Source organism: Catharus ustulatus, chromosome 6 (assembly GCF_009819885.2).
Source record: "Catharus ustulatus isolate bCatUst1 chromosome 6, bCatUst1.pri.v2, whole genome shotgun sequence".
In the NCBI taxonomy this organism is placed as follows: Eukaryota; Metazoa; Chordata; class Aves; order Passeriformes; family Turdidae; genus Catharus; species Catharus ustulatus.
In genome coordinates, this window is record NC_046226.1 from 24,709,957 (window position 1) to 24,782,045 (window position 72,089).

The 72,089-nt window shown below is 41.6% G+C and overlaps 1 protein-coding gene across 1 annotated transcript; it reads left to right on the forward strand.

Moving 5' to 3' along the window:
• Positions 1 to 53,448: 53,448 nt before the first annotated feature.
• FOXA1 (forkhead box A1) lies at positions 53,449 to 58,822 on the forward strand. The gene is made up of 2 exons (XM_033061461.1): positions 53,449 to 53,857; positions 56,288 to 58,822. The coding sequence occupies exons 1-2, from the start codon at positions 53,786 to 53,788 to the stop codon at positions 57,548 to 57,550; spliced, it is 1,335 nt and encodes a 444-aa protein (XP_032917352.1). The 5' UTR covers positions 53,449 to 53,785; the 3' UTR covers positions 57,551 to 58,822.
• Positions 58,823 to 72,089: the final 13,267 nt, after the last annotated feature.

The window sequence follows — 72,089 nt, forward strand, 5'->3', positions numbered from 1 at the left end:
AGCATGGCCAGACATCCTCATCCAGACCCAGCCAAGCAGGATTAAACCATTCCTGCCCTTGCTAATGTATCTGCTCAGTTCTGTTTGAACAGGGGTAATGATGTGCCCCCTTAAGCTGTGCAGGTCAGAATGACTCAGAGGAAATGACTGCGTTTACCTGAAGAAGGGGAGGAAGTGCTCTCACCATCTAGTTCTTGAGAGCAAAGCTGTGAAATCTTCCAATGCACCTGGGAGGCTGCGGAGGGATGGCATCCCTTGTTTAGCAGCACACTGCCCTGAAGTGAAGCAGTTCAGGGGAGTGGAGCTTAATTTAGGCACACTGCTTTGCAAATGCAGATGCCTTTGCATGAGACAGAACCAGGGGGATTCCAGGGGCTTGATTCAGACTTCTACATCCCATTCTTACTGTGCTGGGAAGCGCAGTGTAGGAGTCTCTATGTGGGATGACTGAGGTCAGCTGTCTAAAATCAGTCCTGCCATCTCTGAGGCGGTGGGTTCCGAAGCCACAGTCTGTTTCTTTGACTTGCTCCCTTGCAACTCTGTGTTCGAGTTTACTTAAGAGGACGCAGTCACAAACAGCACAGTGATTCATCTTGTGTTCATTGCTTCATCTACTTTTGCACTTCTTTTCCAGAGCATTGATGAGTGGATAAAAAGGTGTGGCTGCACAGGAACCAGCCCACATCCAGTGAACAGCTTTGCACTGGATCTGAATCAAGCTGTTGGGACACCACTGACATAGGAGGCATTTTTGCTCAGCTCAAGCTCACCCTGAGTTTGCCATTTGTGTTTGTGTTGGTAACTCTCCTGAATAAATCCACACCTGCTTTCAGGAGAGCTTTTATATTCATGTCCTTTTCCTGCATCAGTCTATCAAACTGCTCACGGCAGTATGGCCATTTTCACACATCTGACATCTTCCATTCTGTTTGGCACTCCTCTGCTTTCACTACAGCTGAAACACCTGATTTTTCACCAACCACGGGAAGTGGAAGAATAAAGCAGTAATCCTTCCCTCAGTCATTTCCAAAGCTGAATGCATTATCTTTTCATTCAAAGTCATACTAAATTACGGCACAAAAAGATGGGGTGCAAACACCAACCTTCAGCGCAACTTACATTTGTGGTTTTTTGCAGTCATCATTTATGAATGTATTGATCTTAGACTTTCACAAATTTCAATGAAAATACCTTACATTCAAGAAATTAAAGCTACATAAAAGCTTAAATTGTCATAGAACCTTATAAAATTTTAATACCAACTGTAGCTGAAAAAATGCATTAATAAACCAGTTTCTGGGGAAAATAATCATGCGACACTCTGAAGAACTTTCACTAGTTTATTTCCATATATAACAATAGATATAAAAATAGATCTTGATAGAAAAATATTTATATCAACATAAAATTCCCACGTGTTTATGACAACTCAGTTATTGTGTTTTCGTACTCCTCATTCCCCTATGATTTAATGTAAATTCTTACTGCTTTGTTTGTTCTTGACACTGTATATTTTTCTTTTTTTTTCCGTATATGCTGAATTATGAATTTTTTTCCCACTCATTAGAGCTAATTTGCCTGATTAACTTGGAATTTGAGCTCATGCTTGAATCTGAAGAGAACCATCTGGATCACATGCTGGGAGAACTGAAGTGTAAGGATGAGAAAGCAAAAAGGAAGGAACTTTCTTAAACTTCAGGCAGCGTTTTGTTTTGGTTTCTATCTTTCCCACACCTATGTTCTTCTGCAGTAAAAAAAAGTACTCACAGGACAACAGAAATGGTAAAACTACAAACTTCTGAAAATTACTAATTTTTCTAGATATAACAACAAGAACATAAAGAAAAGACCTCACATTTTAAATACTGAGCCAGGAAAACTAACACATTCATCACTTTCTGAAAATGCATCCCAAGAAAAATCAAGTTTGAGTAAATTTTTCCAAAGGAAATAGTCTCACACTGATTGAAAAAAAAAGTATTTATTGTTTTGCAGACATTAAAATTAATCTGAAGGTTTTTTACATTTCAGAGAATAACAGAAAAATTGAAAACCTGTGAGAGCAATATTCCAAATGAAATTTTCTTTTTTTCTAAGGGACTTCATAATTTCACTATTATAAGCTGCACCATTTTGACTAAAATTTTGGTCCAAACCCAAAGTGCGGCTTATAATCAGGTGCGGCTTATATACAGACAAAGAACAAAAACTTTCTGTTTTAGTTTGGAGGACAGGTGTCTGCTGAAAAAGGCAGGAGCTTCTCTTTGAAATGGAGAATTATTATAATTTTGAAATAATGGAGCTTTCAGGCAAAAATATGGGAATTAGGAATAACAGTTCTTTTCTAGGGAAATTAAAATAGAAATACAGTACTACAAAGAAACAAACTCCAAACCCTGACAAAGTCAGAGTACAACCTGACACCCTGTCAGGCAGGGTGTTTGTAGCAGTCCCATTAAATGGTGTTTGCAGTCCTCTTGCAGTGACAGATGTGATTCAGTTGGAGCAGTGCTCCTGCAGAAGGTGCAGTTTCCCTCCGGAGGTCCAGTGGTGATGCAGAGAAATCCGGTTTTCCTCTGGAGTCCAGTGGAGAAAGGGGCTCCCTTAGTGTCCCAAAACCTCTGTTTTTATTTTGGTAAGAAATGTTGGGCTCTTCCCCTAGGCTGGAGCAACTTCCAATGGGATGCAGTAATTTTATCAGTCCCACAGTGGGACTCAATGGGCCATTAGCAGAAAATGACTCCCTGGAAGAAGGATGGGGTGTGAAAAGATAAAGAACAATGCCCTGCCTGGTTTCAATGGATGGCCCATTAGCAGAATATCTGCCGTTGAGATAAGGATCACTGCCCCCACCCTCAACAGATGGTGATAGAATAGATACCTTTTATCACATTCTATATTGTAACGTGCGGCTTATAATCAGGTGCGACTTATATATGGACAAAGAATGAAAAGTTGCTGGCACCCGGAAGTGCAGTTTATACTCAGTACGGCTTATAATAATGAAATTACTGTAATTAACATGGTATTACTTCATTTAAACTCATTTCAGGGTTTTGAGTAAACAAACTTCTCAGAAAAGAGATGTTTTAGAGCAATGTCAAAGTATCCTGTTCTGTAAATATAAAAATGTAAGGCAAATAAATTGTTATATTTTGCTGGTCTTTATTCTAAACAAGACTGTAATTAGCATGCTTATACTGTCAGAATTTAAGAAAAAAAAAAAAACTTTTTAAATGTAAAACCTACTGCCCAAAAGTTTCTAATTGACCCTAATCATACTGTCTTTAAATGGAAGTTAAACTAACAATCAGCTACATCAGATATGTAGATTTTCAGATATAGAGAGAACAAAATATACTAACAGTGTATGGAATATTTTAAAGTACATATTGCTTTTGAAAAAGGAAATTTGCCATCTAATCCTTTTGATACCTTTGAGAAATTAATTCAAATCTAATTTTGCTATCATATTTTGAATTATCTTGATTCCTTCTAAGAGGATATGCAGAAAATTTGCACTCAACAATTACATTTTCTTAACTATAATTTGTTTAAAGAAATATTGTTGGGGGACATCGTGGCAAATGTTTCCCAGAACATAAGGTAGGAAAATTTCTCCATTCATGTTGGACTGCATTTTGTCGTTCCTACTTGACAGCATGGAGTCACATCAGTAGCTGGACTAATGGATCATTAGGGAAAGATTGGGATATCAGCACAGTTGGCTCTGGTCTATGTCTGAGTGCCTTGTTTGTTCTAAATAAGTAATCCATCTGTTGTTATTTTCCAAAACTTAGAGGAGGAACCAATAACTGAGCTAGGGAGATGCAGTTGCCATGAGGCCCCTGGCTGGACTGAGTTGGCGTCTTTACATGTCATGTCAAATTCTGGCAACTGACAGAAAATACTGCTTGAGTTTCTAAAATAGCCAGCTCTGTTAGTCTAATTCCAGCTTTCATTTCTCAGAATTTCAGACCTTCTAAATATTCTTGAATGCAGTAAAAGTATGTTACTCTATGCTGTTCTATAGAATAATGACTATCAGAGACATTGAAGTAGAACAAAAAAGCAGAGGAAAGAGAGAGTGTGTATATCTATTATAGCCAAGTCTCAGGAAGAGATTCCTACCTACATCTGGACAGGCCTCATTTTTCTCACTGACCTGTATATCTCAGCACGTACATCAGCCATGTTCTTCACTTTTGATTTTCATTCTGCTGGTCTGTGCAGCTCCACCATTCAGTGTTTCCATTTTATTTAAGTCAGTACACACACTGACATCTGCAGCAGCTGTCATAACCCAGCATTTCTGCACTCAGCCTGTACTGTCTCACCAGAGGCATTCATCACCTGTGCAAAACAACAAGCTTCTGCTGCTCTGTCATTTTTATTCATTTCATTCAAAATACGAGTTATGAGTTCATCAACAACTGGCACAAATCTTCAGTTGGCTCTGTGCCTCCCTGCTGTCTAGGGCAGAATCTCTGAGCTGCCACATGGAGGATGCCATGCCAGAAGTGATTTTGTTTACAAGCTGATGGGTTAGGAACACCTCTGCACATGGCAATGGATAGTTCTCCCACAACACACTCTGAAATGTTACAGGAAAGGGTTGCTAAGGGAAGAACAAATGGTTCAGGATTTCAAGTGCCCAAACAGCACCTAATTGCAGCTCCTTTATGAATGCAACTACATGGGTATGGCTCACCACTGTAGATACACTTGCACATCCCAGAAAACGGCCGCAAAGATAGGAAAAACAGAACTTGCCATTTGTCAAACAAAGATGGTAAGGTATAATTTAGCCACAAATTATAATTTATACCACAAGTGTCAAGCGAGTGGCAGAGTGTCACCTGGATTCTCACCTGTGACCTGCTGCAAACACCTCCAGACCTATCTTAGAACAGCAGCTACACCAAAAGTTGCAGTCCTTATAGATCTTTAGAAGATAATTCCCTGAACTCCCCTACACCTGCTGCAAAGGATGTCCTCACCTGATCAGAAACAGAGATGCTGGGTCTCCTCTGCACTGACCCTGCCCTTTCACACAAACCTCTGCAAAGTCATGAGAACAAGAACTGCATCCTGAGATGAGAAAGCAACAGCTGAAGAAAAGGAGCCTGCACACAGACAGCACAGTCACATCCACATCGCTCTGTTTGTATCTCCACAATAGCAATCCTCTATCTCCTGCCTTTTTCTTTTATGTATATGTCCCATTTACCATTCCTTTAAATAAATGTGGAAGAAGTTTCACATTTACATTGTAAAGTCTGACAGATCATATCAGTGTTCCTTGATACAAAAACAAATACACTGTAAGTGTATTATTATTACTGTTAAGTAGTACTGCAATATTTAATGAGATCAGGCAAGTCAGCAAACTTTTAATATTGCTGGAAAATAAAATCTGTTTTATCCCTGCAAACTCATGAAAACAACTAGGAAAAAAGAATGGAATATTAGATAATTCTCTTACTAGAAAACAAGGCTAATCATTCTTTTACTGATTAGCTATCTATTGAGGCTACCTTAATGCATTTATTCTGTTTGATACACCATTTAGGTACTAAAAAGTTAGTCTTTAATTATGCAGGTTTTCTTTCTTCACTTCATAATTTCTGAACAACTCTAACTAGAATTAAAGTTCTATTTGGAAAGCCTGAAGTTAAGTAATTATCAATTTTCCTAGACAACAGGTTATTTTTAACTTGTGTATTAACTTGTCATTAAATCACAAAATTAATAGTTGGTAACTGTGTGGACACTAACTTAGAAACATCAGAATGTCAACTAGAGATAGGCAAAAAGCTTAAAAAGCGCAACACCTAAAAAGTGGAGTTTTAAGGAACAGCAAATAGTCTCTGAATTACATATTTCAAACCTGTCCTGATGGAGTATGGTTACAAAGAATACGCAGGATATGAAGTTTATGCAGAATATCACTTCCTACAGCTGCAGTTAATACTACAAATTTGCTGCCATAGTTCCATAAAATAAGGATATTTGTGAAGTCATGGAAGAGTATGTTCTGGGTTTCATTTATGCAAACAAGAAATTATTATTTATCTCACAGTGAGTAAGCCAATCCGTAAGGGTAATATTAGTTACCTAAAACAGATTTCAGAAGAATTTCTCATCAAGCTTTACCAGGGAAACATTCAGTTATGAAATGTGAGAAAATGCAACCAAAGGAGCGACACCAAACGAGTCTACTGTGTTCTATGCAGGTTTTTAAAGAAGCAGCATCAACCTGAAGTATTTAATTTTTTACATTTGAAATTTTCATGTTATATTGTGCAAATAAATCCTCCATCCACTTCCCATTTTCTTTCAAAAAACCTAACATGGTCCCTGAATTGTGAATGAGAGCAATGCTAAAGGCTGAGATTGGAATGACAACAGGACACCAGCCATTTCCTAAGCATCATGTGGAAGACAAAATCGCTAAAATTTAACTCCACAGAGCCACCCACAAAAATAATAAATATTCAGGTTTTATGGATTAAAAAAACAGATAGATTTACATATCCATTGTTTAAAATTTACAAGCAGATGAGAGATTAGTATAGCCCATTTATTTAAGTTGTCACTTTATTGATAGTGAGTCGTAATTTATTGCATCTGTCTTCACTTTTCAAATGTGAAGATAAAACTCTTTTAAGTATCTGTTTCTGAATGGCATTCAAAAGAGATTAAGCTGAAGAAAATCTACAATGAATATTACAAGAAAAGGATCCAAGGGAAAGGTTAGATCACTCTTCATTCTGATTTAAGTTTGATGATGCACTATACATGATGAGGGTACCACTATCTCACAACCCATCAGCAGGTAATTCATAAGGAGGTCAAAGAAAGGAAAAGGCCATAGAATCATGCATAATTTAGTAACTTCATCAATAAAAAATTCTTCAATAATAAAATGAGCACTGAAAGAGGCATGTGGAGCAGGAGAAAGGGAGCAAAAATACCACTGACACAATCTGCAAGCAAACTTCAACTTTTTTGTGCATGGAGAAAACTACATAAATCATTTCCCAATTTCATCAACATGATAACCATGCATAGAAATACAGATGCATATATTTCTACTTTGTACATTATACTTTATTCACTTGGGATGGTTCAACAAAAATAGGTAGGGTAAATATATTAGAAAAACGAACAAGATGTGGCCAAAAAACAGTAAATAAATATTCAGTCATCTTGGTCTTCACAAACTCAGTTTTAGTACTATAGCAATCAACATTAAAGGCAAAAAAGCAAAATCTACAAGCAGTGAAACTCTTCATAAAAACACATAGAAATAAAATGGTTTGATCAGGCCTGACACAGCTTTTCTGATACTTAAATTCCATCATAATCTCAAAGGATTTCTCCCTATTGTGTGTTGCAGTGTAACCGATCTTTTTTTATAGCAATTTAGAAATTAATATTTCTAAAAAATATTACTAGAAATTAGTATTCCAAATTACCAGAGAACAGATCATCCATTATAAGATACTCTATCTTAATTTCAAGGAAAACTGTCATTCCAAATAGATTTATGGTAATATTGTTTAACCCAAGCCAGAATTCATGCCCCACACAGCCCCTCAGTCACTGCCCACCATCAAGACTGGCAAGAGAATTGGAAGGCTGAAACTTAGAAGGCTCATGGGTTGAGACAAATACAGATTCGTAGTGAAAACAAAAGCCATGCATGCAAGTAAAAACAAAACCAGGAATTAATTCAGTGCTTTTCACGGCAGGCAGGTGTTCAGTCATCTCCAGGAGAGCAGGGGCCCATTATGCATAAAGTTATCTGGGAAGACAAATGCCATGACTCCAATCATGCCCTCTTTTTCCCCTTTTCCGCCATTTTGTATATTGAGCATGACTTTGTGTGGGCTGGAATATCCCTTTGGTCACTTGGGGTTACCTGTCCTGGCTATGTCTCCTGCCAAATTCCCAAGCACCCCCAGCTCCCTCACCAGTGTGGCAGCACCGAAAGGAAAAGAGGCCTTGGCTCTGTGTAAACTCTGCTCAACAATAACAAAAACATCTCTATATTATCAACTTGTGTTCACCACAAATCCAGAACACAGCCCCATGCCAGCCACTGTGAAGAAAAGATTTAAAAAATCTTTCCAGGAAAGATCATGACCTGTGCAATCAATGGAGGTCAAGTCAAAGTCACATAATGAAGCTTTGTTTCAATAAAAATAATACAAACAACTGTAGATTGAATTACTGGAAGAAATCTGCCTCTGTAATCAAAGTTGCTGAGTCTTACGTTAGCTGCAATGACAAAAGCAGCAATGGAGGAATAGAACTTAGTGACTATGAGCCTGAACAAAAGGGTTGATTTTTACTAAAATGAAGATGAAAGTTTGATTCAGTTCCTCTGCTCTATGAATCATGTTTATTCCCAACAGGAAAACTTATGAAAGGCAAATACAGTTACAAAATTTGTTCCACAAAGACGCTGTTCATTAAATTTCATGTTTATATTCAACATAAGCTACCTGAATGTCTTTTCCTAGGCACCCACATATCTCAACTCATACACACAAAAACTCACAAAAATTTTCACACTTTTAAAGTATCATACTTCCCCATAACTTCTTGTCACAGTTTCATTTAGAATGGGGATTTGTTCATATAATGACACACATTATATGAAATATTTTACCTTCTAAATTTTGAAAAACTGGACAAAACACATATAAATCAGCATGCTTGCTTAGTCATCTCTTTAATTATATCATAATATCTGATTAATTTAAGTAGAAAACATACACATACTTTCTAATTCATGAAAAAAAAACAAGTAAATTTTTATCATAATTCTTAGTATGGTACCAAACCTAATCGTAACAGGTAAATAAACATTGACTGTTGAAAAGCCTTTTTAGCTGATTCATATTGTTTCGAACCATTATCAAAATCTGCCTTGTTAAAATACAATGCAGTAGAGAATGAACGGAGATCAAAGGATGAAGACTCCACAACTGTGTGCAATCTCTTTCAGTGCTATACACACCTTTTCTGCTTGTACTTCAAATTATTTCCTCTGGAGAGTGATAGCAAAAAACAACATTTATAAAGGAACTAGTGTCTTCACGACATAAGCTTGAACTTCAGTCACTGTAATCACCTATTTTTCTTTATCCATCAGCTTCATTCTAAACTAACTAAACTCTAAGCACAAATATGCTTTGCCCAAGTTTAATTTGACTTGACACTTGAGCTCAAACACTTAGGAACTAGCACTGTCTCAGAAAATAGACTTTGTCAAAAAAGTATTTTAACACAGCTGTGTGTTCCCAACCTGAAGCTGCATGGTGCCTTTGTGTGCCCTGTTGTGCTTTCACTTTACAACTACGGTAGAAAGTGGAAGCACACAGAGGCAGCTCACTGACAAATTTGGCAGCACAGGAACCTAATGTCAGAGGAAAGTTTTGCAAGGTGCTGTGGTTCCCTGTGGTGAAGGAAATGGGTTGGCAGGTAGAAGGCACACAAAGAATCCTTTCATAGTCACTTCTACTCAAGTTGGGTAGGGATCAGTTCCAGCATAAGATGCTTGAATTTGAGCATCCACATGTACATGTATACGACATATAATAGGTGTCTACCTTTTCATTAAAGTTTATGAAGATCTAATCAATATAATCCAAGGAGAGGAGAGCAAATAATTTCACCCACAAATAGACACTTACTGGCTGCTTAGCTTTGTTTGACCTTGGCTGGTCTTGGTCCATCCTGGAGCCGGTTGACATTGGCTCTGCCAATGGAGGAAGCTTCTGGCAGCTCCTCATGGAAGCTACTGCTGTAACCCCCTCCTCTGCCAAAACCTTGCCATGCAAACAAAACAAGTGTTCTAGAAAAGCCTTTATTCCATCTACCTGGGGTTTACTATTGTAGTATTACTTAGGGCCCTTTTTGATAATGGTTACTCAGACACCTGCATCCCATGGACAGAGCATGCAGATAAGTAAATTCAAGTATTGCAATCTGATATTTAGGATCTGCTTTTATTTCTCTTTTACATCTATTTTTATTGATGCAGAAAAGAATATAGAAAGAATGTGAATCTTTGTAAGAACCACATTAAAAAGAAGATGTTTTTTAGTAGGGAATACATAATTTTCAAGATTTATGTAAACTTTCTTCAATCTTTTTAAGTCAGACTTCTAAATAATCCTTATAATTCAAAAATAAAGATGCTTTTATTCACAATTCAAATTTCTAATGGAAAATTATAATTCAACATAATGCTAAAACTAGAAGTGTCTAGGCAACCAATAAAAATTAGTCATAGAACTATGTAATCCTTAAGGGCATCTGTCACTTTGAGCATCTATATAATTCCATCTCTTTAGAGCAAAGCAATATGCATGTGCTTAAGTCCAACTGACTCTATATTTGCTTTACTCCAGTGGGATCTGAGCACATGGTTCTGTGCTTAGTTAAATTAAGGTCTAGGAACTAATCCAAAGTCATTAAAGCAATACAAAGATTCCCCAATGAATACCATGGCCTAGAAGTCTTATTCTATTTCTATTACACACCTCTTTGCAAATGCAATTGCTTTGTTATTGTTTAATGCATATTCTGTCTTCTCTATATTAACATTATTTTAATTATCCACTTAAAATTCAAATGCTTTTGTTCCACCTGAGTGTTGCTGGGGTTTTCCTTGATCACAGCACTAAAATCCTGAATAGATGTAAAAACTTAATAGTGAGAGGAACATATTCTGTTTCATAAGTGCATCTTTTTTATACTGAAAACCCTGTAATTAAAAAAAATGCAGTAGTACATGATGTTATTCTCATTATTTCTAATGACTGAAAGTCTTAAACAAGCATTGAAAGAATATGCTCATTTTATTCTCAGATTTTTTGCTTTTTCCTTTAATTTCTACTTTCATTTCCATTAGCTCTGAAATGAAATTAAAAAGTAGTGATGCAAGCTCATTAGTAGCTGCTAATTTGTAGACATTCTGTAAAGCACTGAATTAGCCAGCAGGAGTAACAGAAGTGATTTATTTATTTATTTCCATAGCCCAGACATTTTCAAACTTACAGTAATTTCACGAATACAAGCCGCACTGACTATAAGCCACATCTCCTGGCGTCGGCAACATTTCGTTCTTTGTCCATAAATAAGCCGCACCTGAGTATAAGCCGCTCTGTCATTCACAGCGAGGACCTGCATGCAACCAAGTTGCCAAATACTAACAGAATCGCAGGATGGCGGGGTTTACTGGCTCGGCTTGGGCCATGCGGTCTCAGCCCGCTCGGCGCTGCCGACGGGGCCAGGTGGCCCAGCTTGGTGCTGCCCCACGTTGGCAGGCGGGGACGGAGCCCAGCCCTCTCCCACGGTGGCGGTGGCAGGAGGGGAAGGAGGCCCCCCGCTCCCGCGGCAGCTGAGGCAGGCGGGGCCGGAGCCTGCCTGCTCCTGCAGCGGTGGCAGCAGGCGTAGGCGGGAGCCCCCCCCTTCCCCCCCGGGCCACAGGGATGGCAGCACGGAGCCCCCTGCCTCCCTCCCCCCCAGCACTGCCAGCACGGAGCCCACCTCCACCCACTGCGCAACAGAGTAACCAATTTGTAATGATCACAAAATGCCGGGTTTTGCTGGCAGGCGCTTGGCTCGGCACCTCGGCGGCACTTCCAGGGTTGGAAATTTCGGCAAATTTTTCACATATTAGCCACTCCTGAGTGTAAGGGGTGGGAGTAAAATTTTAGTCAAAATGGTGCGGCTTATAATAATGAAATTACTGTACTTTATTTGAAAATGTGTTTTGTCCAAGATACTTGCTAGATATATCCAAATACAAATCACATTTACTAAAGGTACACAAAACTACTATATCATTATGACAACACCAGGCGGGGGAAGGGGGTGCAGGGGCTGGGAGTGTCTCCAAGTTCACTTCTACTTTAAATTTCCTTGGTTACAAGGTGTGATGGTTGCCTCCTGCTTTGTTGAGGACCTCTCTGAAGAGTGACTCCCTTCCTTGCTGCCACCCACGGTGCAGCTGGGAATAGATTTCCCTCTCAGCCCTACCTTCTCCAGGGTAACCCATCTCTCTCAGCCTTGCTTTATGCAGCTTAGACTCCTGACCATCTGTTGGCTTTTCAATGGACTCCTTCAGCTTGTCTCTCTCGTACCAGTGGTTCAAAACTGGACAAAGTATTGGAGCTGTAAGTAATTTTCACAGTTGATACTGGCCCATTAGTCAATGATCTACTTTGCCAGGATGCGGAAGTTTTAGCCTTTCAGAGCCTTGACATTTTGTTTCTGAAGTTTGGAGTGAGTAAAATACACACAAGATAACAACCGAGTTTCTTTGAATATAGTAAGTTCTCTGGTCAGATAATTTATGAAGTCTGGAAGACAATAGGTAAGTCTTGCATACTGCAGGTGGATAAAATAGGTGTTATGTCTGCTGAAAAATAAAAGGTTTTTTTTTTCCCTAAAAAAGCCTTAACAGAAATTATGTCATGAGTGAAAATTTCACCCTAAGACAAAATACATTTTGGTAAAGGCATGCTCAGGAAAATAGCATGAAATCTGAAAGCTGGATCTCACTACAGGACACACTGTGAACCTCCTACTGTGGCTTGAACAGTTAGGTGAGAGGAGCCCAGAAACCAAAATTGCAGTGATGTCCTGGACTTCCTCCTGGTGCCCAGGCTAGCTCAGGACCAGGAGGAAGTCCTGGATTCCTGCAAGAACACGGTAACAGATCAAAAGAGGCTCTTTCTCCCCGGGGTTTGTTCCAAGATTTACTGTAGAAGAATTCCAGGGGAGTAAGAGGGAAAACAAAGCAGTGGTGGGGAATTTCAAACCTAGGCGAGGGGCGGGGAAACCGAGCTGCAGCCAATGCACCGGCAGGGAGGAGCTAAGGGAGGGCTGGAACAACCTCACAGAACCTCAGGGGGCGACTGTACAAACCATTTTTCTGAGAGTAATATAAAATAATATCAATACAGAGCCATAACAATGCAATACAACACAAAACATGAAGCCAAGCTCGCTTTGTACCTCACTGTTTCATTTCCCTGCACGTTTCCAAGTATTCCAATGAGCCGAGTGCTGCATTTTGGCATAAGAATTGCAATTTGCATTATTCAGAAGTGCACAACAGCAATATCGACATAAAAATTCCGGTTCAATCTTGCACTACCAAGCACTCGAGTACAAGGGTCACGAACTCCAAAGCAGCTGCTGAGAACTTCTCCTCCAAACCCCAAGTGCTGGTTTAAGAGCTGAGATGTTGTTTAACCTTTAACTGCATGACGTTATTTACAGGGCAAAGTACTTTGGGGTCCCAACCTGGTTATCCCTTGCTGTGTGCAATACAGATGTTAAAGAAAATACCGTACGGAAGTCCAACACAAGACTTCTCTACCCAGGTTTCACAAACACAGACAACTAAGACAACAATTGCTTAAGGAATTCCTTTGAAAGCTTTTACAGCTTCCACATTCAAAGTACAGAATTTTAAAATACTCTTTTAAATTCTGTTCTTTCAGGAATGTTTTTATTCTGTTTTTGTTATTTATTGTTTGTTGTGCAGAGTTTGGGCAGAAGTAATGGCAGGTGTGTAGCTCTAGAAAGGAAATTTAATAGTGTTAAAAAAATAAACATATATAGAAAAACAATAACACTATTGTATAAAATTGCAGCATCAAATAATAATGTAATTATAAACAGGAAATACATGGCTTTTTAATTTCCTCACTTGTTATGCTTTTGCAGAAAATGAAAATACATTTTCCCACTTTGCCAACAGTAAAGCTTGAAATGAAAAACTTTTTGTCCTCTCTGTTTATCCTATCTCCAACTCCATTTACTGAGCAACAGTATCCAGAGAAATATTATTGTGCTTGAAGACCACTAGGGTAAATAAAGACAGTTTATTAAGAGAATTTTCTTTCTTTAGGGAAGAAACTTGGATCATGCTACCATACAAAAGTAAAGAGGAGAAGCATTCCACCCATTATCAGCGCTTTCCTAGTTCTTCACCTGTTGAAGAACTCGGATACTTAATTTTAAAAAATACTGTTAGATAGAAGTAAAATTTGGCATTAAACTTCGTCCAAGCCATCCATAACTGACATTAACTTGACTAATTTTCTCTGTATTGCTCCGTATCTGCAGTAGTGAAAAGCTGAGGTGCTCTTCCAGCTCAGCCAGTCTTCTCAGTTCTTTTTCTAAATTTTCACTACAAACTCTTGTACTTTAGAACAGGCTGCATTGAATCAAATAGTTCTAATTTTATATTTGCTTTTGAAAGTTCATGATCTCAGTTCCTCTCAGTAATTCAGCCTTCCCAGAGACATAGATGTAATAAAAAATATATTAAAATTAACTAAAGGTTTTCAGACATATTAACAAACTTGAAACTGCCAGTCAGCAAACATTCAAAGATCTATTTTTAATTTTCTTGTTAAAGACAATATTTTGAATTCTCATCCATTTATCAAAAACCATTACAGAAGCTGCAAGTAAGCAGAATATTTTAGTTCATGATTCATGTCCCTCAAACATCAGCCCTTACTCACAGGTGCATGCTTCTTTCCTCCAAAGGTTTTAACTTAGGTTTACAAGGACAATGCTAAACCTAAGACAGGATAGTATTTCACAGTGAATAATTACCAACTTGGCTAAATGATGATAAATCCTAGGCAGATTAATGTACCAAAGATAAATCCCAGTGTTAGTAGAAGAGACCATGAGAATAGAAACAGAAGCAGCACCACCCAGAGGTGGGAAAAAAAGCTCTTGAATTTACAAGGATATTTCCAAAAGGGTTATCTGGGAAAAAAAATCCAATATGAGAACCTTCAGATATATTGAATATCAGTGTCTGCTTTGAGATGTCAAAGTGAAAGAAACAAGTCTTTAACAGAAACAATCTTTGACACAGAAAATACTAACCCTTCTAATAGAGAAGAGATACCAGAAGGGAATAGAGAGAAAATATTTTGCACACATACATACTCATATTTATGATATTTTATACAAAAGGATCCCACTAGAGGGGGAAAAAAGGAAAATTGAATAGAAAATACACCAGGGTCATGAAAGAATGATATGAAAATAGCACAAATTGAAATCGTCTTGGTTTAGCAAAGCTTTTATGAAAGCTTTAGACAGCAAGGAACATACAAAGCACTCCTGTCTAAAACAAGACCTTGGAAAAAGGTCTCCTCTCTTAGTCACAACTCTCCATAGCAGTATACTCACCATTTAAGTATAGTTGATTTTCATAAGAAGAAATATGCTGGAAGGTGCTTAAAAGCAGAAAAAAATGAGAAGCTGAACGGAAAACAGGCCTGAAGAACCAAGCCTGAGCACCAAAGTACAATACACACACATATAACTTTACACAAAAACAGGTAAAATTGGGGGATTTTTTTGCAGGTAACATTTCGAACATAAATATTTAAGTAAGAACATTACTTTCCCCCTCATCTTTCAGAGGAAAAAGTTTGGCCATTTTAAATGCATTTATACTTAGATAAAACTTTTTTCATCATATCAATTTAAATTCCATTTAAATTGCAGTAAATACCAAATGTCCTAAAGATAACAGAGCAGTATTTTTCCCTGCATTAATAAATATATAATTTCTAAAGAAATAAACTTCTATTGCCTAATTTCAGAGAAATTTTAATATTGAAAATATAAAATTGCCTGTAATTAGGTGATATAGTTGGAAAATAAAATCTATTTTTAAAAAAGGCAATACACTTTGATTAAAAAACACCTTTTAAGAAACTTTGGGGCTTGACATAATTTCTTAACCACAACTTCTAATTTTCTAGGGTTTATTATTTTCTTTGATTTCTTTGTTTTTTTCTTCTTTGGAAAACATTGTATTTAATCCCAGCCTTTTGAAGTCATTTCACAAGAACCATGTCATTCTCACAATCCTCTCATCCAGTCAAAGTAGGTGTTTTTTCTACTGGTACATCTGCCTGTGTTGTCTGAAGATGACCACAGTAGACGCTTGATTCAGTAGATACTTGGTAGGGAAGCTTTTCCTGATCTCTGTCTCAACCTCTAGCTCAGATATCCATTTCTTCATAACCTTCAATTCTTTCATGCTGGTTTTGAAATTAGCTGACATATTTAACGTAGTTTCATCTTTGAAAGTATTCATCTCCAGAGCCGAGACTGATCTTTTAATCAAACTTGTCTGTTAAAAAAAGGAAACTTAATTTATTTAGATGTTCATTTGAAATAAGATTTATATATCACAGTCCCTTAGTTTTAATGGACTGGATTTTATTTTATATAAAGTTGTAAAGGGAAAAAAAGAGTGACATGGGGACTACGCTGTTGGGAGAAAAATTATTATTTAATGGGAAAAAAGATCTTCATATCACATCAGGATATGTGTCAAAACAAAGGGATCTGAAAAATTAATTCAAAGTTATTTGAAGCTCATAAAGTGCTACATTCAATCTTCCCTAAAATTGTCCCAAGATATTTGAATTAAATAACCCCAGCCATTGTATGAAAGTTACATTTTAAAATAAAAAAATAGATGCCAGTGGTGGTGACATTTGTAAAAGGAATGAATTGAGGCATATTCAGAAACCAGAAGAAAAGACAGAAGGACTCTGTATAATGTTTAGAAGTACACATGTATTATATGGAAATATAGTCAACATCTGAATGGAATTATGCACCCTTGTACTTTAGGTCCTCATCCCTGAATTGCCTGATGAAGTAAAAAATGAAGGGATACCTGTTATCCTCTTGGATTTGTTATTAATTATTAAGCAAGTATTATTTGCTATTAACAAATGTATTGCTTCTCAGGTTTTTGTGCTTTCCAGTTCACTAACTTGCAATTTAATGCTAGGCATAAAATATTTTTGTTAAATAAATGAAGATGCAACTTCATGTCCACTACCTGAAATTTACAGGGTGAAACACTTGCTACTAATCATTAAAATGAATTTAAAAATAAATGAAGCATTGAATAATTTCGAAAGATTTTTTTATTAGACTCTGACAGAACATGGGAAACTGAAAATTCTTGATTTAGAGTAAGCACTACTTAGTAAAAACGAAAACATCAATGATTTATGAGAACAAGAAAAAACAGTTAGCTTCATATATTCAGCTATCTGTACACGTATGCAAATTAAAATGCATGTTAAATAAAATGCTTGACTTTTCTCAACACATTGGAATATGCCAACACTGACATCTACTGGTGTTAGTCAGGTTTGGGGTAGTTTTTCTGCTAACACTAAACTAGTAATGAAGTTTTTTGTGCATTCATGGACCTAAAGAATTGTTCTTCTGTTAGTTGCAATTACACTGTCAGAGGTATATTTTAGAGAATTTCTATATTCTCATTTCGGTTGATTGCCATGTATTTCCATTTAAAGACTTATTTAAATGATCAGAATATTGAGTAAGTGGCAGAGGAGAGAGGGTGTCTCAACATAACTGAGAATCAGTCATTTGATTTAACAAACAAAATGCCTTCTGAAGTGCATTTGGGCATTAAAAAGGAATTATTAAAATGTAATGCTAACCCGTAAGTTGTAGTTCTTGCACAGAAAAAAAAAAATGCAGGTCTATTTTGTTAACTCTTTCTGGAAGGTTCCTTTCTTCAAATGGAAGTTTTAACCTATTTCTTAAGGGAAAGGGAAACAAGAATGAAATCTTAACTTTGGAGAAGCATTTGGGCTTCCTAGTTTTTCTTTATATCTGAACATTTGGTGTTTTATTGGGTTTTAGTGGCAAAGTTTTGGTAGCAGAGCAGCTACACTGTGAGAAGCTGCCAGAAGCTTTTTCCACATCTGACAGAGCCAATGCCAGCCTGCTCCAATTTGGACCCACCACCAGCCAAGGATGACCCCATCAGTAACGGTAGGATAACTTCTGGGATAACATATTTAAGAAGATAGAGGAAAAAATTGAGCAGAAACAACTGAAGGCAGAGAAGAGAGGAGTGAGAATACGTGACAAAAACAGCTGCAGAAACTGCACACACCAAGGTCAGTGAAGGAGCAGAAGGAGGTGCTCCAGGTGCTGGAGCTGAGGTTCCCTGCAGCCTGTGGCGCAGATCATGGTGAGGCTGACGTGTCCCTGCAGCCCATGGAGGATCGTGGAGCAGCAGTGACCTGGAGCAGGAGCCCCACACACTGCTGGGGATGCCCAAAGGAGGCTGTGATCCTGTGGAAAGCCCACACTGCACCAGGCTCCTGGTAGGAGCTGTGGGCGCCTGGAGAGGAGCCCACGCTGGAGCAGGATTGCTGGGAGAACTTGAGACTCAATGGGGACCCAAGCTGGAGCAGTACACACAGTAGCCTGCGAGATGGACTCCCCTTGGAGAAGTTCATGGAGAACTGTCTCCCAGGGAGGGATCCCATGGGAGAGCAGGGAAGAGTGTGAGGAGTTTTCCCCCTGAGGAGGGAGCAGCAGAGAGGACATGTAATGAACCATGCTACACATCCCTCTGTGTCACTGGGGTGGGAGAAATACATGATTCCAAAACAAAATCAAAATGAGGGAGGACTGGGGAGAGGATGTTTTTAAGAATTGGGTTCATTTCTTGTTCTCCTGTTCTGATTTGATTGGTAATAAGTTAAACTTCTTTAACCCAAACTCGGTTCTGTTTTGCCCATGATGGTAAATGATCTCTACCTGTCTTTATCTCAGTCCATGAGCCTTTCATTCTGTTTTCTGTCCCCTGCCCAGCTGAGAAAGAAAGGGATCAAGCAACCAGAATCAGCCCACTCAGGTCATTCAGATTCTTCAAGGTGTGTGTCTGCACAAAAGGAATGTCAAGTAAAGCCATACAAGTTGTAAAAAGGTATAAAACAATCAAAATATTCCTTGTAATTTGGCGGTTAAAAGTGATTTTTGAGGCAACAATCCAAAAGAGCTGGCCTTCTTTTAGGGCACTTTTGTCACAAATAATTTTCAATTCAAGGAGTTTATCCTAAATAATCAAATGGGAGTTAAGGTAAAACAAAAATCACACTTCTCAGTTCTGGAAGAGGGAAACAACATGGAGGAAAAATTCCAGGTGATAATACTGATCTAATATTGTTTCCATCTGCTAGTAAAAAAGTACAAAATCAGAACTCTCTGGCAGATGCAGGCATTCCTGTATGAATGAATCTTAACAAACATAACATGAAGCTACAAATCCTGTTAAAATTTTTGTAGCATATCTGCGAGAAACAAGTTTGACAATCCATAAATAGCTTTATTTAGATATATTTAGCTTAATAATGGTTTTCATGGCTAGAAAAATAGCTTTTTAACTCTCAGATAGCTGTTGCCTGCAGAGCATGCAGGCATGCCAAGATTAAACAGGAGCACAAAAACAAAACACCTTTGCTATCTGATGAATTGAATATAACAGAGTCAGTCTCAGGAGAGAATTGTCCCTGACCTTGGGAAGTTTAAGTCTTGATAAATTGATGCATTCTGCTCTTCAAGGCATTTTTTTTGTAGATATGAATGGAAAGATATATATTTTTAAGCCTGTGGATATTTTCCATAGGGAAGACAAGACTTTATGGCAAGAAAATGATTGCTTTCTTGATCTGACTTATCATAAAATCCTAAAAATGTAGGTGTCTTTGGCCTTTGTTACAGTCAAACAAGATTGTTTCACAGAAGAGCTCAGAATTAGGGAAAAAGAATACATCTATTGCTGTTTAAACTGTTAACAAAGTAATTTGATTTTTACTATCTACACGCAGAAACGATGCATACCCTCACATAGATCACTTGCATTTGTGAAATTATCTAATTTCAGATAATTGTTCAGTTAGGAAATGTGAACAACTTTAATGGAATTCAATTAGTGTCCGGTGAATGATCCCTTTGACCTTCAAGGCTCGCCCAGGACAACCAGTATTTAAAAAGGGAACAGTGATCGCAGCAGGTGCCACTAGATGGCAGTGCTCCAAAGAATTTGGTTCTCTAGATTTCAATGATCAAACGAATTCAGCAAAGGATTTTAATATGGGCTTGTTTTTAAACTTTAGTTCTTTTCCTTTCTGGGGAATGTAGCTCATAAAGTAAAACTCCCTTCCCCAGAATTTCTACTAATTTATAAATTTTAAACTCATAAACCTGTTGACTACTCGAAAAATCAAACCACACTCATCTTCAAATTCTATCCTCCCACAGATTCTACAATTCATCTCTTATAGTTCTACTCCCATCTAAAGCCTTCAGCTTCCTGCTAATTTTAAGAGGTTCTGTCCTTCACTCTTCTCTTCTTCTTCTATTCTATATCTAGTAATGTCTAGTCAAAAACCTTGTACAGGTTCCCTCTCCATGGTAATCAATCATGGTATGATTAATCACTGCTCTGTACCCACAAAAATGTCAGATGATCTTTCTCTTGGGGGTGTGAAGCTGCCACTTTTAGCTCAGCAAGGCCGACAGACAAGAATCTAATGAGCCTTTGCCTTTTCAACCTTCATGATCTCCCCACTACTCTCTTTCTTCATTCACTATGGCTAGCAAAAACTCAGAACACAGGTATCATTCACAACATTCTAAAATTAAACCCTTTTTCTAATCTCTCCACAAAGCTAATAGTCTGGTATCTAATTTCATATCCTGCTTGCTGCAGTATCAGTTTCTTTAGCCTAGGCAAACATCACTTTGCTGTGTTTACAGTCATTCAAAGTGCTACCACAAAGATCATAGTGCTTTCTTGGACAGTTACCTTATTCTTTGAAGTAACAGAAAGAAAAATTATACTCAAATAAAATATGCTCCTCTGCTTTCAAAACCTTCAAGCCTTTTTGGTTTTTTTTTCAACTCTACAGCAAAATTATAACATCTATGTTTTTGACTTCTAATTCCATCAGTGAATTCCTAAGTTTGAATGATTCCTTTCTGAACACCTTTTCGCCCACCTTTATTTTGCCTCCCACACCTGCAAAATGGTCAAAAGAGACATTTATTTATTCAATAATTTCCTTAATTCCTGTCCCACCATGTCCTGCAAAATAATTAGTGACTGGGTTACTGGTGTGTGAGACCCCTCTTTACAATGCTGAGCAGAGTCCTTATTCTCACTGAGTCCTTATAGTCTCAATGTATCTGCCCAACAGGCAGAAAATGCTGCTGAATCAAAAGCAAACACTCTAACAAAGGCCATGAATTATATTTATATGCTACCCAAATTGCTGACAAAAGCAGAAGCTCATGAAAACCAAAGGGAAATATCAAGGCCTAATCCTGTACCCTGAAATAATGCCATCCTGGATGCTTAGGATAATCTTGACTACATCAGAAGAATTCAATTACTAAAAACTTCCATAAAGCAATTTGTGGATTCATGTTTTAAAAGTAGAGAGAAGCATCATTATGAGCAAACATCACCTTCTAAATAATACAGATAAAAAAATTTCATCAGTATTCATGCCGTAATCTCAAAATTGGCTGGGTGAAGCTCAGGTTATACCTCAGAAAGAAATCTAGCCTTGATATGAAGGCTGTAAATAAGAGATCACTGCAAAATCTGCTACTTTCATTGCTATATTGTAGCTACTCTCAATTTTCCTGGATTGAAATCTTCAACTACTGTATCTCTGATTTTTTTGTTTAGCAAATCCTGTTGAACCAGGAAGTATACCATACAGATAACATATTCACCTCAACTCTGTCTCTCTCTCATGTGTAAAACCTACATAACACTCTTTTAAGTCTTAATACAGAGCTGGTAGTCAAGAAACAGAGAAAACATACACAGGAATTGATGCTTCTGCTCCCCTGGAACATTATTTGAACACTCTGTTAAGTGCATTAAGTGCACAACATTCCTGAAAACAGATTTAGACAACAGGGAATCAGCTGCCCCTCTCTAGAGCTACATCCTCCAGGGGATGCAGGCAAATATTTCCCTCCATTTCAAATCCAGAACATGGAGCTCTCTTCTAAGGGTGGATGCATCCATTCTTTCAGGAAAGGGCATGGTGATTTTTCTTTCTTTTATAAGAGGAGAAAGGGCAGAGATGTGATTTCCACCTCTTCATGGTATTATTGAAACATAGAGCCAGGATAAGGAAATCCATTGCTTATCTGAGGATTCAAAACTCACCACTAGATTATTTGACCATTTTGGGCACAGGAAGTTGTGTCATTGAGCAGAAAAGAATGCAAAAGTCATGCAGCCAAGAGAGAGATCAAGTGCTGACATGACGATCTCACTTATTAGAGCACTTATCTGGAGCAGAAAAGCTCTGTATAAAATTTCTAATCCCAAAACTTCTTTTCTGTATTATTCGTAATGTCTCACCTCCTTTATTTTAAGGTAAATATGTTTAATTTAAAGTTGAGAGAGTATTACAGAGACATCTTCTGTTGCTTATCTTTCAAGACTGTAAAGCTCTTTTCAGAATTACTGCTTTTCAGGATACAATCTCCCCTCCTACAAAGTATGACCCTAAATCCCTATTCTTGTCCTTATGACCTTGCATTTGGCTGCACTAAAATGTGTGTTTTTCAAGAGAACCCAAGTTAACAAGCTACACAAATTGCCCTGTAAAACTGACCAAGCCTTATCCTTATTTACCACTTTACCATTCTTTAGTCACTACAGACTTTATAAGCAATAATTTGGTATTTCTGGAGCTGGTCATACACAGAAACTAGGAGTAGCAAGCTGCCAGTCTCAAAAACCATCAGGAAAAACTTGAGAGTATTAAGGCTCCAATTCTGAATATTTTGGTATTACTATATGAATGAAAAAGACACAAAAAAGAAAAAAGTAATAAACAATGAAAAAAAGAATATACTTCATATTTATTCATAAGCACATTATTGAATGCAAAACACATTAAAAAATTAAAAACAAAAATTTAGGAATGCACTACCACCAAATAAAAAAATTGGTGTATAATAACATGTTTCATCACTTTTTGTAGAACAAATTGTTTGACAGATCCCTTCTTACATGCTACCTCAGTCTTAGAAAAATTAACTGTGATGCATTTTTTTCTACTTAAGCTCCTCATTCATGAAACATTCTGCAGTTATCACATGACTACCTATTATATACACAATTAATACTTTTGCCTACAAGTTTATCTAGGTCCCAGTTCCATATGTGCTTCATTTTGTGCATGTGGGAGCTCAACAGAACTACACTCAATTAGTTAAAGTTATGCTTGTTCCTAAGTGTTTGTAGAGTCAGGACTGAGGTAAGACTCTGTGATAAAGGGCTGGTGCATGTGTACTTTAAGCCTTTTACTACTGCAGAATTTTACATTCACAGAAAGACTACTGTATTTGTTTCTACTTATTTTAAAACACATCTACCAAATAAGGGAAATTTTTCAAATCTCTTTCCACTTTAAAAATACAAAATCCTGAAACACCATGAAAGTTGTTTTTCAACAAGTAATCCTGCACATTAATAAAGTAATTAAACATAGAAACTCTAAAAATAAATAAGTTCATAGCTTTTTCCTTCAACTTGCTCCATCAATTAAGGTTCTTCATCCTTATTGTGCATGTCTTCTGCTGTAAATAATATATTACCTCTTCTGTCTAAAACATTATAAAACTGTTGCAAATAATGAGGCAATATTAAAGTAAGAGAAGCAGTATAGAAATTATGAATGCCTGTATAATGTAGATCTCTAAAAATGAAAATAAATAATTAAAGACTTAATATCTATTGTCTAGATTCTTATGTATGTTAGTTGATCAAATATTGCATCATGACATACATCAGATCATAGTATATAAACTGCAGACATAGAAACTTGGTATGACGTGACCAGTAATTCCTATTCAAAGTGGAGATCATAATCTTTAGAAAAGAAGAACAGGTTAAAGCTAAATAATTGGTAACAAATCTAAAGCAAAGAAGTAAGTGCAGTAGTCAAAATTTTCCCGTCATAGCTTAAGAAGGTCTTTCCTTTGTTACACTGAAAATTTAAACCAACTTACACAGATTTGCAACTTAAATTGGTTAGGTGAACCAATGTTCCGTGAAAACATTAGATATACATTAATCTATAAATTCTCTCTCAGGACAGAGTGCCTCAAAAATACCCTTAAAATTTTGCATTATTTTTATGATATGCTATCACTCGGACTTCTTCCTAGATTTCCAACTGTTGGTTTTAGAGGAAATGAGGGGTCTTTGACTACCTTTGAAAAGTTAATAACTGAAAAATTCTACTATTTAACTCTTCAATCTAAGTTGTACTAAAGGTGATGAAAGTTTATTGACTTCCACAGGCCATGGATCAAATTCTAAAAACAGTCTCTGGCTACTGTATGGACTCTACAAAGTTAATAAATGTCTAATGTGCAGACAGTTACAATGTGAAGAGCAGTATATGAAGAATGCCTGAGATGTAAAAAAAAAAAAAATCAGAATGGCTCCAGAAATATATGATACTTTAATTCCAGTTCATAAGTGCCTTTGTATTTTAGGAGTAGATCCTAGATTTAAAAGGTTGAAATTCTATTTTGAAATTTCACTGAATGGTTTTCAGGTTTTACTATTTTTTCTGGTTTTGCTGAGACAATGACACTTTCAATAACTTGATTTTTTTGTTATAAAGACCTATGCCTTGTGCTATAAACAGATATTACAAGAAAGAAATCAGCAACAATTGCAAAATGAAGTAAAGAAAAACAAGATTGATTTATCATGCAACACATATTCATGTTAGAAAAATGTATTATATTTCCTTACATTAAAAAAAAAAGACAGCAAGAAGTCACACACATAAAGAAAAACTTAGTACATGAAAATTAGTGTAATGTAGAACAATTCTGACTTACCATCAAAAAATTATTACATGAAGTATATATAGGCACATGACCACCCCACAGAAAAGACTGACAATAAATCCCTTTAATTAATACTGCTCAGAATAATTTTTTCAAGTCATTCAACTTTAATATGTAGAAAAGTGCCTATGCTCCAACACAACAGTTTCACAAATTTTACTATCAAAAACCTCTACTGAAATCAATAAGTTTATTGCCTGCATGAAAATAGCATCAGGGTTGTGAGATAAAATGTGAAAGTTAAACATAAAAATGAAATATCCAGTGATAAAACCAAGTCAATCATATAATACATAAGATTGATCAAGATTTAAAGCATTCTTACAGCAACTCCATATGATGTGAAAGATTTTTTTTTTTAAATAATTTAACAGTTTAGCAGCATGAATAGAACTAAGTAACTGTTTAGGTGTGTGAGATCAGCGATCAATGCTTTAATAAGTAGATCGTATTAATTTAAAATTAGAAAGAAATATTTCCTACTGCTTTTTTAACTCAATAGCAAGTATATAATCTTCATAAGTGTTTGTAGTAGTTTAGGATGCTCTAATACAGTTTACTTTTCCTACAATGCAATTACCACACAGTTAAATTTTTTAAAAAATATGTCAAACAATTTAAATTTGAACTTACAACATTTAGAATGATTTCTGCAAACAATGGCTGGCAAAATAATTTAAAAATTTCTAGGGACTTTTTCTCTAAGTTTCATCATTCACTTTAAATAAATACAACCAAAACAAATTTAAATGCTATTTTAATTGCATTACCATTGCTGCTCTCGTGTAGAAGTTATTGTTTCATTGAATGAACTAAACGAATGCTTTATCAATGTAAACTGAAATATTTGGGGCATGCTGCAGGTAAAGGTGAATGTTTTTACAGCACACACTCTCCTAAAACAGACTATTTATCATTCTTTGGAAAAGGGGACATGAAAAAACAATACTATGTGTGTGGCCTACATTACCTTCACTTAATGCACTAAATGCTGGTTTTTTAGAAAATTGTGCAGTTTCTGCACCATTGATAATCTGACATTAAGTATTTATTGAAGGTAAAACACTCATTGTCTGTTGACACTATTTGTTTTAATATATAATCTTGCTAACCAAATGATCTTTAAGCAATGCAGATAAGCAATGGCATGCAAAGGGTCACTTAAATGCCAATTTGACTGTTTCATAAACGTAAGCATTCTTTTCCCATGACTATTCTCAGCTACTTAATTGAAAGTATTATCCATTTACAAACTTAAGACCTGCCATAAAAAGGCTCTCTTCTGTATCCAATAGACCTTTCAGGACCCTAAGAACAACACAATCTAATAAATAAAGGTTCTTTTTCTTTTCCTCTTTTCTTATAGAGACGCGAAGAAGTAACCTATGGTACATCTAAACAAAGCTATCTGTAAAGATCTTATTGGCAATGGGGACCATAAAACTGAAGAGTCTGACTTGGCAGGGGATGGACAGGAGCAGTTAAATTAGGACACAGTCTGTACTGCTTTTGTAATCCACACTCCTACTAGAGAATGACAGATACACCCTATGACAAGAGCAAGGTAATAAGCAGTTGTCCTTAAATTACAGCTCTCCATGTAAAATCTCCTGAATTTCAGACTAGCACTGACTGTAATACAAATTCAAGTTAATGAATTTTTAATACATCTTCTCTATTTAAAGATGATGACTTACAGCTGGCATTGCTTATATTAAATTTGTGGTATTTTCCATTGTTTGTTTTTAATTATTTTGATTAGATTATTCTTGGAATTGTATGGACAAATGCAACCCCCACATAAGCAACTTCAGTTTCTGCTGCAGTCAAGAGAAGTTTCATCTGCATATAACAGGACTAGATGGCTCCTATGGGTTTTAAAAAACATATCACAACTACTTCAAGGAGATAAAAAGAAAATTAAATGAAAGATACCAAACTTAATATGATCATTTAGATTGGGAATTTTAAATGTTCAGATCCAAAATTTGAAGCATGGCATTGTTTCTTCTCCAAATTTGGCACCAATAACTTTATATATTTTCAGCATTGTTTTTGTAATTATGAAATAAGTTTTTAAAGTCACTTGACATTTGAAGCCTGAGGAGCCAAAGATTGTTGCAAGTCATATTCTTCTTGTAGCTCTTTCTGAACTTCATCTGATTTAATTTTTTTATATTGCTTTTATTTCTATATGTAGCACTTCCAAGGATGGAGCTAAAGTGTTCATGAACAGAAGATAAACACGGTATTAGAGCTTACAAGTTACATGGATATTTTCACACCCACTCTGGTGCAGTACAAGGGGCAATGGCACACAAACAGCTCTGACCATCATGAAAATGTAAATAAATTAAACTATAGTGGTTTGGAACTGCTGTCACTGCAAGCATCACAGCAGTGCCTACAGCTATTCAATACAAGGAATAAGCAGAAAAGTGTAATGAAAAAAAGATTCCAGTGTGCTGTACCATAAGTTTTCTGAATAGTATGTAAGATTGGTATTTCAAAATATTACATCAATAATCAAATTAACATGAAAATAATATTAGTATGCAAAACTAACAAACTTAGAAAAGTATGAACACGTCTGCAATTTGAGGGGGGGTGGTTAAGCAAATTCAAACATACATATAGTTTAAAGGATAATATATTTTTTTTATTTTCTTCAAGGTTTCGTTTACTAAATAAAGGAACTCCAGTAGGAATATGTAAGGAATTCCTACTGTTTTCATCCACAGCTGCTCATTCCTATTTATCAATTGTGCTTAGTTTCACCAAAAACTGGTTTTTCACACTGCAAAATAAATTACTGTTAAATGTTAAAAAAAAAATAATTTAAAAAATGTAAAGATAGAAATTAATCTAGTTTTCTGATTCTCTTTGTAGTATCCCCACAGAGGAATTTTGTCCTGGACAGCTCATTGTAATGCAGGAGCAAAAAGCAAACAGCAAGGAAAGGAACTACTGAAGTCATCACTGCTGCCAAAGTGCCTGCATCTGTTTCACAAAACTGAAACTCAGAATCTCTACCCTTGTGTTGCTTTCACCATATTGATGACCTCCAGAGGTCTAGTCCAACCTCAGCAATTTCAGAGTTCAGTTTCCTGCAACTTCTTAAATATCTTTAAAACAGACTGCCAGTGCCATCAATAGAAAGCATTCTTCTGAACTCCACCTAAAAGCTTGTGTATGTAAAAAACCAAAACAGGTTCAAGAAAAGAAAGAAGTGTAATCATAGCACCAAAAAGACAGAAAGAGAACAACACAGTGGGGAAAATTAAATTTGAAGTGCTTTATTTTGGAAAAAATAACTGTATCTCAATATGAGAAGTAGGTCCAATTTTGGGCCCAGTTCTTCCTGCTACACCATGGTAATTACTTCTGCAAGTCTGGGAAGGTTGTCTATCTTAATCTATAGAAACCCAAAGAACACAATTATTTCAAGAGAAACGCCTTTCTAGTTTAGATTTCAGTCTCATCTGGTTAAATGAATCATAAAACATAGAATTTTACTATTCTTTGTCCATTCACAACCTTTATTTATCCCAGAGTGTAGCTGAGCACAATGTTGTTTATTAACAACTTCAACAGTATTTAAGTTCTCAGAAGGAATCACTTCAGGAAAAAAATGTGGAAGCTTATATTAAATGGACAAGAACATAAATAACAAAATAAAAAGATGCTGAGAACTGTACAAGGTAGTTAAATGAGTCACTTCCTTGTGAAAATTCTTATTCAAAATTAAAATTCCTTTGTGTTTTCAATTTATTTTTTAAACAAATGCCACTGTTTATGTCAGCACATACATGAAAAAATACAAAGGAACGAAGTCAGATATTTAATGGTTAGCAGAAAAACTAAGAACTGATGAAAATTTTACACAGACAATAATCTAACAAAATTCTAGAAAATAGAAATGTTTTAGAGTAATATGTCTGCCTGAAAAGGTATCAATGAAATGAACCAAATGTAGGAACATGATCTTCTTTTGAATGTCACATGAGTTTCCATCATGATCTCTTGTCAAATTTAAAGGGAAAAAAAAGTAACTTGGTTAGATTCATTGCCATTTCCAGCTTTTGAAATGCCTAGATACTGAATTTTTTTAATGAAAAAGCCATGCAAGTGATATCCAAAAAAACAGAAGGTACTCAAAAACATTTGCTGTTTTAGACACCAATATATCTAATTGAAACAACCAAAACTAAAATTGCAGCAGCTGTTACTTTAAAATTGTGACTCAGTGTTCTGTGGTCTCACCTGTTTTATGAAAAACACCATGGAGGGGGACTTCAACACTCTCTTGTTAATGAATAATGGAGGCTATACTAAGCAGAGGGGAATTCCCTTAAAACTAAAATCAGAGAACATGACCCAACTCACTTACTATTACATGAGCTTTTTAAATTTATATAATCTCATATTCTATTCAATTTTCTTTGTATAAACACCAGTAAACCACCCCACAACTTTTTTAATCAGAATATTTATGTAATTCAGTTACAAATGTAACATAAAATTACAATGACTAAAGCAAGTAGCTGCATTTTTTCATCTGACTGCTTTGTGTGTAATCAAATTTGGAAGTTCATCTACACAATCAATTAATTTTTCTTGAAATTGCATGGGGTCTGCAGCCCACCAAGCAAAGCAAAATAATTTTGAAATTATATGTCACAACTTGCCAATAAAGTCTTCCATAGAAATATTAATATATAGTACATTGCCATTGTATTTCTTTTAAAATAGTTCTGCCAAGAATGCGTTAGAGCATTTAGCTAGTTCATATGAGTTTTTAAAACCATTTCTCTTTCTTTTTCTAAAAATTTATCTCCATTTCATGTGTAATAGTGAATTCATGCACTTTCAAGTTGAATAATAGATTTGAATTGTGTAGTACTTGTGTTAAATGCAACCAAATGTATGTTATCTTTTCAGGTGCCTGTCTTGCAAATTACTTTCCCTTGTAAGATCACTGAACACACACTGATGAGCGGTGATGCAACAATAGCACCCCTGTATTACCAAAATGCCAAGTTGCCCAAAATATTTAATACTCTCTAAAAAACATCATCACAGTATGCCAGTACTGTTAAATGACTGAGAAATTGTTTTGTTGTCAAATAGTACTATATAATTTAGAAGTTATAAGTAATCTTACTATATTCTTTAATACTATAAAAATCACCATCAATGACACTGTACTGTGCATTGTTTAGACATAATTTGGCACATTTAGATTAGCAACCAACAGGTCACTGATGCTGCAGAGTACACTCTTCAAACTACCTAAGAACATCATTATTAATGCCTTCTTTGCCTCACTCTTTGATAGCAAGACCAGCTTCTCTTCAGGTACCAAGCCTCCTGATCTGAAAGACAAAATGAAGCCCCCATCATCCAAGGGGGATTATTATCACTGACCTGATGCATCACTTAGACACACAAAGGTTTATGGGGACAGATGGGATTCACCCAAAAGTACTGAGGGAACTGTTGGAAGTGCTCACCCGGTGGCTTGTAATCATTTACCAGCAGACTTGGCTAACCAGGGAGATTCCAGTTGGCTGAAAGGTAATAAATGTTGTGGTCATCCACAAGAAGGGACTGATGAAGGATCCAGGGAGTGACAGGCCTGTCAGTCTCAGTGCCCAGAAAGGTCATGGAGAAAATAATCTTAAATGCCATCACGTGGCATGTACAACCAGGGGATCAAGCTCAGCCAGCATGGGTTTGTGAAAGGCAGGTCCTGTTTGACTCACCTAATCTCCTGTGACAATATGTCCTGTTTGGTGTGATGTAAAGGCGGTCAGTGTTGTATTCCTGGACTTTAGTCAAGTTTTGAACCCATTTCTCACAGCATTCTCATGGAGAAACTGGCTGCTCATGGTTTGGACAGATGCATTTTTCACTGGATATAAAATGGCTTGATGGCCAAGCCCAGAGAGTGGTGGTGGCTGGAGTGACATCCACCTGGTGGCCTGTGACCAGTTCTGTTCCCTTGGGCTCACTATTGGTGTCAGTCATGTTAAATATCTTTATTGATTATCTTGATGAGGGGACAGAGCGTGCTTTCAGCAAGTTCTCAGACAACAGAAGTTGGTCAGAAGTGATCTGCCTGAGGGTAGGAAGGCTCTAGAGAGATCTGGACAGGCTGGATCAATGGGCCAAGATCAGTTGTATGAGGTTTCATAAGGCAAATTGACTAGATTTCAGACCTGCCTTTGTGTCACAATTACCCCAGGCAGTGCTACAGGCTGGGGGCAGAGTAGCTAGAAAGCTGCCCAGTGGAAAAGGGCCTGGACGTGCCAGTCAACAGTGGCTCAACGTGGTCCAGTGTGTGCCCAGGTGGCCAAGAAGGCCAGTGGCACCTGGCCTGTATCAGTGGGGCCAGCATACAGGGCAGTGATTGTCCTCCTGTATTGGACATTGGAGAGGCCACACCTCAAGTCCTGTGTCCTATTCTGGGCCCCTCACTGCAAGAAAGACACTGAGGTGCTGGAGCATGTCCAGAGAAGGACAGGAGAACTCAGGAACTCTCTGGAGCACAGGTCTTGTGAGGAGTGGCCGAGGGAGCTGGAGTTCTTTAGTCTGGGGACATGGGGCTGAGAGGACACCTAATCATCCTCTACAACTCCCTGAGAGGAGGTTGTAGTGAGGTGGGAGCCTACCTCTTCTCCCAAGTAACAAGCATTAGGACAAAAAGGAAATGGCCTCTGGTTGCACCAGGTGAGGTTTAGATTGGATATTAGGAAAAGTGTTTTCACAGATTTGTCAGTCTTTGGAACAGGCTGCCCAGGGAAGGGGCATTCCTGGAGGCATTTGAAAGAGGTGTAGAGGTGGCACTCAGGGACATGACTTAGTGAAGGACTTGGCAGTGTTAGGTTGATGGTTGAACTCAATGGTCATGGAGGTTTCTTCAAAACTGAATGTGCTATGATTAATATTAATTATATTATACATTATAATGAAGTAAAGACAGCAAATGATATTTCTGAAGTATTTTATTTCTACTGAAGTACTGGAAACATTTCTGGCCTGTAAACAGACACATATTGTAAGGAAAATTTCAAAATGCAATTTTTTTTAGAAGATTTTTTTTGAAGTAATATAATTTAATTTTCATCCATTTTCTTCAGTAGTACTGTAATCCATTTAACAAAAGTAATTTTGCTACCACAAAAGCTGCTAGGAAAAACTATCCTTCTCTAGAAGAATGTCTACCAGCTGAAACTACTCAGGTGACTTAGGGCTCAACTGCACGTCCACTGTAGTCCCATGGCAGAATGCAATGCCAGGGCTGATGGAGAATTTCTGTCATCTCCCCGTGACTCACTCCCAGAGCTTCCCTGTCCCTTACTCTTCAGAATAAACTGTGTGCATCTTTGGAGCTTGGCTGATCAGGAAGGTTGGTTGCTAATGCTCGGGAATTCTAGGCACATGCCTATCTCTCTCCATGTCTTTTTCCACTCAGCTTGAAGAGACACAATCAGAGCCAAACTACAGTTGGTGGAAGGAGCTAAAAACACAGCTGAAACAAGGCCCTTAGACATTCAGATGTTTTCTCATTTTGACTAGACCTCTGCTTTATGATGACTAGCCCTTGAAACAACAAACTCACAAATACTGGGCCGTCAAAACCCATTTCATGTGTGTGTGTCTCGTCCATCTTTCATTCTGATCTTTTATCTCTGTCTTCTCAACACCTGCATCTGTGCTCCCATGTAGCTTTTCCAGCCTTGTTCATCTCATTTATTAAAGTTTAGGTCATGGCTATCTGGTACCTCTGTGCATAACACTGCCCAGCAGAAACATATCCTTTTCTCACTTGTCCTTGTTATAATATCATTATGAACATAACAAATGGTGTTATTTGTTTCACAATAAGCATAAATAACAATTTTAAGGCAAAGTAATCATTTATATCAAAGTTACAGAAAGAATTAAGTTAAGGTTTTATTTTAGGATCTGGTTATAGCTTTGGAATACTAGAATGCTAAAAATTGACAACATATGAGAAAAAATATTGTTCCATCTTGGCAACAAATGTGTCCTACTGACTGTATACACTTGATACGTGTTCTCTACTGAAAAATCTAAGCTTTATAGAATTGTTATACTAACGACAATTTTTTGTCATGTGAAATATCACAAAACTAAAAGGATATTGAACATTAAACTATTTTCTAGAGAGGCATCCACTTGTTAAATGTAGATTAGGATTCTATTTATACATTGTTCCATGTATAATCTTCTTTCCAATCTCATAAAGAAAAGCCTAACCCAACATCTGACCGAATGAACCTTAATTTGTTTTTTCCTCTAACCATAAGCTGCAAGACCAGTATGAAGACCTGTTTTATAGCAAATCTTTTTTTAAAGAGCAGGTGGTAAGGAAACAGCTTGCAGACCTCTGTATGCTATAAAGAATCAAAACCCTATGCATGGGGAAAACAATACCATCTCACGATAGTACTAAACCTGCTTACCTGCTTCACCTGCTTTTTATATGTTAGCAGCTCATCTTTAGGCCAAGGTTTATTTTCTGCTGCTTGAGATTCTTTCTGAACTTCTGAGGGAAAGAGAAAAAAAGTGGTGTAAAAGATGAATGTTAAAAAAAAATTAAAACACTTCTGTCCTCCCTGACAGACAATTCAGTACAGTATTTATTATATGCAATTATTCTTTCAAAATCTACAAACTACCTAGAACACTGTATCAATTTTATCTTAAACCAAATATTTCCTCAATATTTCTTCAGATAATTAGATTTCCAAAAAATAAACATAGTAATGGGAAAAGGACCTACAGTGATTAACACTAAATAACAACATATATAAAATTCCTTATCAAAGGACTGGTCTGTTTCTCCTACAGACTGCACTGGTAAGAAAAACAGCTAAATATAAGAAAAAACATATAGCAGAAATTTATATCAACAGATGTATGATCCTTTAAAGCAAATAAATTAGTAATTCCTCTAAACATTAAGCAATTCCCCAAACATATCTAAGTTCAAATATTTGAATTTTGAAAAGAGTTTGAAAGACAAGCATAGAATGATGGGCACTAATACATATGAATATAGATGGATGTCTTATGATTCCATTTCCCTAATCAGCATGCTACTTAATCAAAGCCAAATTCTTTATATCGAGCAGTTAGAAAATTAAACCCCATATGAAAAGGAAAGAACAAGAGACACAAAAAAGAAAGAGAGAAAAATAAGAGAGAAAAATAAATACTTGTGATTTTTGAAGTACCAAAATGTTTTCAAGGAGCGTTGAATTTCCTTTTCAGTTTTATCAGTTTCAAATATGAACTACGTATCTTAACAACTCACAAGCAAATAGAAGCACTATAAACTTACTATATTTTAACATTCCTAGATAATTCAGAATGTTGCCAATCTTGCTTGGTGAAAACTTGGCAGGACTTGAGGTCCATTTTTTATTTCTTCACATTCTATTGGTGTTGATTGTATAAGGAAGAGAAGGAAACTAGTGGCAAACAAGAATTCTAAAATAAAATCATATAACTGCCTTACAGAAAAAAAAAATCAACAGAACATATATGTGTAAATTAAATTTTAGCCCTTCATTACACAAATTAGTTTGAAAGAAACAAGTGCATTCAGAGACAAATGATCTTAGGTTCATCTTTTGCAAACATTTACGTACATGTTTAACACTTAACTATAAATGACTCCTCCATGGAACTGCTCATAGTAGAGAAGTTTAAAGGCTGAGCGAAATTCTCAATTAATCATTTTCTCCAGAGAAGAAAACAATAATTTCTGCACTAGCAGGAAAGCAATTACAAAATTTAAAATTGTTTTTATTTCACAGGCATACTATTCCTGCTTGTCAAAAAGCAGTGGTTCGATAATTCCCCTTTCTGGATTTAAAAAAAAAAAAAAAAAAAAAAAAGAAAGAAAGAAAAAGAAAAGCAGAATTTAAAAAGATCAACAGCTCTCAGCACAGGTGGTAATTTTAAGGACAGTGTGTGAGTGTGTTCTGAGCTCCTGCTTAGCACACACAGACTTTACCCATTGTGCCACACACTTCCTTGAGTGCTAAAGATAGTAAAGATAGAGGCAGCAAACAACTATCACACCTAAGCTACATTTCATTGAGAGTACTGCTCTTTAAAACTGCTACAGAAATGTTAAATATTTCTGGGGAAAGAAGTCACAAGTTAATGCAAGAATGAAGTAAAGTTACCAGTTGATCTTGTGTTGGAAACAGTCTGACACATCACAGTTTACTGTCACTATAAATGTCCACTTGCTTTTTAATGCAAGAATCTCCTACAAGGTAGAATTTTTATTCCATTGAGTGTATTGTCTACCCATCAATTTAAAAATACTGTTTTTTAAGGCCTAGACTTTTTTGCAAAATTTTAATACCATGTAAGAAGAATGGTTTGAACTGTAATATTTTTTTCTTGGGTAATAGAGAATGAAAAGGAAAAATGGAGTCTGTAGGCTAACAAAAAGTGATAGATGCATATAATAACGCAAAAATGTAAACGAGAAAGCAATAAAAAGCTATAGCCTTGCATGTACATGTTGTACATGTTGGTGCCTTGCTTTCAACCAAAGTCTAAGTAATTTATCTACCTTTGACAAAAAAGACAGCTGAAGAAAAAAACAATTCATATTACTTATTTTTTTCATCACCGTAAGGTGATGAGGAGTGGAGAAGCAACTCAGACTAAAAGAAAGAGACTGAGCATTATCTTCTCAAGCTGTACCAACCAACATTCTCTTCTTTGCAATACATATGCAATGCATATTTTCAAGGATGGTGATTACCAAGGACTATTAATTATTACAGTCCATCTAAGCCAACTGTGATTCTTTTGGTATGCAATTTTTCCAGTTCATGGAATCAAAGAGAAATTTTCACAAAGCCCTTCACTCAACCTGGCTGGATCAACTTATGTTTCTAAAGTATTGCATAATATGCAAATCTTACATATTAATTTTCCTGCTCTGTCAAAACCAACAGAATTATATGAGCAAATATTATCTTAATTTCATTTTAGACACCTGTACATGGTGTGTGATTGCTTTCCTTTGTTGGGTGTGGTGTTTTCTCTTTTGTCCATTCACCCTGGTTGAATCACAAGCACAACACTATTGTGTTATTTTAATAAAATTATATGTACTGTCAATATACATACTATGGGCCATGTGTTTGCATTAACAAACATGAGGTCAAAGAGGTGTGATAAGAACTTTGGGAAATAAAGGAATTATGGCAACTCTTAATTCCTGTGGGAATCTGTTCTTGAGTGTTCTGCCCATCCTTGAGGAAGATGTTTCCTACACCAATATTTTAACCCAAGAAGTAATGGAAACTTCTACTGTGCCTTTAAAAAAAAAAAAAATTATCTTATTTATAGCATTTATAGCATTCCAGCCAAAGGTGTCTAAAATTATCTAGGTACCCAAGAACCTTGATAACTCATTATAAATCATTTCAACATTTTCAGTAATTTTGCTATTTTTGTGGTATCTGTTTTGGGTGAAAAGAGTCTTTTATGAAGTTTATGAACCCTTACATAAAGAAAACTAAGGATTTATTATTGCTGTTCTTTGGGTTTGGGTTTTGTTTGTTTTTTAATAATTACCTCTAAATATATCTGAGTTTTTTGGTCGGGTAATTCTTTGATTCTTCATTTGGTAGTAACATGCTATTAAAGGAAATTATTTTCCTCTCTGTTTTGAATTAAAAAGTGTAGAAACGACCCTGATAAATGGCAAAACAAAGTCATTTGAGATGTGTGAGTACACAAATACGTTTTAACATGGTGAATTTGTACAAGTTGTTTATACACAAACATAGCTATTGACCCTTTGACAAAGCTTGAAACTCTGAGACGACAATCTATCTGATAAAAATAAATTTGTTTTGATGTTATAGTAGTAGCTTACTGACCGACTAAGGATTAATCTCCAACTTTGTGAGACTCAAGTGTAAAAAGATACTCCCTGCTTCATAAAGTCTGTAGAATTTTTAAGATAACCATAAATTATGTGGGCCTAATGATGATAAGGAATTGTAAAATAATTGTTGATAAAATGTGACAAACTGAACTGGTTACTTTGAGAAAAAAAAGTAAATCGATTTCAGAGGTCCACAACCATAAATCATCTACCCGAGATCTGTCCCTAGGTAGTTTCATGCAATTTTATGAAAGTAAATTATCTTTTTTATTTTAGAAAAAGTAAAATGAGTTAACTGTTCCAGAAAAATCTCCAGGTGTCCAGCAGTGTTAGAGTCCACTCCTGAAAGTGAACAGGTCCCTTCAGCAAATGGCAGAAAGTGGCACAGCCTTTGCCACGATTAACCATGTTGACTGTACTCAAGACTGTGTGTTTCCTGAATTTAAAATGTATTGCAACTCATTATAGAAAGTATGATTGAGGTATGTTTTAACAGATGCTAAGATGGTGAGAAAAGAATTCCACAGGTTACTTGTAAGCAAAAATAAGAGAACAAATAGGAAGAGTCAGGGGTTTCACCACTCAAATAGAACTAAGTGAAATAAATTGTAGTATTTTGGTCATATCCATGACGTTTACAATATATCTGATAGCACTGAAAGTGAAAAAAAACCCAATCAAACAAACATTTTCAGCAAGCCTCCTAAAAATACTGTTTTGTTATACATCAGTATATCTGTAACATAATTGTCATGTCAGCTGAACTATAAAGAACATATAGACCAAATAATAATAAGAGCAATACTGTAATGTCATAAGCAAATACCTGTTTGCAATTGTTTATAAAGCAAATACAAGTCTATATCTTCTTGAATTCTTCTCCATCAAACCACTTTTGTATTAATGTATCACAGAGAAACTTTCAAGGCCTCATGTAGTGAAATTAACTGGAAAGAGTTAGAGATGTTTTAAAAACTAAAGTATATTTTATGATGTCTTGCTACTAGTACAGTGGACTCTATAGTCCTTGTTTAATAGAAGTATTCAAATTTGATGTTATTTTTAGAGAAAAAAAGTGTTCATTTGCTTACCACCCTCACAAGCTCATCTGAGTAACCAGCTAAAGAGGAACTGTAGATTCTTCACCAAGAAAGTGCATTTCTGAGACAAATATAAATACCTTCCTATGGATACTAAACCAAATATATACTTAATATCTCAATATACTTCAGAGTTAGCAGTAAGCCTCAAGGCAAAACAATTACTCCAGACATTGGAAGTTACATTATTCTTATAATATAAGTTCTATGTTTTCACAAAAAATATGACAGGAAACATAACTGATAACCAACTTCCCTCAGAGGACACAGGGCTAAGTAATGATGTCCCACAGAGTTGGCATTTTATTCCCAGATAATGCTATTTCTGTGCAGGGGGAAATCCAGGACTCAGCCCCCTCAGCAACACCATAGGGTGTCAGTGTTAACCAGTTATTAATGTAAGATGGAGAATAAGATAGAGAACATAATTTTTTTTTTTTTAGTGTAAGAAATGAAAAAGCCACATTTAATTCTGAGAGTAGGTTTTCATTTTAGCAATTCCTTTTCTTTCTTCATTTTAAACAATAAATTTCTCATTTTATTAGAAAATGTAAGCTATGAAGTTCAGTGCAAAGTAAATAATCCGTGCATAATAATAATAATAATAATAATAATAATAATAAAGAATAGCTAAAGACTTCAACCTAGGTATAAGATCACTTCAGTTCAAAAGACTGATGCTGTAAAAGCCTTTGAATTCAAATAAAAGGTAATCAGCAAGAAGAGTGTAATTCATCCTCACTAATGTCCATATGTTTGTACCTAAACAAAAAACATTAAACAACAAAAAATTGAAATAGAAAGCCATCACTAGGTTGAAATTTTTTTTTTTTAACATGATTGATCAAATATTAGAAATAAGGAACTAAATATCACATTATCACAAGGTCAGATTTTCAAAGCTCGGAGCCCAGCAGCTCACACTACAAACAAAATAAAAACAGTTCACCTCACATATCAGGACTTGGCAGAGGCCAAACTTTGAAAATCTTACCTAGAGAATAACACAAATTTATAAAAAAGAAAGAAAAACCACACAACTCTGCACACATTACCAATCATTGCTAATTATTTCTGGTAAGTTAAAAAACAGTTTTCCAGGTCTAATAATTCTTTAACCCTCTTCAAATCTGTCTGAAGAATCTTTGTAATCAACTGACAAATTCCAAACAAACAGTCCCAAAATGTTACGTCCCTAAAATGCACACCAAGCAATGAAGAGGCATCATCCCAATGCAGCCTCACTGAGAAAAGTCTTCTCTGATTTCAATGCCAATTGAAATACAACATAAAATATACAGAAAGTGGAGACACTGCAAATGCCTCAACCACAAAATAGCTCTCAGAAGAAAATCAAATTAGAGAATGTAAATCTACTGGAAATGCACTTTGATACTGCTGCTGCTCATGGACTTTCACATTTAAATTAACTTAGTTCAGGTAGACTTTTTTCTAGTTTTTGTATTCAATCATAAAGGAGTCAATCTCACAAATAGGGAATGTAAGGTACTGTACATTTTAGCTGTCTTGGAACTGAAACAAAACTATCAGCCTTGCCTAGAGAGGACAAAAAGCCATCTGATACTAAATCAACGGTTTAGTTAACAAATAAATTGGCAAACTTCTGGTGAAAATCTAGGAAAGTTTTCTCTAGCATCTACGTGATGCCTACTATTACTGATATCACCTGATGTAATTGAAGGAATTCTCTTAGAGAAGCTTACATGATTTACATAACTATGACAATAAAAAAATTATCTTATGAAGACTTCACAAGCTAAATAATAACTAAAAGAAGCAATACTAGCAATGATATTCCAAATGCATATTATGCACTTTTTCATGTCATACTGGAAGAGGTCAGCTTAAAAAGAGAAAGAAGAATTAAAAAAAAACAAAACAGTTTTAAACTATAAGCACTATAATAAAAATATCACCCCAAAGGAGGTAATGTTTGTATTTTGCTATTGGCTCATTTTCATTTTTAAGGGACATTTAAAAACTAGCATAAAAAAAGAGTGAGGAATATTCTGTGATACATTAATGTCTTTATCCATTTGTTTTGTCTGGCTTCTGTGTTGTAACACATTGTAGGAGCTGAAAAAAAAATATACAACTCTTATAAAAGTAATATTTACCCAAGAGAAAAATATTGTTCTTGTTCTGGTTCATCTAGTTCCATTTTTGTGTTGTATTTCTGGCCAAGAACACTCTCCAGGAGTTCTTTGATCATCTGGTCTGAGGGAGATGGAGAAGTAGACTGCAGGGAAGCAATTATTTCATCAATAGACCTTGCAACCACTTTCACAGGCAGCACTGGGGTGGAAGTAGACTCTTCAGATTCGCTCTGCTGGAAGTTCTTCTCGTATATTTTTGAAATGTCTGGTCTAGTTACATGCCTTGCCCCTTCCAGCTCTTCTTGAGCAGACCTCACACTTGGCTGCTTACTTCCTTTTCCCTGAATCCTTCTCAATTCAACATCTAAATCTTATTGCCTTGCTTTTGAAATCACCCCGTGTCTCTTCTTACAGCCTTCCCTAGTTATTTTTGCTGTTCTTGAAATGTTTTTATTTGTATCAGAATCTGTAGAGCTAAATTCAATACTGTATTTAATGTTTCTTGAGTTTTAGCTCTTTAAATTCTGAAGATCCATCTGTAGCATACACAGTCAATCTTTAATTTTACTCACAGATTTTTTTCTTTTCTAATGAGATAAGGGAGCCATTAACATGAAAATTAAACCTGGAGTAGCTGGACTTCTGAGGTGATGGTGGGTTTTTTACCGTTACAATGTTTTTTTAGTGGTACCTGCAAATGATGCTATTACTGGCAGAGATGCAACTTTATTCATGAAATTCAGTTGTACTTTTCTGGAGCAATTTCCCTGGTTTTTTGTCAGCACTGTCTTCTTCTATAGATTTATTTCTTCTTCTCTTCACCCTGAGTCAGGAGTTTGTTTTTTCATGTCTCTTGTTTCAGAAGACACCCTTACTTTCTGTGAACTTCAGAACACCCAATGAATTAATTAAGACTATTTTTATTTATATTCATGACAGGCTCATGTGGGCTCTTCGACCTCTGGAGAGGATAATGTTCTTAACTGATGCAATTGATCTGGTGTTAAATCTTCCAGTAAGGGCTAAATGCTCATGTTTCTGAGAGCAGTAACTATTGCTTGTTTGATCTTCAGACTATCCCACTGAGATTCCTCTCATACAGTCTCATGTTCCTTAATCGTGTTCAATGCTTCCACATAATTCAGTCCTGAGTACTGATGTTTTCTAGCTTTTTTTTTTACTGTAAACACTCTGTAAACTCAAGCAGAAATGAGGATTCATATTTTACACACAAACAGGGGTGCCAGTTTGCAGGGGCTCCTCCCTTTTGCTAAGGGTCCCATTGGTGTTAAGAAGACTGTTCCAAACGAGAGTTATGAAGCACCAACAATGGCTATCAGCATTTTACATCAGGAAACAACTGAACCATTTCTAATTTTGGGAGTACATGTTGGAAGCTGGAAGGAAACCTCAAGCAGAAAAAAAAGAGAAAATGAGAAAGAATAAAGCTCAACACTTTCTCGAAGTAACCACAAAGGGCTTTCCATCTACAAAACAAACAAATGAAAAAACAAACAAACAAATAAAAACCACAACAGTGACCAATGGGTCACTCCAAGTTCCAGTCCTGCCTGTTCCACGGGGCCTCCTTACTGGTGGCATGGAGTATTTTATGAGTGGGGCCCTGGTGAGTCATTCCTCTTCTAAGGGAGCTGAAACATGTCAGCCTCACCTGGGGATGTGATTAGGAACGTGTTTCTTACAGCTTGCCCACGGGATCTGAAAGGCGCAGGATGGGCAAGAGACTTTGTACCTTTTTAGCCACATTTCTCTCCAGTGCATAGCTACCCTTGCTCTGCTTTCAGCCACAGGCTCTTTTGATGCTTTGAGAACCCCTTTGAGAACCCCTGAGAACCAAACATATGAATAGCACTTCTGGGAACTTGTGCACCAGACAGATGCTTCCTGGGTGCTATTGCAGACACGTTTTTCTTACAAAACTAATTTTTTTTATTGTCAACGTCTCAGCTTGGAGATGAAACCCCAGTCAGCTGTGTGTGGTTCGTTCATCACCATCAATAACTTTTATTGGGATTTATTTTCAGTACTAGCAGTTGTGTGCAACAGGAGAGACGCCATCTCAGAGTCCATAAACCAAAGAGCTTTGCTGTATTAAATGAGCAAAAAGTCTGAAACCAGTTCTCTGAAAGGAATCCTGGCCCCATGTCTTGCAGTTTTACTAGCCAATCCTTCAAAAAACAGAGATGTCAAGCATATTTGATAGCTGTCTGGTGAAAGTTAAATTTTAACAGTAGTTCTTTTCACACATGAAGTATGAACTACGAATGGACTTAAAAAAAAAAATAGTGTTTCAGTATCCAAAAAATACATGGAAGATAACACATGCCAAAAATAATCAAACTTCATGAAAGTAATTAAAAAATAAATTAAAGAAAATGTGGAAAGTCAAACTGAACCTATCAAGATGGTCATAACCATGGCACAAACCTACAAGGTCACACTGATCATGTTCCCAAGAAGGCTGATGGTCTAGAACACATGCAAAGCCAAGTAGATTGTAGTAGTAAGGCAGGGGGCGGCGGGAAATTAGTTTCCTTCACATAATATGAATACAAAGTTCTGGAATTTCCATTAATTTCTGGATTGTAACAGTTCACAGAATTATACTTGTAATCCCCTTAAGTCTCTCTGGGTGAGTAAAAATAAAGCCTTTTTTTTCCTTTTTGCACTTTGGAACCTTCAACAGCCATATGATAAAAAGGAACTCTAGGGATTTCAGCTGGAGATACTGGATTCAAATATGGCAATAAAGTTCTTCAAAAGCTCCACTGATCTAGCAGGCAAATGTCTCCTATTATCTTCTCCTTTCTTTGCAGCTTTCAGCTACATTTTTGTAGGTTTTTTCTCCTGCCCAATTGTATTCCTGGAATTCAAGGGGTCACCAGTGTCTTTCTTGCAAAGAATGCAACTCATATTAGGTTAGATGGCAAATTTTCAGCTTGATAATGCAACTGAAAACCTGTTGAAGATTTAAAAAGTCATTAGCCAAAAAGTCATTGCATGCCAATTAATAACAAGTTTTGTCTTCTGATAGCAAGACAGCTGATTAAAGCCTTGTAATATGCCCTAAAAAAACTCTCTATTTGATGCCTAATTTGCTTCTCTCTCTCTTGCAAGAATCCCAGAGTAGCTGGAGAAGCAGTAGGTAGAATATCAAATAGTTGTTCTGTGTTGAAAGATTCCTGTTAACAGTCCAGGCCATTAAAGCAGTTCAGAACAGGAATGAAGTGTTCGATTGCCACATTGAAGATGAATCCTATTAGCAGTTTAATGCAGATGTAAGCCTAGAGAACAGATTCATTTCAAACTAGTTAAACAGTAAGTAAAGCTTCAATGATTTCGTTTACCTAGAACAGTTCCTCTCTGCAGGAGTCACAGTGGGATGTGGAAGAAAAAGCCCTGCATGTGAAGAGGTATTTGCATCAGGAAGTTCCAGTAAGAACATGCTGAATGACAAGAAGGATTTGCATTAAAAAAAAAAAAAAAAAAAAAAAGAAGTCTTAGGAGGAAGGAAAAAACCTTAGAGACAAATTTCCTCTTTAGGTTAATAGTGGTGATAAAATGGCAAATGAGTATGCTGTGTTATCTTACTGTATCTGTTGGCTGTCAGTTCTGCCTGTGGAAGAACAGGGGCTGGTTCCCGAGGAATGTAGTTAGCTTGTGAGAAAGGTTCAAGCCTTGGTTCATAAACATGTCCTGTGTCTCTAGGTCTTGTAAGCAAAGCAAGTAACCACTCAAGGGATCTGATGTCAAGTTAAGTCCCAAATGCTGCATTTTTCCCCTATTATGCCACACATGGTGCTTAACAGCCATTCCTAGAGAAATTGTTGCCAATATATGCTCTAGATCCTTTAGCTTGAGCTCCAGAGATGACAGTTGCAGAGATTGTCATCTCTGATACACAGAAAAACAGGAAAAGATTTCTCCCTCTTTCCCCAGGTATTATTATTATCATCCCTTAATGATCACAGTGATCCCTAAAACCTGAGGGGGGGTGGGTTTATTAAGTATTTAGTTAAACAGGTTAAGCCCTATCTCTGAAGATTGCAAAGTCCAAAATTTAATCAGTAGATGAATCTTTATACTTAGCAAATGGACCTAGGTTTGGAAAACCTTCTGCGAGTTCAGTCCCTGGGTACACATTATTATTTTTTATAATTAGACCTCACCAGATCACTAAGCTTTCTAATGTCATATAAATTGTGTTATCTAAGTTATTAGTCTATTAATGTTATAAGGAAGGGTTTTTCTCTTCTTATGAAGAAAAGCAATCATTTAAAAATTGTTCAATTGGTTGGAGAAATTAAAAAATGCAATTCCTCATCTCTGAAATTGTCTGAGTCCACGTCATGTAGGAACTCCCACTCCCAGTGCACACCACTTCCATGATCCAAGCACATGATGGAGTGAGATGTACATAGTGCCCTGCAGACCCTGGGAGGCAACTGGAGTTAACTGTGCTTCCAATGGCCACTTCCATCTAGGCAACCAGAAATTAGGACAGCATGGTGCAGATGAAATACCTACAGCCTGCTATGGGCTTTCAAGAAATAGCACAGAGAGTCCTTACAAAGACGAGTAGCTGTTGTTTAAAGGAAAAAGGAAAGTAAGAGCATGACTACTTTGCTAGCTCTGTGGCTCATACCTAGTTTGACACTAAATGTTAAGCCTCACTTTGGTATCCTTTTCCAGGTGGCTATGAAAATGTTTGCACATGTCATAGTCCTGAGGCACCTCCACCCTGCAGGGGTGCTGCATTCTCCCTTCTGCTGTGCTACAGCCAAAGCACCCATCAAGTCTGCCTCAGTATGGCAGTACACACGCTCAAAACCATTCCCTAATGCAATAGTTTTAGAGGGGATAAAAGCATATTTACAATGCATTTTCACCATGATTCCCAAGTAGCATTATGCCATTTTAGAAACCAGAACCAAGAGAGGCTGAATGACTATCTGAAGTCCCCTAGTAGAACCGGTGTTAAATTCCTAACTGAATCTGTGTTTCTGATGGATAGTAAATAGAAAATCAGAGGTATGTATCCTCAGGGTAGAGGCTACTTTTTGCTTTTCCAGGGCATCAATATCTTTAACATTTTTGCCAGGTATATATATAAAATGGCCATAATTAATCAGGGTAAATGGATTAATTATAAGCTAAAATACTGAACTGTGAATTATGGGCACTGGGAATGTACTACAAAAAGTTTTCTGATGTTACACCGTGGGGGCAGGAATCTGTAGCAGCAGAGTAGAGTAAATGGCAGAGGGGTTATCTCTTAAATCATACAGTGTCAATACTGAAAAGACTTTTTGTTAGTTGCATCCAGCTAAGATGAAGGAAATACTTTTTTTTTTCCAGTGATCAATCTATATTGAATCCCTTGTGCAGTAAGCAGCCATGGAAAGGTTTTGTGGAATTAGTGTTATAAATCACACATTCAATCCCTTTGTGGACGCTGAAAGCATTGTCATTCTTCTAATCACTATATCCTATCTTTGATCCATAACAAATATGCACACCCAGCTCTACTAATCTCCATTATGATTGTAAGATATCTGTATTTGCCAGCGCCATGCCAGCAGAAATAGTCAACATTTTTCTTCCTCCTAGGATTTTGGGCTTTGTGGTTTTTTTTTCCTCTCCCCATTTGAGAACATTGGTATTTCATAATATAATATTATTCAAAATAGATACAAATAAAAAGTTGAAAAAAGGATGAAGCTTTTTTATTTTAAAATATATTTATGATGAGAAGATCAATACAACAAGAAAATCACTTGGTCATTTTGAGTGATAATGACTCACAGATTTATTTTTAGCATGACATGACTGTAATATTTCCAAGCATACTCTATTTTACTGTGTAGCCCAAGCGAAATTACATTAGTTACTTCTGGAAGTCCATCACATGTGGCTGTTATTACAGACACAAGGTCAGAGACGTTCCTGGCTTTGAATAAAGCTGTAAGCAAAAAACAGAGAAATTACAGCTAAACACCTGACAAAGTCTTTTCTGGGATTGGGCCTTTCCTTGCTTTAGCTTTAAAATTTGATTCTATTTGATCATATCAAAGATATATCATATCTCTATTCTCCATTGTCTTTCAGTTTATACAGCAGGTTTCCAATTGGCCATTCCAGTCCAGCTCTTTTGTAATCTTAGGACAACAGCTTGATAGTGAATACATAGGTGTAGATATGTATGTGTTTGTAGATCTCAGGTTTCACAGCTGAAGACTCAGCTTTGGTCGACATAACAATACCACTTAATCACAAGAAAAATCTTCACATCACAGCAACAAAAAGAAATGGCCCTCAAAGGGCAGGAAGAGTTACCTGCAGAGGGTAAAATTCCAGCTACCTCTAAGGATAACGTTAGAAAATATTTAAAGGATTTCTGGGAATGGTTGGGTTTTGGAGCAAATATTCACAGATCCTGAAAAGGGGAAAAAGGTTTGTTCAATGAGTAACGGCAAAGCCAACTCATGAGCTATGAAATTTTTTGGATGGAAGAAAGGAGTTTTCTCTTTAGGAGGAACTGAAGCAAAGTTCAGATGTTAGATTCCCTCTCAATCATGCCAACTTAACACATTTAAAGCTGTAAACCTGAAACTCCATGCACGGCAGAAATATTTAGGGAGCTACCTTGTTGGCTAGAAAGGGAGAGAGCAGGAATCAATTAAATCTGATTCTTACCTTGTTTCACCCATAGCTGCACAGAGAACTGAACCCAGATGATGGAAGCCGTGTGGTGGTCTAAATAATCTTCATTATGTGAGTCTCTTTAAACTACTCAGCAGTTTTCAAATTCACCCTTGAAGTACTTGAAGCAGCAGCAGAAGCTTAGACCTGCTGCTAGAATGATGAACCACTCTTCAAAATACTGAACAGCTTTTTCTCCTGAGAAGTCCTAACATGTTACTAAATCCAGACCTTCCTCTGCTTTCCCAAAGGCACTGGTTGACTGTACTGTTTTATGGATCTCATGATTTTAGGGTGTTACCAGTTGATGCTCACATTCTCACATTTCAGTGTAAAACTGCAGACTGTGTTAGGGTGTCTGGTCATCCTTTTCCAGGGCAAACACCATTTTTGCTACATACAGGTTACTTATGTCCTGTAATGGAGTAAATGGCCAGTGTTTCTGTATATCATGAGAAAATGCTGCCATACAGCCCACAATTGCTCACTGTTAATACAGCTCAAGAAAATGAGCAGTGAATGCAGGTTGAATTAATTTATGCTCTAGGAACTGCAAGCTGGATAACACTGTGGAACTGCTCCCTGAGGAGGAGTTTAAATAAGCCAGCCTTTTTTTTGAACATTTGATTCTTCAGAGCTCTCAGTCAAGAATAGATACTGGTATCTTTCAATGCTTTTCTGCAGAAAAGCAGTGGAGACAGACAGTGAAATTAACAATTTTTGCAGCTAAAGTAGAAGACAAAACAAAAATATGTTGATATGCCCTGAAAGAAAGGTAGCATTCCTTCACTCTCCATTGCTCAAAATTAAAGGTATCAAACCAAGACTACTTTCTGCATAGGAAAGTCAGTTTGCAAAGGAAATAGAGTAGTATATTAAAATGAGCATTACAAAGACCTGATCAGCTCTGAATCTATTGTCCAATACATAGATACTGTTTATCAGTAAAGCAGATATTCTGAAAGATAACTCACTGGAGGTTTTTGAGAAACAAGGCTCTCGGAGATTAGGAATATCTTTGATTCATGTAGCAGGTATTGTTGAGGCAGGGAAGGTGGATTTTGGTGCATTAAGTTACTGGGGCAACTTTAGCAAAGAAATAATTCTAGAATTCGTGCATAGGTGCATCTCCTACCAAGCGTTGTTTCTTATACCAGTTTATTTAGATTAACTGCACTCACTGCCTTGGTTTGCTTTCTTTGCTTACTGCAAAAATCTGTATATGTCCTGAAACACCATTTTTGTATCTTGGGTGAGATTCTACAAGTGCCATCTGAGTACTTGTGTTTATCTCTGCATAATCATATTCCCATCTCTTCTGATACTGGCTTTTCCATGCCATAGTGTTGTGGCTATTTCAAAACAAAACAACCTTTGAAACAAAATTAATCAAGTAAGATTTTCAAAAATTTGTCAAGAACAGAAACACTGATTGAAACACATTACAGAAGCATTTACATTTATGTTTCAGTATATTGTTGCCTGTAAAGCAATATCATAACATAAATAAAACAAACTATAACTGAAATTAATACCTACACAGCTGGTCTTCAATCAAATAGTAACTATCAAGTGCATTTATTCTTGCATTAAGTAAAACACACTTGGTCAATCACATGCTGAAGTGTGGGCATCCTGCCAGCCGGAATTCTGAAAACAGAATACATACATCTAACCATATTAGCAAAAATAAACTGATTGTTTACCTAGTTAAGAATTCTTTTGTTAGACTATAGAACAAAAACCCAAAACAACACAAAACAGAAGCATCCTTATTCTCATCACTGTAATCATCAGATATCAACGTTCGTAATTTTTCATTTCATTATTTGTTTCTCATTCTCCTTTAATTGGTCAGATACACGAGTATTTTCGGATGGTGGGATGTTATTTATTAAGTCATTCAAGTCTTATGATATCAGCTGTGCAGGATGCCTAGAAAATGCAATGCAATTAACTGAAAATAAAATAAAATAAAATAAAATTAAAATAAAATAAAATAAAATAAAATAATCCTGCAACAGAGCATCGCTGTTGTAACGAGCTACGCAATGTCTCCGGGGCCTGGCAGAGCGGCCAGGAAAGCAGCTCGGCCCTGAGTGAGAGCCCGCAGGCCCGGCGCCCCCGGAGCGCTGCCCGCGGCCCGAGGGCGCGGCCGCGGCAGGACCGGGGTTCGGCGGGGCCGCGATCCCGCAGGCAGCCGGGCGGCTCTGCCCGGGGCACGGAGCTCCGGAGCCGGCTGAGGGGGCTGAAAAGCCGCGGCAGAGGGCCCGGCAGCGGGCAGGCAGGGCAGGGCAGCGCGGTGAGACCCCTGGCCCTCCCTGCCGTGGATGGTGCGGCGGAGAGGGCACGTCTAGTCCGCCCGGCAGAGCCAGACCACGGCTCCTGGGCTGGAAGAGGTGATGTAGGAAAAGGGGGTGCCCTACCTTGGGCCGGTCGCAGGAAGGAGCCCACTTGATCGTCACGGCCAAAGACTTGAAGACTACTCTCACCAAAAGGCCAGAGGCAAATGCTGACCCCACGCAGTGCCCTCATCTGCCCTGGCCCGAGCGAGAGGAGGGTAGGAGTCACCTCTCCCCCGTGAGCTCCAGGGGCAGGGGCGCGGAACGACAGCCCCGACGGGGGCTCCTCCGGGAGTGTCTGAGGGGACCCCCACGGGTTCTTCTAAATGCGAACTCATCGACCGGAGCACAGAACCGGGGCTGCTGTGCCTGTGTGAGGGGGAAAACAGCCCCCCGGCTGGACGCCTTCTCTGTGGGCTCCCCCCAGAAGGAGAAGCGCAGCCGACCCCTGCTCCCGGAGCGCCCAGGATCCCTTCCCGTCCAAAGCACCCAGCTCTGGGCACAGGCGCGTTCCCAGACGGTTACTGCTTGCCCGATTCTATGGCGAAGGATTTCGGGTTGGAAACAGACGGGAAGAGAATTTCCCATCGTGGGGAGAAGGTGGGGGAGGCTGACGGGGTCCCACGGTGTTTTCGGCGGCCCGCTGCACAGGCTTGGACCAATGTGTAAATCCGGGTATGAGGGACCCTCAGCAGGAGACAGGTGCGAGCAAACGAAAGGAAGGCTGTACAGCACAGAGCAGGGAATACATACCCATGCCGAGACAACCTCGCAGCTCCTTCCCGAGCTAAACGCCTGGCCCGCGCAAGCACTGCCGAGAGAATCTCCTCCAAAAGACGATGTATTTTGGGTAAAATCGAGTAAGACCCCGCAAGTCAAACCGAAGGGCCGGGAGATGCTGCTGCTGCTAGAGGGAAATTAGGGCGGAACGAATTAAATAGCGCTCCACGTTAAAATTAAAGCTACCGCGGCTTGCATCGGCCTCCCGGCCCACGCGTGGGGCAGAGCCTGCGGGCGGCGCTCCCGAGCGGCGCTGGAGCTCCGGTCCCCGTGGGCAGAGCCGTGCCGGGGCCAGCTCCGGCCCCCGTGGGCAGAGCCGTGCCGGGGCCAGCTCCGGTCCCCGTGGGCAGAGCCGTGCCGGGGCCAGCTCCGGCCCCCGTGGGCAGAGCCGTGCCGCGGCCAGCTCCGGTCCCCGAGGTGCTGCGGGAAGCCGCTTCCCAGACAGCGACGAAAGTCCCAAAACCCAGACCCTTGCTGAGGGGCTTTTCCGGGGCCCAGCTCTTCCTGGCAGCACTGGTAACACGGTCTCCCCTGCAAGTCCTGCCGCCCGCTCCACACACACATATTTCCGTATTTTTTAGGTCAGGTTTTATGTTTGCACCCTTGGCAGAGTGCACTGGTGGAGCCAAGAGCTGAGATCCTGATCCCATCTAGCGGGGTAAAGCCTGCACTCAGTCTGCACTTTCTTCAGGTTACACTAACAGCTCGCTCTGAAAATAAAAAAAAAATCATGAAAAAGAAAAAAAAAAAAGAGAAACAAACAAAACTGTACAGAACTGGTGCTACTCGAACCAGAGCTGTGGAAAAGGCGCTGTGCAATTTGGGCCGGTACTACTGACCTGACTCCTGAAAAACTCATCAGCTAGGCGCGAGTGGAGAGCTCCTGGCTACTACACAGCGTCCCGCTCCTAGGAGAGAGCTTCTCTGCTGAGCCTACTGCAAGGGATACTGATAAATCCCGCTGAACTCGCAGAGCATCCTACATAGGGCTTCACTACATTAAGGCTCAAGTGCAGGGCAGGGGCAACTACCGAAATACCCACTTTTTCCTGTGGCCGTGGGCAGAGGTCTTCTGGACTTAAAGGAGGATATTCTCCACCAGGGCTGCACCACAGCAACCGGGCTGAAGAGAATTTCCAGCAGCGGCTGGCTTTGAATCGGGCTTGGTTATTATACACCAAGTCGAGAGCCTCTAAGCAGATTAAAAGAAGATCCTGCCTGTGCTCTCACCTCTGGGAGCAACCTCAGGAGGGAGCTGAGCCCGCAGCTGGACAACAGGAGGCGCTGAGGCTTTGCACAACCCCCGGCTCCCCGCTCGGGCAGAGGGCATCCCAGCCGGGGCGGCCCGGGGACGGCCGGCCAGGAGAGTGGCTTTGCCGGCTCCACGTTTGCTCCGCCCGGTGAAACGCCTCCATGGTTTGTAGCAGCATCCGATGAGCGTGACCGGCTTTGTGCCTGCCCTTTTTTCCAGTACGGAGTGACCCAACGTGGGCTGCCTGGCGTCCCGTCGGGTGTTGCTCCCGCGGGGCTGGGCTCTGGAAAGCGAGGCAGCACCGCCCCGAGGTCACCCGGCGGGGGGGTGCGGACAGCGGGGGCGCCGGGGCAGCTGCACTCCTGCCAGCATGCCCGCATACGTGCTGCTGGGGGGAACCATACTCCATAGACCTCAAATGCTGAAATGAGCAAGCCACCACCGAAGGGTCTCTGTTTTCAGACATACACACCGCTTCCATTAGGAAAAAAGGGAGGGTGCATACAGGAAGACAGCAATTTTAATATTTCTTAGATATTCTATTGGGGTTTGTCCCAGATTCCATGGGTGTAGTTTGACCATTTGAGAAAGCAGGAGTTTAAGCCAGTGCTTCTATATATTTTATTTCCTTCAAGACATATTTTCATATGTTGTTCTCCTCTGCTAATTCCAGAGTTTTGTTTATTTCAAGGATTTGGCTTAATTCTGTTGCCAGATTCGGAAAAAAAAAAAAAAAGAAAAAAAAAAGATAAAAAAGAAAGAACAGGAAAAAAAAAAGAGGTAAGGGATAACAGAAAATGCATTTAGAGAACAAGTTAAAACATATTTGTCAAGGCGGAGATATGCTACATCTCGTCATTTGAATCCTGTGTCTCTATAAGAAACTTTAAAATCCTGTTTGTGAGGGTGGCATTTCCACAGATCCCTCGAGAACAAATTACTGTGGAGGCAACAACTGTAGCCATGCTGAACGATAAACACATCAAATTCTGAAATTCTGACCCAGGTGTGTATTATAGTTTGTGTAGTGTGATGTCCAAACCTTTTTCAAAATCCCAAGAAGCTTCCCCTTAAATTCCCACTGTTAGAAAAGTTTTTTGGTTTTGAGGTGGGAGGGCCGGTTAAGGGCTGTTAGTTGCTGGTTAGTGATGTAGATTTTTTGGTTTTGACTTTTTGGTTTTTGTTTTCTACTGTGAGGTGATAAAAGTTGTAGCAGCTAGGTGGGAACGAACTCACAAGGGATAGGATAGAGAAACCCAAGTAAAGTCCATGGTGTTGACATAGGCTTGAAGAGCAGGACAGGGCAGAAAATGTTTGATCCCTCTGCAAAGACTGAGAGATTCCCTTCATAATAACAAAAAGCTCTGTCCAATGTCAGTTTGTTTTATCGGTGTTTTTTACCTTTTACCAGTCTGTGTAGAATCCTCCTCCCCTGATCATTGCGAGAAATCAGGTCAGTAAGCAAGAAGTTGGAAAGGAGGTACCCACTACCTATTATTTCTGCTCCTGGGCATCTGGCATCAGAGAAAGCTTCCAAATGAACCTTCTGGGCTGAGGGTTTTCCACAGTAAAGATACAAAATGGTTCTAGTGACTCACCTGATGTTTGCCAAGTGGACCTTAATATCAGTGGATCCGCATTCAGGCCTCTGTCCGTATTTATTGGGAACCTGTAGTATTATGTCTCAGTACGGTGACTCACATGGTTTCTGAGCATAAGGCACCCCAGAAAGCAATATCATTATCACCATCTACAGAGGACGGCACCCCGTTTGAAGGGCTAGTTTAGCTCGGAGAAAGAGGGGGGTAGGATGGGGGGAGGGCTGGGAGGGCTTTGGGGAGCGCGGAGCCGAGCCTCCTGCTCTCAGCCCGGAGCTAATCCGAGCCCCTGCCCCCAGGGCGATGGGGACGTGGGGCGCCGCGGCAGGGCCTGGAGGTACCTGCGCGGTAACAACTGTGAAGTGAGGAGCAGGAGAGGGGGGCAACCTGTGGACTTCAGGACTCGGGACTTTGAAGCACGTCCCAGCCATCAAGTTAAAGGAGCATCTACCGGCCTTTAGTAAATATTGCCTCTAATCTCAGGGGTTTAAGGCTGGATGGCCTTTTGCATTCTCTTCAAATAGAGGGGGCTGCCCTTCCTTCATCTATCTCATTTCATTCCCCCTATACCTCCTAGCATTTGTCCTGTCCACCTGAACGGGTGGTCGTGCCCATCCTCCGTCCCATCCCGTCCCGCCCCCTCTCCCCCCTCTGTCCCCCTCTCCCACCTCTGTCTCTCCTTCTTTCCCCACAAGCTTAAACCAATTACGCGGCTTTGCAAATAAAGTGCCGCCCCGGGGGGAGTTGCAGGCGAGGGGGACTGCCTTGTTTGCAGGTGCATCTCCGGCTTTGTAGGTGCGAACGCCTTTGTGCAGCGGACAAATGGGGAGAGGAGGAGGAGGAGGTGGGTACTTCTGCGACGTAAGATCCACATCAGCTCAACTCCACTCACATCCCAGCTGCACTTCCTCACTTTCTCAACTGTCTCGCCCCACACCGCTCCCTGCCTCCTTTTTGGCTGGTTATAGAGCAGAATTCAGCAACCCCCGCCCCTCCTGAGAGCTGGCTTCCTGCTAGGTCGGGCTTTCGGGCTCTTTTCCTACTGCCCGTCGCTCGCTCGCAAGAAGGCTGGATGGTTACACCGGGCAGGTTGGCTCCATAATGTTAGGGACTGTGAAAATGGAAGGGCATGAAACCAGCGACTGGAACAGCTACTACGCCGACACTCAGGAGGTGAGTAAATCCCAGGGTCTGGCTTCGCTGCTGCCCCTGTGCAGGGGAGGGGAGGACCTGGGGGTGGCTAGGGGTCTGGAGGGGGCAGCAATCGCAGGAATCGGTTTGCAGCCCAGATCCTGCCAACGCAAACGTACCTCCCCCTCCCTCCGGCGCCGAAACTGGCTAGGCTTCCCCAAGGAAAACACAGCTTCCAGGAGCCCTGGAGGCGTTTGGGGAAGACACAGGGCGGCTGCGAGCCCGCCAGGAGGGCCGGGGGGCCGGGGACAGCCCTCGATCTCATCTAAGAGGCGTAATGTTCTCTCGCGGCGCGCACAAAAGCACCCCATAAACTCTTGGCTCGGGGCAGAGCACTCGCCGCGCCGCCGGCACCCGACTCCTTCCCGGCAGATGGCAGGGGCCGAGGGAGACGGGCGCCCGCGCGTCCTGCTCGGGGGCAGCGCCTTCCCTGAGCTTGCCGGCGGGACCTCCGGCCTCTCTACTCGCCAGCACCGGGCCCTCACCTGTTAAAGCCGGGGGAAAGGAAAGGAGGGTTAAAAGGGCCGTTTGTCCGTACTCTGCAGACGGGCTGCCCGCGCCGTGCGCTGCTGCCGCGGGCCGGCTGGCGGCGCTGCCGGGAGCCGGGCCGGGACGGGGCCCGCACCCGCACCCGGACCCGCCGCCCCCACCCGGACCCGGTCCGGACCGCGGCACCCCGCAGGCGCTTCCGCCCCCCGCGCCTGTCTGACAGCGCCGGGCACAAGGAGGAGGAGAACCGGCCCAAGCGCCCACAACTGAGTCGGAGAAGAGGGCCACGGCACAGCCCGGAGCCTTCTCCGGCGCACCTCGGCCCTATGGGGCCTGGGGTCCGCGCTGTGCCGCTGGGGCTCTGCCACGGGGGTCCCGGGAGAAGCCGGCGCCCGGCAGCACGGCCAGCAGCCCCGCGGATCCCGCCCGGGAAGGAGGCGTTTTGAGGAAGTGCGGCAGCGAGGCAGGCACCTGGGTGTGCGCACCCGGGCATTGCATCAGCACACCCGGACACAGGGCTCCACAGTCCCCACGCCTCGTCCCGCACCCGGAGCTGGCACACGCGCCCATAGGGCCACGCGGACGGAGGCTAATACGTGTCACCCGGCTGGCATCTCCTTCAATAAAGGAAAGTCGGCTAAGGGCAAATAAGGGTCATCCTAATTATGCGCCGTTTCCAGACTCATTTTTCCTCGCTATACGCATTGTCCACAAACATAAAGTAAAGCGAACTTCGCTCTTGCTATTTTTTAAAATTTCAATCTTTTCTCCTCTCTTGCCATTTAATTTTGAATAACTGCATGAATGCAACATGGGAAACCCAGCCGCGTTCTACCATCTTAAATAATGAATGTGATCCTCTAAATTAAAAGTGCGTTTATAAGTTCGTGAAATTTGTGGGGATCAGAAATTAGTTTTATATATTTAATCGTTGCTTAAACCTCCTTTTCTTAGCCATATTTGCCATAGCTCGAGTAAACCGGGAACGTATTTCTCTCCCCTGTTAAATCGGATGCCATAGAGAAAGCACAATTTCAGGCTTTCCGGCTCTGCCTTTTTGAGAGTTGTGTTATGTGGTAGGGTGCTACAATTTTTTCCACGTCGTGCAATTGTAGAAAACCTCAGAGAGGAAAAGTTCAGGCTTTTGATACTTTGGAAGAGTTCTGGCGTTTGATTGGTTGGTTGATTGATTTTTATTTTTAATTTAAATTAAAGACAATTTTGATAGAAAATGTAGACAAGGGGAAAGCTTTCCACAGATAAAACAGGCCGACAAGACCTGTTTGGTTTGGGTGAGGGTTTTTTAAATTATTTTGCAACAAAGCGTTATTGCATCTTGTATGCTTCTTAGAAAATAAATTTAAATTATTGCTGTAAGGAAGAGAGAGATGCGTGCGATTTTTTCTCAGAAAATATAAGCAGTCTTTCTCCTTGGCGGAAACAGTGTAAACCCACCAATTTCAATATTCTACTGAGTTTAAGCATTTAACTAGCGAGACAGGACACAAAAACAACAAAACACGGGAATGCGCCGGAAAGAACACATCCTGCCGGGGCAGTGTGAACCCGCGGCGCGGCTCCGCGAGGGTGTGGAGCGGCTCCGTGCGGTCCGTGCGCCCCGCCGATCCCGGTGCCTCCCGCGCAAGCTGCGGCACGCCGGTAAACCAGGAGCGCGTCCGGAGAGAGCACCCCCTCTCCGTGTCTATTTATAAATGTACATATATGTGAAATAGACCTTTTCATGGAAACACCTGCCTTTCCGCGCGCCTTTGGGGAAGCTTTTTCCCCGGTGTCGGGGAAGCGGCCGGCGTCCCGCAGCAGGACGTTTGCACGGCTGGCTGGGCCGGGCGGGCGGATCCGGCCCCTACGGGGTCCTGCCACACCTCTCTCCTCTAACTCCGTCTCTTTGTGTCGCTGCCCTAGGCCTACTCCTCGGTACCCGTGAGCAACATGAACTCGGGGCTGGGCTCCATGAACACCATGAACACCTACATGACCATGAACACCATGACGACAAGCGGCAACATGACCTCCAGCTCCTTCAACATGTCCTACGCCAACACGGGGCTAGGGGCTGGGCTGAGTCCCGGCGCCGTGGCCGGCATGCCGGCAGGCTCGGCGGGGCCCGTGAACGGCATGCCGGCCGGTGTGGCCGCCATGGGCACGGCGCTGAGCCCCGGCGGCATCAACGCCATGTCTGCCCAGCCGGCCCCCATGAACGGGCTGAGCCCCTACGGCGGCATGAACCCCTGCATGAGCCCCATGGCCTACACCCCGTCCAACCTCGGCAGGACACGGGACGCTAAGTCCTTCAAGCGGACCTACCCCCACGCCAAGCCGCCCTACTCCTACATCTCCCTCATCACCATGGCCATCCAGCAGGCACCCAGCAAGATGCTGACGCTCAGTGAGATCTACCAGTGGATCATGGACCTTTTCCCCTACTACCGGCAGAACCAGCAGCGCTGGCAGAACAGCATCCGCCACTCGCTCTCCTTCAATGACTGTTTCGTCAAGGTGGCCCGCTCCCCCGACAAGCCCGGCAAGGGCTCCTATTGGACCCTGCACCCCGACTCGGGCAACATGTTTGAAAATGGCTGTTACCTCCGCCGGCAAAAGCGCTTCAAGTGTGAGAAGCCGGCCAACAGTAAAGCCACTCAGGAGGGTAGGAAAGATCAGGCCGGGGCCTCTAGCTCAAGCTCCAACTCCCCCCTGCACAGAGGCCACAATAAACCTGCGCAGCTGGACACGGCCACCTCTCTCTCCAGCTCCAACCCGTCCACCAGCCCCCAGTCTATGGACCACAGTGGATCAAGCACGGAGCTAAAGACCTCGGCCTCGGCTGCCTCCTCCACCATCAGCTCTGTACCCACCCTGGCCTCTGTCCCACACCCCCCTCACTCATTAGCCCACGAACCCCAGCTCCACCTCAAGGGTGATCCCCACTACTCCTTCAACCACCCGTTTTCCATCAACAACCTCATGTCCTCCTCGGAGCAGCAGCACAAGTTGGACTTCAAAGCCTATGAGCAGGCGCTGCAATATTCCTCTTACGGGGCCAGCATCCCCGGCGGGCTGCCCCTGGGCAGCGCCTCCATGGCTGGCCGGAGCAGCATCGAGCCCTCGGCCCTAGAGCCCTCCTACTACCAAGGTGTGTATTCCAGACCCGTGCTAAACACCTCCTAGCTGTGCAACCCCCGCCGCCGGGGCCGAGACCCCTCCTCCCCGTCCTGGCTTCTCTCCCCGCTTTCCCTGAGACAGACCAAGGTGTTTCCGCACGCTGCGTGCAAAGGACTGTTACTTTTTAATTGTCGCGCAAAGCGTTGTGTGTTGTTACGATCCACCACGACCTCCTGCAAAGCCGGCCGCGTCCCGCTTGTACATACTCTCTCCGGCCCCTGCCGCTCAGCCCCTCTCCCCGGAGACCTCCCCAGCCTATGCAGGGTGTTATTAAAAGGAAGAAAAAAATGTTGAGCGTGTAAACTACTTGTTTGTGCTTTCCACCCCATCGTCTCCCTCCCTTATGTGTTCTATAATCTCATGTAAGTTTACAGGTATGTGGCAATACTTTAACAATACGGAGATGAAGAAGCGAGTAGACATTTAAGACTTTTTTTTTTTTTTTTTTTTTTTTAATTAAAAAGGCTTTGAAGGACAATACTGCTGTGAAGTAGCAAAACACTAAGAGAATCTCTAAGCAACAAGAGAACTATTTACTTTCCCGGATCATCCTTTTGATACTTGTAAAATAAACCTTCGGCTATTACAACCCGCATAAAATCCAGATGTTACGGGCCGGATCCTGCACTCCCGAGGGGACCAACTGGAGCTTTGGAGTGCAGGATGCGACCCTTATCTTTTTCCAAGTGTTACCTGTTTTGGGATGTAATATAAAGTTACAAGAGGTCACAGCCAGTTGGATTTTTTTTTTTCCTTCCCATCTGTTACTGAAGATTCTAGTTCATCAGGAACGCTCATCAACACGTGGATGACATTCTTATTTAATTTGTCTTCATTGTGTACCAGCTAGAACTGTGTATCTATAACTAGGTTATTCCCCCCCTTCCCCTAGGAAACATTGACTACTACACTGATGCAAGGAAAAGAAGACAGCTCTGTCTCTCCCTCTTTTTCAAACTTGTCTAATAATTTTTCTTTATTTTTGTGGCCGTTTAATTATCTCCATCGTTAGGTTATTTCATCCAGTGTTATTGCACTTTCCACAGTTTTACACGGTGTTAGCATAGCCAGACGGGTTTTATTATTATTCCTGTTCGCTGTTTCAATGTTCTTAATTTATTGCATGGTTTATATTGTTTTCTTTCTTTACAGCTGGAAATTGCTTTAAATGACCGTAAAAAAATAATTACACGTGAATTTAAGAAATTTTGTTAATTTTATAAATGTGATTGTAATTGAAAAAAATATTTTGATTTAAAACGATAACTGAGAATTTAATGCGTGAAGTATGTTTTTGATCATTTACAGTTAAGGACTTTAAATAAATCAAATGTTATCAATGAAATACTTCTGCTATTTTCTTACCAAATTTCCGGGGCGGGTTACGGAGGATGGAGCCATGTGCAAGAAAATCAAAACGTAGTGTTTAAGTGTGGATGTGAAGAGGAAAGATTTGTACGGCCAGGCTTGCGCAGAGGCAAAGCGCTGCGATGCCACCGGCCTGTGAGGTTGAGCGTCCTTTTTTTTTTTTTTTTTTTTTTTTTCTTTTTTCTTTTTTTTTCCCTAATTCACGGCGGTGGGATAAGTTGAGGGATGGCAGGAAAGAGACACCCGAGGCGATGTAACCTGCTGGCTGTTTTGCGGCCAGGGCTGCAGGGGCGGTGGCAGCCTGACTCGGCGTTTCCCTGCCGAACGGGACGACGCCCAAGGGAAGCATCCCTAGGGCGGCTGCACACCGCACCGGCCCTGGAAAGGCCCAGATGCCACTTCGTAGCCCTGGCTCGGAACCATCCGTCGGAACGATACCAGCAGCAGCGCTGGAGAACTCTGGTCCCCAGCAATAGACTATGTCGGGGGAGGGGAGTTTAAGTGTGAACGGATTTCGCTGTGCCAAGCCCTGTTCGTGCGCGGCTGCCAGATAAAAGTACGGTGTAATTCACCTAATTATCACATAATTGCCCCCTGACGGGTTAGGGACAGCGGCGACAAACTAATTTAAGGTTCGATTTAGAAAAGAAAAGCCAAGCCAGCGTCCCAGAAATCTCACGACATTCCTCCAGCACTACTACCCAGACAAAAACGGAGGGGAAAAAAAAAAAGTGCGGGCGGATCAGCGGTGATCCGGGTGGGAGATGAGCGCACGGCTCTCCCGGCGACACGGAGCTGTGTCCCGCGTCGTGCTGTGCGGATGTTCGTGGTCGGGCGGGCATTTACCGCAGGTCCCCCCCCACCGGCTGCCGCATGCGAGTCCTGCAGCGGGGGGGAGGGGGCTCTGTCCCCGTCGCCGTGTGCGGCCGGTTACCCCATGGCCCGACTGTGTGGCACCTTCGCCTCTGAATGTCCCGCAATGGCAAACATCAACAGACCCCCCGCAGCCAGCGGCAGCTCGGGGCTGCTCGGCACCGAGTCTGGGCAGGCGGGTCCTATTTGAAGCCCCGCTTCTTCTGCCAAAAGGAGCTTCGTGAGAGTCGAGACAGGATGAAGCCAATTTTCAGCAGGACTTCACTTGTCTCCCACAGACTAGTCTATAGAGAATATGCCATTGCAGAGTGGAGACATTGATTTAATGCCTTGGGCTTATACACGGAAAATATCAATCGACTGACAGCGATAAGGTAGCAAGTTTCACATATCAGCTGAGGAGCACAGACCGTGTGTAATGGAAATATTTGGGGCGTGGGTAATAAAAAGGTTTAAGCGGACCGACGCGGCTCCAAACCTCTCCGAGATAAGGAGCCGAGCCTGTCACGGATGCAGCGTGTGCCCTTTCGCCACTCGCCATCAAGATTATATTCCTCCCCTTTCTTCTCGTAGGCAAATGGTTTCTGCGGTGGGCAACGAGCCACTGACAAGACAGGGATGCAGCTCATGCTAAAAACGCGGGTCCCTGGTGCAAAGCACGCAGCATTTTGTGATCAGTTTAAGACTTGGAAATCAACAGCAGGGCGAAGAGCCCCGTTTTATGTTCTGCTCCTAGCTGCCCTGCTGCTGCTGCCTTAATCCTGTGCTCAGGGAACCCCGAGCCAAAGGGCATAAATAAGTTAAAAAATGGGCTCCACAAGCAGAGGGTGCATACCCCCGCCCCGCAATGCGTAGAGAGGAGTTTGCGAGCATCTCCTTCCAGCCGGACCGTCGCTCTGTGCCAGAAGGGAAGGAGCTGGCGGGCGCGGGGCTTTTGCCCCTGTCAGAGATGGTGTCTCAGCCTCGCGTCCGGGACGGAGGCAGAGCGGGAGCCCGCTAGGCTTCAGCTTCCAGGCTCCGACCGACACCTCAGTTTATAGGGGGAACTTCGTCTTTTCCTGCTCGGCAATTACCTCCGACCGGCCACGTGCGAGGGAGCGAAAACGGCTCATTTAGCGTCATTAAATACAAGCGGGGAGTAAATCGGGGCGGCGGGGGATCTCTGTAAAGGTTCACGCGGAGTTTGGGCGGTGAGGAGGGCCCCGGGCCGGGACGAGGGGGAGATGCGGGGTGGGCCGGCGGGGCAGGTGCTGTCGAGGCGCCGCGGAGGGGACCCTGCGGTCGGGGGCGAGGGGACGCGGAAGGGTCTCCTGGCGCAGAGGAGCCCTCCTCTGCCGCGGGGCCCGACTGGTCCTGCGCCCTCCGGCAAGAGGGCACGATGCCCCTGCGCCCCCCACCGCGGCACCTCCTCGGAGCACCTGCGAGCAGCACCTGCCCTTCGCGGAAGGGAAGAGTCGGTAGCATGAAAGCAACTTCAGCTGCCCAAGTGGGAGAAGTAAAATCACAAGTAACTGCTGGGTTGTTTCCTGAGTGCGAATGGACAATACTGACATCTACATCGGCAAACAATTGGAGGACATTCATTACTTGGAAGGAATAATTTGAAATGTTTGGAACTACTGAAAGACGAGGGGAAAAAATTGCCGGACAGTTTTTCATTTGAGTCCTTTAGTGTCAATAAAACATAAGTAAATTGTGAAAGAACGGCGCGAGAAAACACTTCAGCCATTGGCATAGCTTCAAAAACTGTTTTGAAATGTGTTGAGTAGGTACTGAAATTGGTCCGTCAGCATAAACACGAAATAAATGAATTCCCTTGCTGTAACGCCAACTAGCCTTTAGAACAGCAATTGTCTCGGGCTTTTACAAAATATTATAGATAAAGCACCTGATCGCGATAACAATGCACTTTGTATGGTTTCTTTTCTGTTTCGATGAAACGGAATCTAGGCATATATGTGTGAGCATATGTGATTCATCACTCTGAAAAGAACATTTTAAAATAAGAGACTTAATAAATAAATAGATTCCGTGTGCATTTTCGTGATAAATTTAATTCGTGAAGAAGCAAATTACCCTCATATAAACATGGGGTATAAAGCTGTCTCGGGAGGAATATGGGTGCATATATTGTATATATTAACATACACATAATTAATATGTATTTGTTTCCAGGGAGGCAAGTGGAAATATACATAACACACAATGACCAGGCAAAAATCACGCCACAATAGTGCACAGAGTGTGACCGGAGTAAAGAATGTACACGTAAGTCCCCGCAAAACTCCCACGCTGCAATATTGTTTAGGAAATATAGGAGAATGGTTAATAGCTAAAATCAAAAGGCAATTAGTCTGATTATTTACATGTCAAGGGTCGTGCAGCAAAATGGCTCTTTTTTTTCTTCTTCTTCTTAATGCGAAGCCAGCCTTCTGAGCTCCTAGCAAAGGCAGACTAATAATATTTTAAAAATAGTTTGTACATTTTCTGCAATTTGTAGTTTCGAAAAGTCTATTTCAGCGGGAGAAAATAATTGGAGGAAGAGAAGAGTGGAAACCGGGAAGCGATAAGAAGAAAACCTGCCTTTGTTCCCTCTGGTTATTTTCTAATAATTATTCTGACCATAGTGACAAAGTAGCAGTTAAGGATAGATTAGTGTAAGTAATGTCGCATTTCACTTGCAAACCGTGCAACTTTCTGGCCCGAGCCTTACCATGGTGTTTGTCTCTCTCCTTCACCTCAAACAGAAACTCATTGAGATTTCAGATCTTTGGACTTTGGACAGACCAAACTGCTAGCGCTCACCTTTGTCTCCAGTCATTGGGATTTAAGGCATATGTAGCCTCATAGCAGAATCCATTTGTCTCTACAAGGGGAAAAAAGGTGCAATATCCTCTCTTTCCCCTCACCCTAAAACTCCTACATTTAGTTGAATTCATAGAAAGGGTCGTTTTCCTGAGCGGCGCTTCTGCTGCAGCAGCATTGCTCGAATGAGCTTTGCTCAGGCGAGTTACTTTAGGGGAAGTTCGTCGTTGATTTGATACTATTGTTGTACAATTGGTAATCTAATTTTTCCCCTGAAATATTCCTACACCTGCTCGTTATTCCAAGGGTCAACTACCAGCAGGCAGGGTATTATTATCATCATTATTATTATTGTCATTATTATTATTATTATTATTATTATTATTATTATTATTATTCTATCCAGCAGGCGGAACACGCGCTGAACCGGGGCTTTGCAGTGTTCCTCCCTGCCCTGCGCTGGCCCAGGCTGTGCCCCCGCAGCAGGGGAAGCTCTGAAGCGGTGCGGAGGAGACACGGGGGCGGGCGGGACGGGCCCCGGTGTGCGCGGGGTGCGGATACCACTGACCTCCCTCCCTGCCCGTCCGGGTCTCCCGCCCGGTCTCGGTAGCCCAAGCCTTCCCCAGCGGACGGCGTTGCCCTCCTTTGGTTCAGCCCAGCTCAGGATTTGGGACCCCCGTCCGCCTTCACTGAGTCGCCCAAGGGAACAGAGGGGGGCGGGGGTGCCCAGCTGGACATGTTTCGGGTGACGCCAGTTTTGCTTCCGAAGTCGGGCCCGTTTCACACATCACTTGGCAGTGAAAGAGTGTCGAGTCCGCCGTGGTCCGATAGAAAAGCCACCTCCTCCATCTGGAGCGGGGGCATCCCCTTCACGGACGGCTCGTCCCTTGGCCACGAGCGGTCAGGGAGAGGTGCCCTGTGCCCCGGGACTGGCACCTGCCTCGGTGGAGGGGAGGGCTCCGGGAGCTGCCCCACGCCGCTGGAGAGGGACCCGCGTGGTTCCACTCCCCGCCAGGCTATCAGAGCACGGAGGTGCAGGCGTGCTCCCGGGGACTCTCACTTCGCTCCGAGTCTGCCCGGGCACCGAGGAGCAGGGCTGCCTGCCCCGGGAGTGAGATCTGGCCCTCTCCGGCAACCATCTCTACGGCAAATACCGCCTTTGTGCCCGATACCTCTAAGTGCTCCCTAATCCCTAATTTGCCATCTACTGCGCAATAGCTGAAATATATTTCCCCCTTTATTCCTTCTATTTCCCGAGCTTGCCCGGCGGGTTGCTAACACACATTTCCTCCGCTTATGACCGACAGAAAATGTAAACATGTTGGTAACTAGGAGGTGGGCCTCATTCTGTAAACCGGGATCTCTCCATAGTGACTCTCAGTAATGACCTCTTTAGCATAATAAAGCCCGGGGGGCGGGGAATCTTTGAACTGCAGGGCAGGAGATTGGAATAAGAGCATGTCTGAACTTATTCAAATGTATGCAACAAGTTTTCTAGTTCTAAGGTTATCTGATGTGAACAACAGACGTTTTATCACTTCTTATTTTTCCTTGCCTGGTTGCTTTATCTAAGGAAGTACTTTACAAACTTCAGGTATGTCATTAACTTATGTGAAACGGAAAGGGAATAGCAAGTGAAAAAAACAAGTCCCAACCCCACAACCACCGCCCGCCCCCCCCACCCCCCAAATTCCCCGCAAACTAATAATACAGAGTCATGTACAGAGTCATGTTTAGAAAGGGGGGATGCCCTCCAAACATATGGCAGAAAACCCAACATCACACCCCGGCCACCAGGAGCCCTGGCAGAGCGAAACGGCGAGCAGAGGCGTCCCTGCGCATCTCACCGAGGTCCCCCTTTTTCTCCCTCAGCGCAGCCCGTGGTCGGTGCATACCGCTTGCCTGTCTCGGCCCCCTGGACACAGGAGCAAACCAAGAGCCAGGGAGAATATCTTCGGATCTCCCTTAAAAACACTCCCATAGGGGCATCGGTCCAGAGGACGGGGGGGAAAAAAGGAGCCGCTGGACGGTGCGGAGAGGAGCTCTCCCCACCCCACCCCCAGGGCAATTGTTCCCTTGAGCCCCTATTAATGCGGGACATATGTTATCCACAGGCAGTAGGCAGCGGGAAGACTTCGCCATCTAACTTGTTGCTCAACTTACGAGGCGGTTCTCATCTTCTCATCAAAAGCCGCCGGTCTTTCTTCAGCCGTATGGACAAAAATGTGAACAACAATGCCCGCCTCCCTTCACTTCAAAAGCTGCCAGAGCAGAGGCTACCCAGAGAATTTTCTCTCTGCCTTTCATTCCCGGTTTGAAAAAAGGCACTACAGGGCCAAGGCGCTCCTAATACTCTTTGATGGGGATTGAATTCATTATCTCCAATAACACAATTGTGCTTGGCCAACGAAAAGAGCAAAGTAATACTCATCTAGAATTAGAGAGCAGGGCTCAGAAGAAAGGGAGCGGGAGGGTGGTGAGGGGGTGCATTTCAAAGGAAAGGAGGGGGGACTATAATGAGAAAACACCTATATCACAAATCGGCTTGAAAGGAGGGGGTCCCCAGAAGTTTAAATTGCAGAAGTGTATTAAGTGGTGGATTGTACGGCCCCGGGCATGTTGGTGGTCTCACTGCGTATTCCCCCTCCGCCGACCAAGCCGGCAGCAGTGGGCTTGGAGGTTCTTGACGTTTCCCTCCAGGGACGCCCCGGGTCCGGAGGGTTCCGCCGCTCCTCTCCCGTGTCAGCGGGCGGGGGTGGCCGGCTCGGGCTTTGCCGGGTGCAGCGCAGTGCCCGCCGCCCCTCGCTGCTGGCGCTGACTTGCGGAGACCCGCGGCGGTGGGAGCAGCCCCAGGCACAGAGCAGCCAAGCTGGCGGACAGTCCTCTCCTCCGGCGCCCCCCGCCTCCTCCAGGACAGCAGGGATACCCAGGAACCTCTCCAAGGGATCGGGGTGGGGTGTCTCAGCACCATCACACCCCGACACCGTGCAGGGCTGCGGGAATGCAACAAACCGAGGGCCGCTTCTTGCGGGGGGCGCCGGGCGCAGCCCGGGCTACCGCTGACCCAGCGGAGGAGGGAAAGTGATGGAGGAGTGAATGAATGACGGAGCGGATGAATGAATGAATGAACGAATCGAGCGAATGAATGAATAACGCATACACAAATAAATAAATAACAGAGCACAAAAATGAACCGATTGGAAAACCGCTATGTTAATATGAGAGATTAAAATATTTGCCTGTTTGGCTTCCAGCGTAAATGTTTTCTGTCGGGTGTTATCCAAACAGGCTAATTTTCAAAGCCAAGCAAAATATAGCAATGAGAGGCTAAAGCCGTTGCACGTACGACGGGCGGTGATGGGGCCCTGGGCGGGTGCATTACACGCGTGTCGGCGGGCACAAGGAGCAGCGGCGAGCTGGGCTAGAGATGCAAACTCCCGTGCCTGACGCGTTTCTGAGTGCCGGCAAACACGCATCCGTCCTACCACCGAGCCCTTCTGCGTTTCCAAACTTTCCAGCGCCAACCGCAGGAGCTCCATAAGAGCTCATGCAAGTGCAGAAGTGGGAGCCGCCAGAGCCCCCAGAGCCGCTTTTCCGAGGCAATGCCCTCGAGGGAGTTGGCAGTCACACGGAAGGTGCCCAGGAAATTGCATGGGTCACCCAGAAACTTTTGTCTTCCCTGCAGGCTCAGAGGGACGCCACGCTTCCCAAAAGCCAAATTGCGCTCTGGGGAACGGGGGTTCTTCCCCCCCACCCTAAATGGGGAGCCTGGAACCTTAAGCTGGCCAGCCGAGTGTTTCTGTCAGGCAATAAGAAATCTCGTCACCTTCGTTAGCAGGTTTGCCCCCAGAAGGGACACGCTGGCCAAACGAGGAGACAGGAGAGAGATGACCTCCTCCAGCCCCCGTGGGGGTTTCATCATGTGCAATAATGCTGACCCTGTCACCTTTCCTCTTACAAGACAAAGCTGACCTTCACAGGACTGGTTTCAGTGGATCCACACTCATCCTTTTAAACACTCCCTGGGCAGGGGGTAGATTTTTCCTTTTTTCTTTTCCTAATGAGTGTGACCGAGATTACATGGACCTCAGCAGAGTCCGAGGTTCAAGGATTTAGAATATTTCCCACTCTGTAGAGTGTCGCAGAGATTTTTTTTAAGGTTTGTTTTGCTGTTGTTGGGTTTTTTGGGTTTTTTGGATTTTTTTGGCTTGTGGGTTTTTTTGGGTTTTTTTTTGTTTTTTTTTTTTTTTTTAATTGGACGGTAAGGGGCTCCTTATTTATTGAAGAAATTTAAAGAAATTTAGAATAAGGTGCTTGTTCTCAGGAAAAGCAAAATTAAAATAATTGTGCTTTCTGCAAAAGTAGGAGCAGACCTCACATTGTTTCTGCTGAGGTCTGTTTAGACCAATCATTCACGTTAAAAGGCTAACTAAGCATTTTACAGTTTGTAATTTACCTCCCCACTCATAATGACTGCTCCAAAGTGTACATTAAATGACGGTATAGTTCATGTCCAAGAATTACTCTTTACAAGTCTGCTTACCTTAACGATCAATGTGCCATTTATACTTTTACACAATAGACTTTAATTGTTACAAGGATGTCCTTTGCTCTATGTGAAATAATGTTGTTTGTGCCATAGCACAAACAAGGGATTAGGAGTTCAGGTAAGGAATAAGCAGCAACAACAACTTAATTCCTAGGCAACAAAGATCCTGCTTTCACGCCAGATTTCTTTCTAGTAAAAAGCAGGACAGAGCACCATCTCCAGCTCCCTGGACCACTCAGACATTAGTTAGGTTGCATTTCTTTCTGGTTTAAATCTCTCCAGAGTTTCGTGTCTTTCATCCCTTTCAGAGCAAAAAGTTGCGTGTAATGCTATGCAGTGCTAAGTAAAAATAAACACAAGAGATTCGCCAAATTAAACAGAGTTCAATTTTTTTTAAAAAAATCATGATTTAACAGGTAGAGGTCAAAAGCAGCTCTGTAGACCTAATTCTTAGTATTCTGTTTTTCCATTGAGATTGGTACAAAGGTCATTGTATTTTAAACTATCACTTTCATTTGGAATGACAGCTGATTCCCCCTTCACTCCCCCCTGCCTCCTGCAATTACCAGCATATCCCAAATTCAAGTAGAAATTGTGAAAAACAGACAGGTTTAGGACAAAGATCTTCTTTATTCTCCAGTGGCTGGGCACTGGCAGAGTATTGTGGTGGCCCAGTCCTTGCCCCTCACCTCTGCCAAGCAGTGGGTGGCTGGGGAACACACACACCTGAGTTTCCTTGGATGTTTCAGTAGAATGAACAACCTGTGTGCACATGGCAGGCAAAGCCACTCAGAACATTTCCATCTTTGAAAAGGAACCCAACAACAAATGGATCCTGAGCTTCAACACGCCGGCTTCAGCCTGTCACAAAACTGGCCTGGGCGTTATCAGTGAGAGACCAAATGGGGTTGGGGGCCTGGGGGATGTTTGTCCTGTGGGCTCCCACCACCCCATCATGTGTGAGGCACCATGGGGAAAGACATGGACAATCTCAGCCTGGCTCCTTGACCCTCAGATGCCCCTGATCATCCCCTCACCTTTCCAGGCTGCTGGTGCTCTTTGACAACAGCGAAGATGGGAATAACTTGCTCAGACCATGATCTCCTCAAAGATTGAATAAATACAAATGAGGGACATACAAGTTGATGCAGAAACATCTTTTGTGTGCAAGACACTAGGTCAAACCCACTGAAGATCCGGTATGGATAGGTGAGACAACCAAGAGGTAGATAGAAATGCTCTGCTGAATGAATGTAATCTCCAAATGCTGCTTCTTTCCTTGACACAGTCTAGAAAAAAACCATCCAAGATCACCCTCTTAATATCAATAACCAAGGGAAAGAGGTGCTTAAGGTTGCTCAAGGATGACTGGGAGGACTCTGGGATGCAAATAGTTTATTCTCTTCCATCACCAGCAGCATAGATTATTGTGTTTCCTTCTGTTGCTCCTAGGAATCAGGGGGAGACCGACCCACTGATGAGTTTCTTCCCCACTGGGACAGTCTCACATACAAGCACAAATACACAAACAGGCACAAACACACACACACACAAAACCGGGCTCAAAATTTCCCTAGGGGAGGACTGCACCAGCAGGTCACCTGCTTAATGTAGGCTCCTGAGGAGATGATGCATGGGACTCCACCATACTCAAAAAGGCTGGAAATACTTTTGTGCCAGAAGCAAGAGGTCTTCAGAGGTACTTTCAGCGTTTAATCACCAGCTCTGTAGCAGAGACTGCTGTTTCACTCTGTTACAGAGAAGGTTACAACCAATGGGTTACTGGAATGCAGTAAGTAAATAAGACCAAATTAAATAATAGCTGTTCTAAGTGCCTCTAAGAGATACACAGCACTTTAAAGGATGGAACTGCAAGTGACTTTCAATATTTTAAAGCAGTAGTTCAGATTTTTAAAGATTGGAAAAAATGTATGTGTTTCCAGACTCACCTTGATCCTATGACAATACGTTTCTTTCACTAAAATTAAAGGATACAGTGTTTTTCACATATTGTCTTATAATAGGGTTATCTGCAGAGTAGTTCTTAAGTTTTTGGCAAATACATCTGAGAAGCTAGAACATCTCAGTCTACTGTGCTGGCTTAAAGGTTTGCCAACTCCTTTAAGTTCCTGGTAACATGCAAGAATTTAATATATATTAATATGTTTTCTAAATCATATATTCTCATTGTGTATATTGTCTTCATACTAGAAATGTTGGAATAGAATAAAAGCTACGGTATATATTAGTCAGATAAGATGTGTATGGAAAGGAGTACCTTTCAAATTTTGTAATTTCAGAAGGAGGGAGGTCACTGTACTTAACCAGATGCATCTTTAGCGACTGGGAAACCTAAGAACAAATAATCAAAATATATGTATTTTGGATTGAGTAATTCTTAGGAGTCAGATTCTCCAGACTGCAACAAATACACAGCACACGTTGATGAGGTGAAGCATGGCAGTGCTGTTCCCATGCAAGTGGCATTAGTAAGGAAAAAAATAAAAGAGGGAAAACCACAGAGAAGCATTTTTAAAAAAAATCCTCAATTTTTCTCTCGAAGTATCAATAATGCCTTTCAATATTGAGCTGCTAACCACTTCTAAACCCCTATGAAAATAGTCAATGCACAGACACACGAGGACACAGAGCTCTTTACTTTCCTGAAGACACAGGCTGGAGCTCTCCTCAGCTGCAAGGACCTGTGCTCTATAGGCTTTGCGGTTTGGCACAGGTTCAGCCTGAGCCGGAGTGAGGGAGCGGGGTACTCAGAAAATTAAAGATCTACGTAGGGAAAGGAAAAAAAGAGTTTTTCCAATATAACACCGCTTTAATTGCAAATTTATTGCTCGGCTTACAAAACACAGGGGCGCCTCGAAATGCTCAGAGGAGGAATCAAAGCCGGGGCGGACGGGCCGTTTCCATCGCGGCGTAGCCCGGCTGGGCTGCCCGGTGCCCTCCCCTCCCCTCGCCTCCCCTCGCCTCTCCGCCCCGCGGTGTCCGAGCGGCCGCGGCCCCTCCCGGGCGGGGCGGCTCCGGCGGCTGCCGCGGCCCCGGCGCCCCGGGCGGAGCGCGCTGGGCGGGGGCCCCGCACACCGCCCCGGGGGATTTCCCCCGCCCGCCCACGGGCACGCACGGCCCGGCTGTGCGGGGCTTCCGACGGCGGAGCGGATTATCGGCCCGGACGGGGGGCTGCGGCCGGGACTGCGGGCAGGGCGAGCGCCGGCCCGAGGAGCTGCTCCCCTCCAGCCCTCCCGCTGCAGGGTGCTGGGGGTTCGGCATAGGCGCCAGCCCGTGGCTGTTGGAAGCCACACGCACACAGCTCCTACAGACACGGGCTGGGTGCCCCCCGCCCCGCCAGGCCCGGCTACTGAGCCAGCTCCGGCCCAGAGCTGCCCGGGCAGGGAATCCCCGCACGGCGGGCACATCCCGGCACGGCGCCTGGAGCGCCGGGGGATTGACTCTTCCTCTTCCTCCCCCTCCTGTTCTCGCTGCCAGCCGAGCCCCGAGCGAGCTGGAGGCACCGGCGGCCCCCGGGGCGCGGAGCCGCCTCCCCGCGCTCCCCCCGCGGCTGCGGCCGCCGTCACTCCCCCGTGGGGCCACTTGCGCTCCCAGCCACCGCTGAGGCGCCGGGGATGCAGTTCCCTGGCGGATGGGTATCCACTAAAACTGCCTACCTGCCTGGAAGGTTATTTATTTATTTTTTAACTGTTCTTCTGATCTGTGGTTTTCTTAAAATAAATTGAAGACCGCCCCCTCCCCCAGTCCGCCTTATCTAAGTCGGGCTTAAATGTATGCCAATGGCCCCTGTAATAATCGTGAAATCAAGCCTCCTCCATGCCAACGGGTTTGTCGTGTGTGTGAAAATGCCAGCCCCGTCGAGGGTGCATGTGAAATCTGATCTTGCTTCAGTCTCAACCGAAAGAAATGATTCATGCTTGACCGTGTCTCCTTGATATTTCTTATTTCGATTTTTCCTTCTTCCTCTGTCCTGTCTCCTGGTTGACAGTCTTTCCAAGGGATCCTTCAAACACTCGAGGATTGCAATAACAGTGCTATATGCAGTATTTCCTTGAAGGGTATTATTACTAGGCTATCTAGAACAAAAACAAAAGGCATTTTTCAAAATACCTCTTGAAAAGAAAAGCAGACAGCAGTTGTTAAAATAAGGGATAAGGGAGGTTACATGACAAGCCACTGGTGCATTTAATAGTATCCTCTCTTTCCTTCTGAGCTCAGTATCTGGTCTTTATTTCAAGAAGCCATTGTGAATGCCTGATTCCTGCCTTCAGTTTTAAGGAGTTTTCTCCCTAGATGATGGGCATTATTTTGCTAGCAGGAGTGGCACCACATATTGTCCTCTTCCAGACATCTGCCACACCTGCAGGCAGGTGAAGGGATGCAGCACTTGGTGCTAAGGGCTGTGAGTGTGGGGGATTTCAGAGCTGTGAGTGTGGGGGATTCAGGCTCACACAAGACCCTGGAGAACCAGGGAGGCGGCCTGTGACTGTAGAGAGTGACAGAAGCAGGGATGAGAATAATGAGCAATGAGGACTTGGAAGAAAGATTGAGGACGTGGAAGGGAGGGATATAAAGCAGACAGTAAGCAGGGGAAAGTGGACCATGTGGTCACAAGTCAGGAGAAACGAGGGATGCCGGGAAAGGGAGATGACTGCAGGGAGCAGATGGCTGATAGGGGTTAGGGGACAACATGAAGGTGGACCACACCTGGAGCAGCTGTCTGCCTTTTCTAGGAAGCAAAAAGTAATAGGAAAGCAATCTACTGGCTGTTGCCCCCAGTGCAGACAACAGGAGACATACAGTGGAAGTCCGCCTCTGAACAGCAAACAAGGAAGCTTGCTTTTTTATGTGTGTGTTTAAGGCTGAATTTGACCTCAGACTGATGTCATGCAAATCAAGGGCTGTCTGCTTCCCTCTAAAAGGCAAAAG

What these genes read in the sequence shown, in the direction of transcription:
- FOXA1 (XM_033061461.1), top strand. Translation starts at nt 53,786, where the DNA reads ATGTTAGGGACTGTGAAAATGGAAGGGCATGAAACCAGCGACTGGAAC. An exon ending in ACTACGCCGACACTCAGGAG is followed by an intron (nt 53,858 to 56,287) that starts GTGAGTAAATCC and finishes TCGCTGCCCTAG; the next exon opens with GCCTACTCCTCGGTACCCGT.